The sequence below is a fragment of the Calonectris borealis genome, chromosome 4 (assembly GCF_964195595.1).
Source record: "Calonectris borealis chromosome 4, bCalBor7.hap1.2, whole genome shotgun sequence".
Taxonomy (NCBI): domain Eukaryota; kingdom Metazoa; phylum Chordata; class Aves; order Procellariiformes; family Procellariidae; genus Calonectris; species Calonectris borealis.
In genome coordinates, this window is record NC_134315.1 from 29146176 (window position 1) to 29207123 (window position 60948).

Below are 60948 nucleotides of genomic sequence, written 5' to 3' on the forward strand. Positions count from 1 at the left end.
AAATTGACCTCATTTACACACGCCATACACCTACTCTTCTGAAACTCTTTTCTTGACTAAGAGGAGGGACTGAGAGGAAGAACAGGGTAGAACAGTTTACAGGTCTTCTGTCTTACATCCCCTGTGGCTCTCCTCACACAGCCCAAGTAATGTTGATCTACCATAAGCAAAATTTACAGGCAAAGCAAGATTTGTCACTGTGAAGGGGAATGAGATTTCCCAGGTATTTTACAGATTTTTTTTTCCCCTTAAAGTGCCATGAGGCTTTTAAGGTTTTTTTAGAAACAATATACTGCTAGCAGGCAACAAGAGCCAGCTATGGAAAAAAGGACTAGATCCTTTAGCCTATTACAGTTTTAGCTAATCTATCTCTATGGGCTGTCTGAGATTTCCTCTAAAGCCTTTGTAATGCTCTGGCTTTCTCAGAGAGATTTAGTAGTAAATAACATCAAAAGTTTAGTATTCACTGCCTTTTCACTAGCATCATAACTGATCCAAAAGACAACTCATAACCCACAATACTGAGCCCTGTGACAAGATTTAGACACCTTGCCAAAGAGTGCAATCAAAACTCTCCCCCTACACCACACGGGGAATACTTCAGTGTTTCATAACAGAACACTCAACTCAATGAAACCGCTCCTGTGCAAAGATAAACATCAAGTGCAGGGATGCTTTTCCATCATTCTGGAAGTCACAGCTCACATCCATCTTCCAAAGGGAAGCATGTACCCTGTTTCAAATTATAGTCTAGCAGGCAGAAATCACCCTTCCTTTTAACCAGAAACTGTTACCAACTACCCTGGAGTACACCAGCTATCCTAGTTCACACCTGACGTAATCACAATCCACCCTTCCACTCCCTGAAGGAGAGAGGGCTTCAATGATTGAATGCAGTCTGGGTCACGTTTCCATTCCCAAATTTTGTAGCCCTCAAGGGGACTAACAGTGGCGTAGACACCTGGGTACTAGCTCTTTCCCAGTGTCTATTGTACTAATTAATACTCAATAATTTTAAAAACAGTTTTATCATTAATAATAAAAGGAGGAAAAAGATAACCCTTTTCTGATTTAACCTGATTTCTGATTTTCTGTCTGACGTTTCACCAGAATGATCACTCAAGATAACAGTCTATTGCTCATTCAGTCTGTAATTGATGTATAGGAAATGCACAGGTAGTTTGTTTTTTTTTTTTAACAAAAAAAAAGATTTAATTATGTTGCAGGGAAATCAAGAGCATTGTCACAGATACCAATGAGAAACCTATTAACTAAGTATAAGTCGGTCAGATCCACGACGCTGGATTCTGGAATCATTTCCCCCTGCAAGCTTTTCTCCCCCATCTTTCCCCTTCCTCCACACCAGTGCAGATTCTCAATGGAATGAAATATGCCCATCATAAGAAACCATCCCTCTGCCTCCAGCTGCAAGCTCCCATCACCTGTCTTGGACCAGAACAAATGGTCATAGTTTGGCATGATCAGTCAGATGATCCCACTCATCTGGTTGAAACATTAACTTACAAAAGAGTAAAATAAAGATACATTTTCAGGTTTTGATTCATCTGGCAACATGGCTTTACAACTGCTATTGCTGGCACAAGTGAAGCAGAAGCAAGAGACGACTGAAAAAGGAAGGACAGATCTATTCCTTTCATTGACTTAAACCACTTGGGTAGCAAGCCTGTGGCATGAACAAATGCAGAGGCCTTTCCTAAAGCTCAGAGAATATTCTACATCTCTCCATGAGTCAGTCTCCCCCACAGTACACTGATCGGGGCATGTGGACATTCACTGAGCTTTTTCAGAAACAGAAGCACAGCAATTCTTTCTAATTCCTGGACTTGTATTCCTTAGCTGAGGAATTCTATTAGTTAGTTTCTATTTTCTGTATCTGTTATAATGACTACAAAATACAATATTATTTCACAAACATGAAAGATCACTTTTAATGTATAACTGAGAGAAACTACAATGAATTAAAAAAATAATTATATTAACTACTATTTTAAAAAAATTAAATTAGATGTATTTGCACTAATTCTCAGGTATTTAGAAACAGTAATCTGAAATGATAACTAATGCAATTAAACAAAACATATCTTACTTTAGGTGGATAGATATTTAAATCTAGACTCCTGTTGCGGCATACATGCACAGCCTTTATCATAACAGGGCAGCCCTACCATCTCTCTCTCCATTCATTGCATCTCTCTCCCCTGTCTCTCTCCGTTGCCTCTCTGATATCTTCCTTCCGGCAACGATCACGTCTGCTCACAATTCCCTTCACCTGTTTCTGTTCTTGAATCAGCTGGTACTCATTAGGCCACCTCTTAATTCTTCTCCACATCTCCCCCTTTTTTGTTTATGGTTTTGTATTGCCAAAGTCCTATCCGAAACTCCCGATTCCAGAATTCTTCTCCACAGACTCCTCCTTGGGCTTTCAACTGAAAGGTCAAAGGTGTTCACAAATTACAAAGCACAGTTCATATCTCAATTTTAAACAAATATTTTACTACCATAGCAAATAAGCATCAGAAAATTATAAAAACCATGTTGGAGGTGATTCTCCTTCAAAGTCTTACGCAATCCTATGTCTCTGAATGTCAGAAAACTGGATAAGGTTAAAGCCTTTGAAGTACATCAACATGTGAATATAAAATACGTCACCTAGAGCTCATGCTTTGGTTGCACTGCCACTACATAAAACAGATTCATTCAGACAAGGAAGACATGCACTGAAGATCAGTGAGGTACAATCATAGACAAAACCTTACCAAAAAATAACACACTGAGCTGTACTCACTACTAAAACAGACAAGTGGTGAACACTAACACAGAAATATCAAGGAAAAGTCTCTTTTTTTGGAAAATACATTTCAGGACATGCCTAAGATAGGTGCAATATAAAGCAGTTTCCCCAGGCTTTCACCTCTCTGCCTTTATGGCAATTTCTCCTCTTATGTCGCTCTCTTTCAGTGAGAAAACTTCTTACTGAAGAGGCTCTGGCTCACATCCTTAATGTTCAATCATTTGTGCTACTGAACACTCATTATTGAAATTAGTGCATATTAAGCATGCGCTAATGGCATCAATTCAGGATAGGATCAGTATTTATGACAGTACATAAGCACATGCTTTTCTGAATTCTGGTCTAATTACACTACTGATCAGGAAAAGGTTTAAACATGTGCTTAAGCAGTAATGGTCAGAATAATGTGACTCCAAATACTGTGATCCCAGCTGTCAGTAAATGAACTTTTATCTAGGTAGGTTTGAAAAGTGATTGCAGCATCTAAGTCCAAGTAATTATAGTCTCTGTTTCTTGCCATTTTTTTGAGTATCACTTAGATTTGTTGGAATCAAGGGTTTACATGCAGATTAGAAAGAAAACGCATAGGACTAAAATAACACGTTTATTACATGCCATGTTACAGTTCACTGCATTCCCATTTCTATTTGAGCTCAAAGTACTATGGGAAACTAAAAATATTTCAGAAACAAATGAAGTACACAGAAAAGTTTGTCAATAGACAGAAGCAACTGTATCCATAAGCCAAACAGCCATAACATTCAGTAGCTTTAATACTCCATTACATTGTTTCATAGAAATTAGAGATGAAAGACTTCTTATCCATCCCTTGCCAATTCAGGATGTTTTCTGTTCTCCAATTCAGTCTGGAGGCTGATTGGGAATTGACAACCACGTGAATAGAAAAAGCTAACTAGATATGCCAGAGGAGAGCAGGCTGTGAAATTTGTATTTCCCCTTGTGAAGTGCCAAGTTCTTTCAAGTTCCTTTTGTTTAAAGGTAAATTAATGAAACGCAGGAACTCACAAAATCTGGGCCTTGTATTGTATAGTGAGTAGACTGCTTTTCAAGTACACATCCAACATACTGCTGCTGAAGCCATCTTCACCCCTCCTACAGAGAAATGTGTTTAGTGTGCTGTCAAAAAGCATCAAAATGCACCATGGAATTAAAACTGACACATTTCCATTGTACTGAACATTTTCTGAAAATGAGACTCTAAAGAAACAATGTTATAGTCGATCAGTGTGGTTAATGATGCCACACTTCTACTTCAGTCTAACAGTCAGAAGAAGTTGGTGCCCAGAAAGGTCGTGTAACAAATAATGTCAGCCAACCTCAACAGCAGGCTTTCAGATTCTCTCAACTTTTTTCATATTTCATCAGCTAAATACTGAAATAAAGTTTGCATTAAAATGGAGTCTTTGCCACACTTTCTTCCAGAATCACTGCACATAGTCTTGCATCCTCTATTAAACTTCGGGGCTGAACACTGCAGTAACATTTCATCTGCAATATGTATTGCATATCATATCTTATTATGTCTGGTACCAACTAGAATATAAAAATACATTAATCTTTTCTGAGAAATTCAGAGGAGGGAACACATTCAACAGAAATATTGGGGGTGGGGGGAAGGTCCTTCATGTATAATTTTCTATTATTAGCCATTAATCATGTCTTTATCTCCAGTGCTGAACATCCTTACCTACAGTCAAATGCTAATCCCATTAATCCTCTTTAAAGATCTGTAAGGTCTTCTGTGTAATTCTGACTTTTACTTAATGCATATCTTAATTTTACAGTGATTTTTGCAAGCTCACTTGAGACCAGTTTCTTTTTGAGAAAGGACGAAAGACTGCACTTTTCTACAATGAAGACAATGGATTTAAAAATAGAAATGAGATACTAAATGTTGCCAGCCAGCAATAGTCAACAAAGAGAAGTGACTCCAGAAAGGCTACTATTGAAGAATTGCTACCAAAGACCACAGAAAGGCTGGAGAACTGGACCTATGATTTTTGGGGGGATATATCCCATTTTGGAGAAGGATCTGCATAAGGATTATTTTTACTTTCTGCTCTCCCCCTCCAGTAACAGGGCTTTTCCATTAGAAACAAACAAATATCAAGGAGGTAATTACACAGCAATCCATAGCATAGGTTCAGTAAATTCATACCATTTGGCTTTGGCTCAGTGAGTAGCATATGCAGTAACAAGCAGAATCTACAAAATTATGCCGTATGCAAAACGGAGCAGGTCACACACTACACTCTTAGGGCTGGAGATTTAACACAGTGGCTTTGAATACAATGACTGTAGCACTGCTACAGGTTTTCCGAACTCCGATGATACAAATTCTACCGAATATAGAATTATGACTTTTTCTCTGGCCCTGAGTATGAATCAGACAAAGGAGAGGGGAATGGGAAAGATGTGAAGAGCATTACGCTTAATGACCAGAATCTCAGCCAACATCAGTCTGGTTTCCATGAAATGAGCAAGCAATGGCAGCTGGGTAGGAATTTTTGAAAGTTGCAGCCCTCTTGGAGAACTTCAAGGAACTCATAACAGTGAAGTAATGGCAGATGGAGCACAGACATACATGTAATCTAAGGTTGAAAGCCAAAAGCCTGTATCAATGGTCAGGATAAGACAAGCTCAGAATTACCCTTGGGGTTTTTGTGATATATCCATTTCTTGTTGCTCTAATCTCTGCATTCTGTATAAATCTGAGTGTGATTAATTATGAGTTCATCACTCTTTTTAACATACTGCAGAGAACAAATGGCTGGTTGAAAAATAGAAATGTTCCATTTCAACTTTTTAAAATCAGGGATTATTAAAAACATCACCTTATGGATGAAATGGATGAGAATAACTAATCCCATTTTATTAAGGCTTTCTTTGTAAAGGTGTAAGAGATGTTAGAAAATTCATCTGCATTATCATTTAGGATTTAAATTGAAAGCTTATGTAGAACTGTCCAGTTAAATAACACAGCCTCTTGACACTGCATTTTGTTAGAGCTGGACAAAAATGTGTGTGTGTTCAGGCAGGTTAAGTCTTAGGGATGTTTATTTTTAAATTTTCTCTTCAAAATCCCAATATCAGTTCTATAGTTGATCACAAGAGGGAGACTACATCACCATATTTCCTCTCATTGTTTCAAATTTTTAAAGCATCCAAACAATTTGAGTCATTCTGGACCAGCTCTAATCTTTGACTGCTCACTGAAAAGTGTTAACGACTGTTCAATTAGTATTTTTTCTGAGTTTGTCAAATCTCTGAAATTTATAAATAAAGATAGCCAATCCAGTAAACAAGATTGAACAATGCAAAGGCAGTTGGAAAGAATATTCGAGAATAGGAGTCAATTTTTGCAATACGGATGTGTATCCTTCCTTCTCTCCAAGATCCTGTGCGGCAGTCTTCAAAACAACAAAAGAAGCTAGCACAGTCTTTCCCTTCTAGGCACTCATATCCATAATCATCATCACGTTCAGGGAGATGATTAATGTTATTAATTGGAATTAGTGTTGATCCAGGTCGAACAGCAATTGCAGGTGGTTTCTTAGGAAAAACAAAAAAGAAAAATATAGTTTTGCAGGTTTTTTTTATCCTCATATTAAATAATTCCAGAGGCTTTCCACACCAAAAGCCAATATAAGCACATTCAGTACAATATATAGAAATTCTAATATTAAAGAAAACAGTTTGGGGAGCTTTGAGAATTATGAACTGCTGTATATAATTACTTCATGCAGGCAAAAGATCATGAATGATTTTCACCTGCCCAGTGAAAATTGGGTTCTGCTGGGATTTGGGAATAGTGGATAATTAGTTACACAGACAGCGTTAACTGATATCATCTACACAACACAAACGAGCATTTTGAAATCAGTCACAGCTTGACAACTGGGTCACAAGCAAGTCCACAAACAGGCGATAAGCATCACTACCAAGGGAATGATGGTTCTCCCATCACTTGGAGTCTTTAGAACGAGACTGGAAGCTACATTTTCACCAAAAAAAAAGTTAATGGGATTAGTACAGCATCACTGGTGAAGTTTAAGACACTGAGACACATAAGGCCGGGCTACGTCATCTAACCTTCTGATGTTAAATCCCTAAACAATATGCCCCACCTTTAGAAACCAAGACATAAAACTCCTCAGGACAATGCCATTCAAGTCAGTGAAACTGATTAATTCAGCTCTTAATTCTTACTTTTACTTTCCATGGGCTTAACTCAACCCTCTTGCATTCTGGTAAAAACTCAGTGTAATAGATGTTAAGGTTCATAAATAATTTTCATAGAAAAAATCTGGGTGCCTTATTGCCTAGTACATATACTGTGCTGTTCCCTTTCTTGAGACTTTTACCTTTTCACCTTCCTTTTACTTGCACTACCACAGACCATCTTTCCCCCGTTTATTATTTTGTTTCCACACAATTCTTCACTCTTCATCCTTGTTTTCCTAAATATTTCAAAAGACATTCTCTTTCTCTATCTGTCCTTTTTTCTCTTTCTAAATCTCATAGCCTTTTGAAACTACTCCATAATCCTCTTTCTTTCAACCCCCCCCCCCCACCACCACCACCTTTGGCATCTCTTCTAAAATCTTCAGACTGAAGATAGGGGTTACATCAACCCTACTCTTACATTGTCTTCTCTCTTTTCTACCATCTCCGTATTTTCTCATGTAAGAAACAAATACAGCAGGAAAGGATGCAGTCAGAAGAACTAACTGGATATTGAAGTGTAGAGAAGAATCTCTCTTCATAGGCAATGAAAAAAATATGAAAAAAAAATGAAAAGCAGGAAGCCACATCATTTGGATTCTTGTTATGTTTTAGAGTCCTGTTGTCCCACATCCAGGGAATTACTTTGGCTTGTACACAGATCTCTATACATTGTTAAGGAGGCACTCTCTTGCTGCAGAGATGTTTTACACAATGTCCCAAGGGGTGATGTTAAAGCAGTGCAGTATCCACCATGTTTTCAAATAGCTTTATTTAATAAGTGTCTTTACCAGAGGAAGTTTCACACAGACTGCTGTTCCAACACTTTTTAGACATGATGACCTAGGGAGCTAATTATCATCCTAAAGGACCTCATTATTCTTTTCAGTTATGATAAAATACTGACAACACTAACAAACAGCAATTATATGCTTCTACCCTAACTTGAGGCATTACAAACAGGGCTTATTTTTATAAAACATAAAAAGTAAGTTCAGAATTTTTTTTGAGCTTACAAAATCATTATTTTGTTGAAGATATATATGGAAGGATGCTTATTTCTCATTCACGTCTACTCTGGCTTTACAAGAATTTTCTGACTGTTGGTTCTGCCAACGTAGGATTCATGGCATGATTCGTTTCCACTTGTGGGGTAAAACAGGAATCCCCAACTCAGAAACACCATGGGAGAAGGAAAAAATAACAGTACTGCTTTTCAGCACTCATGTCACCAGCACAAACTGAAGCTGGCTACTGAATTACACGTTTGAAGAGGTTACCTGAGAAAGGCAGAAAGACAGTGCCACCTTATAGGCCTAACTACCTAAAAGTTACACATAAAATATGTGTTAGAAAAAGAAAACACGAGGGAAAAGGGGAAAAAAGACCAACACCTCACAAGAAAATGACTTTTTATCAATTGGCAGAGATTTTAAAAAAAAAAACAAACATGTAGGTACAGTAGTACATGCTGACTGTTCATGTGCATGCCTACTGATATTGTAGATAAAACTGCACGTATAGTGAGAAGCGTTTATAATACACTCTGATAGGACCAAAACCAAATTATTCTGGGTTAACAGTAATACATGTATAAAAGAAAGCCATTGTCTGTGGAGATCATAGCACAGGTGATGCATTCACTTCGGGTGAAATGGTGATCAGAACAAGATCCACAGCTAATTAAGTTTAATCTTTCTTGCCCAAACTCATTATCCTTGCTAATATGGATTTACATAAGCCAATTCATACTACCTTTCTTGTATAATGCCAGCACATATTTTGTAAGATAAAACTTCTGTAATCATTCGTAAAATCTCACCATTTTTTCACAAGATTATTTCTTGCATTTCTTGGCATCAGTTCCTGGAATAATAAGCTTTTATTGCATTTCGCAATAGAAATACAAGACCTATGCAAGGCAAGTTTTCCAAGGAAAAAACACCTGTAAATGAGAACTTTTCAGAAGGAATTAAACCGACTATTTTAATTAAATTGGGGTTTTTTTGAGTTACGTATCCATAACTACAAGAGGAAGAATGAATAGAAGTCTTTGGCAAAGATAAATGGAAAAAAAAAAAAAAAGAGAAAAAGAAAAATATGGATTTGTAATTGTACGACTTCCTATTAATTAATCAGATGGTTTCTTCAATTGTTCTATTCGGAAAAAAGACATTTTATAGCTTTTTATAAAATGTCACTAAAAAGACTCTGTTTATCAAATTATAATCCTTGCATCTAAGTATATTAAATTTAGTCCCCCCCTTTTGGTAGAATAATCTCTTATCTAGTATGGTCTTACAGCCATAACATGCTGAAACATGTTTAAAGAATTCTGTGTGAAAAGATGGTTGTTTTTTAACTACTTAGAAATAAAAAGCGTGCTTTAAGAACACAGTAAACACAACTGAACATTTGAGTATTATATTGCTAATTTTAATCTTAGTCCAAACTCCAGCTATTTATTCAATAAGTGTCATAGTTTCTATCTCACCATTATTCGACATTTTAAATTGTCATATGCACGGAAAATCTCAAAGCATTTGGCAGATTATTGCACAAATGGCTGATGTGTGAACAGATTCTGGAAAGTCTCGTTACTCCGTTCAATAGAGCATACCTGCAAGCCACTTCAATGGCTTTGGATCTGCCAGCAACTGATCTTTAAACCTCCCTGGTTTGAATAAGCAGTATTCCCCTCATTGCTCAGCTGTGGCCCTTGCCAAAGCCTGTTTTCCGTCATTTCCGTTGTGCCCACATTTGTTTCTACCACTAACAGGAAGGAGGTTTGAGGTTTCCATTTTCCAGTTCTCTCGGCTGTGCTGGATTCCCTGAGGATCACAGTGATGTCCGATCAAGGCAGCATAGGGCAGTATTAAACGTTTACCACTAGCCTTGTCCTAAATACACAGCTGATCCACTCGGACCAGCTCACCAGATGAAACGTAAGGGCTCTCATCTCCCTGGTATTAAGCCATAGCAGCCCCGCAGGGCCCCCGTAAGACAGTGTCCCATGGCAGCGCTGCTCAAAATGGGTGCGCCAGTGCTTTCCGACACTGGTCACAGAATGGATATGGTTCATAACAAGATTTCTACATTTCCCTATCTGGGCTTCTGTAATTTCATTTCAATTTCTCTTTGATCTTACACAGGTGGTATTACCCTTCACCCAGAAAAGACAACTGATGCTATGATTCAGCTATGCTCCAGCTTCCTTTGATGAAATCATCTGGAAGGGAGCTTTATAACATTGTCCTTCCTCTTATTCTCTCTAAAAGATGACTACAATCAAGCCTCAGATATTAAGACTAGCGTTTGAATGAATAAGCTATTTAACGCCTTTACCTGAATGTTTTATTAATTTAAAAATTAGCTTTAAATATTTGTACTGGCTTCCAACAATAGATTCTTTGAAAGTTCCAGTGTTCTTACTACACAAACAGAAAGCCTCTTAAAATTGAATAATATTTGTTCCTGAGATATGTGGGGATTCACACCATAAAAACATCAACCTGTAAAAGCAGAAGGTTCATTTTACCAGAAAGAAAGGTGGAAGTAAATGAAAAAAAAGAAGTGGAAGGGAATCAGAATACTGACCAATAATGAGCACTTTTTCCTTTGCAAAGCTAACGTGGTAAGACCCAAGTTAGATGATACAGACCCAAACAAATCCTCATACCTTCAGTCCATTTACGTTATCTCTACTGCTGCAGTCTTATCTATGGCTCTTTGCCAGGTGCTGTTTTCAGAAGCACTATGCCCAGACAGAACTGTCTCCATGGGCACAGACTCCACAGGCAGCTCTAGAACCACCAGGGGCTTGGTCACGGCATGGAAGCATGGAATATAATATTAGACCAACCTCTGGCTTAGGCTTATGTGTTCTCATTCACATATGAGTGGGATGATCTAAAACCTTTGTTCATTGGTAGTATTTACAGAATATGAGTACAAGCCCCCAACTGTAAAAAAATGATAAAATAAATATTAGTGTTAATTATCTTTGAACATTAGCCCTTCTACTTAAGAACCAGTCTCTCAAAATTAATGCTACAATAAAGAGCATTCTGTATTTTTTTTTCTTCTTGTTTGGCTAAACTTACTGATGGCTTAGATTTTGCCTTTTTTTCTTTTCCTTTGTCCCCTTTTCTGTTGCTGGTAAAGTAATGCAAGGTGCCATATTCCATCAAGGCAGCGAACACAAAAATGAAGCAAACTGAAACAAAAAGGTCCATTGCTGTCACGTAGGAAACCTTTGGGAGTGACTTCCTAGCAATTGTACTCAACGTTGTCATGGTCAGCACTGTTGTAATGCCTGTTTGAGAAAAAAAGAAAAAAAGACAGGAAGAGGGAAGTGTATAAGTAATCCAATCATATTGTCACAAAAAATGCTCAAATTAGCCCTTAATTCCTTCATGAGGCATACAAGAACTGAGCCACAGCAGGGTTCACCATTGTTCACCCCCACACACATCGGTGCTATTGCAAGAAGCCATCTCTATGGATCCAGTGGCCACTGTGGAATCATACAGAAGGCAGCACATTTCACCTTTGGTTTAACTCCCTCCCATTTTCAACACACACTGAATAAACAAAGACACAGAGAAAGTTTGTGTAATTTTATAAATCTGTTATAGAATGCACACATAAAACAAATACAGTAGACAAACAGGTACAAATAAGCACACGAATTTTATAAACACAGAAAAAGTCCTTTGGTTCTTGAAAGATTAAAATGTACAAAAGGACACATTCAGAAAAAAAAGTATGTTAGTTATCAATGATTTCAAACTTTCAGAAAACACGAGAACAAGGAATAATATTTTTCATTGTTTGCTTCTGACATGTAGCAGGTCAAACTAGATGACTTTCATGGCCTTTCTGGTCTCATTCTAAGATACTAGGTATTTTTTCAATACTGTGTCTTAAGTAATAGAAAATGTTTCCCTTGATTCACTTACATACAACTTAATTAAAAGAGCAAGCTAGCCTTAATAGCGATGTGTTCAGAATCTCAACTATACCACTCTTCACTGATTTAACATTTAGAAGGTGTTAACACTTTCTTCTTATATTTGATGCTTCAGGGAGATGCAAAGCCTTTTTCATAGTAGTCCAAAATTAAAAGGTGACCTTTCCTTTGGAGAGCAATACTTGAACACACAAATAATTTGTTATTTACATGCACAGGCTTATTGCAAAAAATGTGTTACACCACTCTAAGGCTGTCTGTGGCTTTTAAATCAAAGCAGGGGTCGCTATGGACTGATCCTGCAACAGGAAAGCAACGGTGATTTTGCAACAGATTTCCCAGTGAAATTACATGCCTAAAAGGGCAAACAGATAACCACAGAGTTTTTCAAAAGCGCTTCGCTCCCACTAGATACTTTTGAAAATCAATTAGGCATTTCTTTGCATAATTAAATATCTAAATAACTTTAATCATTGCAAACTTTTTGCTTTGGGAAACCACAATCTGCCAGGATCTTTCAATATATACAGAAGAAAAAGGCCCAAGCCTTTTCAGCGTACCAGACCCCAGCATAGCCTCTAGGTGGGAGTGACGCCCACCATTCCCCTTACTAACTTCTGTTCAGAAAGGACAAAGGGAGACACGGACTTTCCCAGCCCTCTCCACTATGTGAAAGGCATACAGGGGGCTGTCCCAGGGAACGAATCTTCCACAGCATCACGACTGCTTGCCACAGTGGACCTTGCTTAGTTTTGGCTTTCTTCTCTTAATTTCTCAGTCTTTTTCTATAAAATTTTGTCTATTTGACTGGTATTCTCTTTCTTCTTCACCAGAACATCCGCATGTGAGAAAAGTCATCCTACAATCTGTCAAATGATGGCTTCTGCGTGTTCACACAAAAGGAGCTCAGAGTTAACTGTGGGGAGCTGTAAATATGATACTGCAAACGTTTGTAGTACATCTCAAGTAGATGAAGGTTAGTACTGCTGAAGTGGGGGCATGAAAACTCTAGCTTAACCATGAGATCAAAGGCAAATTCGCTAGGTTCATGGCATAGAAAAAGTACTCTGTAAAAAGAACAAAATGGATACGGAACTAGCAGGATACCAGTACAACAGTTTTTCCTGTATAGCTAGTGTCTTTCCAGACAATACCCACAATGATTCCAATGATTAGTCAGTCAAAGAAATCTTATAATAAATTTCTAAATCAAGATTTGAAACTATCAAGACATAGTTTCACTTATTTATTCAAGATTTTAGGCTTTCTTCACTAAACTTTGCAGTACTTTTAAATAGCATAAAGTTAAGATCCAAGACTCGGATTTTCTTCCCTTACCTTTTCATTAGGCTACTGAGTCATGCTCATTTTTGCTTACTTTCTTTCTTGACTCATTAATCTTGCAGGCTTGACTGCACAGTGGTCCAGTTTCAGTGGGAAAGGCAGGGAGTTAAAGCCTGGACTCACCCTTCTGGTAGGAAACGCTCCTAGAACGTGGGAATGGTGTGTTCACAATCCTATAAGCTGATGAGGAAAATTAACTCACATCTCTCACTTCCTAAGATACACTCTCAGCTCTTGATCTTCCCCCCAAAATAGGTCATACTGCCATCACCACTTTTACTAAAAGCATCTGTCACTGCTAACCTCAAAGTTGCTAGTGTGCGTCCTGTGCACTCCATGCACCCCTGTCTATCCTGCTTTATGCGGGGACCACAACGCTTCTCCAAGGCAGCGCATGAATCCTAAACGGTCAAATGTAGGAGACTGACACCATGCTAAACAGGTCAGCCAAGATGACACTAACACAGAACTATCTCTGTAGCAGAACTTGCAACACACTTCAGTACTATCTATAGTAAAAGCAGGACAGTGAGTCAGTTTTTGTGAGTTATGCTTAACTGCTTGAAGTGCAACTTTGGTTGCAAATTTTCTGTCCTATCCTGGGCTTAAAAGAACAACTGAATCATTTCTATTATTAAAAAACCCACCAACACCAACAACACCTCCCCCCTCAAAAAAACCAAACCAAAACAAAACAAAACCCCAAAAACCAGATCTTCACAGTTTTTGCCTCTGTAGTAATGACATCCTTTGTTCCATGATGCTAAGTGAAGTTTAATCATACTTGTCAGACTAATGATTGCCATATTGCCATCCCTAGAGTTGACAAAACGAACACAAAGGAGAAAAAATGTATTTATGTGAGCAACAGCACATCCACAAGGCTTGGATCAGAATTTCCTGATTTCCATTCTCAACATTCCCTCCTTAAGCCCTGCTGTGCAACTGCAGGAGGATCCTCCTACTCTTAATCTTGCAATTCAAGAGAAAGTGTGACCAATGGTGACAATCTGGAGGGGAAAAAACTGTGGTTAATTTGCTCCCCACTGTAAATTTATATCCCTGGGGAGTACCAGACTCTTCAAGGTCTTCTTCAAGGTTGAAAAAAGACATTCTTACCCAAAGAAGTCCTTGCAGGAACTGCATCCTTATTGATCCAAAATGACACCCATGAAAGAACAACTGTGAGTATACAAGGAATGTATGTTTGAATAGTAAAATATCCCATACGTCTGCTGAGATCAAAGAAGATTGTCATAATAATATAATCACCTATAAATTAAAAAAAAAGAAAAAAATACTTACATGACATTGAAAATGGTTTTCAGTTGTATCTTCATCTGCTAGTCTTGTTCTACATAGATATTACATTAAATAAAACTTAACACTTTGCCTTACCAGATAAGGTATGAGAAATTTCTGTTGTATTTCGTAACCCTACAAATGCAAACTGATACAATCTCCAGTATTTTGGATCTGCCACTTCAACAGAGGTTTTCTTCCATTTGTATTCAATTTCATTTCTGGGGTATCCATCTAGAATAAAACAGAGCAAATCAAGCATTCAGCCACAGTATATACCAAAGCATGTTTTGTGATCTCTGAAGTTGTTTATAAACTAAACCAGGGCTATACATAAAGTGGATCAGAGAGAAAGCCAATCTATAGTCCACCTGATACACTTAAAATTTAACCACAAAATATCTAGCCTCAGTTTTAAGCTTAGATAAATGTATGATCAATCAAAAACTATGTAAATACAAATGTTTAGGAAATATCTACACAACATTCTGGAACTCAGATATGAAAAACTGGCTCAGAATCATCACTATGAATTAATACACAAATGTAATATACATTATCATTAAAAGATCACAAAGAGCTTAAAAGGACAGACACTTATTAGTACATAATTTGATAAAATTCCTATTGATGTTCACTGAAAATTTCTTTGTCTGTTATTCCCAGAATGGATTTTTGTGGCCTGATTCACTGTCCAGTACTTCAAATTTAAGGAAGTGCAACCCTCTTGATTTTCATGGGACTTACACGTTGCCCCACATTATCTTGCAGAAAGGCAGAAATTAAATTAAGCAAGACTCGCTTGTGTGGCACAACTGTTTAATCAATGGACCTACCAAAGCTCATTTAGCTGGAAGCACTCAAGAAGAAAGTACTAAATGAAAACATTAATTTAAAAAGAATCACTGAAGTTTGATTTCATTGCCTATTAGGTTTCACATTTAAGAATAAGTCTTTTAGCTCTGTTCAGGTGGTTTGGGTTTCTTTTGCCAGTAATAGCACAATTCCCTTAGGAACAATATTTTTTTTTTTTTTTTTTGTAATATAGTTTATATTAAAGAAATGAAGCCTGAAAGTTGTGTTTCTTGCTCACATAAACAAGTCCCACTGAAAGGAGAAGGACTTCTTATCATGATTAAGCATTTACAGGAACGAGTTGAAGAAGACAGATCTTATTTTTCCTTTTAAGTATACCACATGGAACTAATTCAAAGCTGGCAAGTCTGGCAGGCATAGAAAATAAAGTTCTTCCAGGGCAATAAATTTCCATTAACTGGAATGGGCATTGTATCAGACTCCTAAGCAATACGATAATTTTTAAAGTTGCAACTAAATGAAATACATGTAATTCAACTCATTCATTACTGTATTTAATAACGCATTAAAAATGCAATAAATCTAATCAAAACATAAACGGGTTAGTTCTTTCCTTCACTACAAGGCTTTAAAAAGTAAACACTTGCTCTCTTGCTGCCAGAATTTAAGGAAATTTAAAGCCTGAATGTAATGGGAAAAAAAAAAGTATTTTACCACCTACAGCTTGAAAACTCCAGTGGACAGGAGTGTTCATCCATAGGAAAGTTATGAAGCTGAAGATAACATTCAGCATTAATTGTCAGCCTAATTAGAAAAGAAAGGAAAAAAAAAAAAGAAAAAAAATTATATTCAAGCATCCAGACACTTCAGACTAGATAGTAAAGAACATGCACAGAAATCAATTTGGCCAATTAATGGATGTTACGCATAGGCAACTGTGTATGGGCAAAAAACATCCAGCATCACTGCTAAAGGACAAAACCCCTCATCATATGCAAGGAGGAGGACCTGCGTTTTTTCAGTTGGCATTTTGAGCCATTTCAAAAATTTCAATTGATTGGAGGGATCTCTCAGCTCTCTACCAGAAATAGGGGATAAAAGGGAGGGACTGAAGACAGGGCAAGGACAGGAGTTTATGATAGCAAATAAAGGAAGCTTCTGAAGAACACATTTGTCAAGTCAAACTGCATTTGGTGTCATTGTATCTGGTGGCTATATATATGAGAGACAAAGTGGGGACACTCTTGGGCTTGCTCTATACTCATGGAAGCAGCTTTGGTGAAGACAGAGGCATGTATAGGAAAGAGCAGACTTGATATTTCTACTCATTTAATGTCTAAGGCATTCAAGTAATTCAGGCAGCTAATATACATTTTAGAAGTAGTTTAGGACTCATAATGATATCAACTGCATCACTTTCTGCTTTTGAAAATATTATCACAGATTTCCAAAGACCTTCCAAGCAACCAATGCAAAACCCAGTTCTGCTAGCTTTCACTAGGAAGCTAGAGTAAGGGACTAGACTCCAAACTGCCTACTTTGCATTTAAAATAGCTCCTCCTTTGTTGGTAACCCAGTGAAGAAAGTCAGAATGTCTTCTAAAATCAACTTTGAAAATTAACATACTGGACTGTATGCAATACTTACATACTAGATAAAAAGGAACGGGGAAAGGAAGATTCTGCTACACGCTGCCAGAAAACCCTACAAGTCTGTGAACAAAGTAGCTCTACACAAAGCATCACTAGGACCTTTCTAGAAACCTGTCCTGACTAAGACAGAGGTTTATAAGGGAAAGTGTATTTCTTGCCGGGGGGGGGGAGGAAAAAAAACCCACCACATTTCCAAGTAAAACACTTGCATCCCTCTGAAGATGCTTTACAATTTGCCAACTGTGGTATACATATTTATTGCCTTTGTTTTCCATTTTCAACCTTTGGATAGTCAAACACATAAAGGAAAAGAAAATAAAATCAGATTTTTATTAAAAGCAGCACAACTAGATCTGGAATCACTGATGAGTACAATGGACAGACCAAGGACTACCCTCAGAGGAGTCTCAGTAAGCCTGACTAACAGAATCACCACGTCTGCTCCCTCAAGTACAACAGGGAAAGAGTGGTGGTACAGGGGAGACCGTGAACCTGGAGCCCTGTCAGATCCTATTATTGTTCCTTCAATAACCAACATACGAACTTCTCAACGTTACTCCACCCTAGGCCAAATTAAGGCCATATCCTCACCTATAAACATGTTTGCGTGTTGCAGTGCTGGGTGAATACCTGTTCTGCTGTTTTATTACTAGCTTATTGCACGTCATAGCTCATACTCTAGCACAATAATTCTAACCCATTGCTCTGGGAGAGCTCACATGTTTTTTTTTGGTTGTGATGTTTGTTTCTTTGTTTTACTTAGACCCTGTTTAAAAGAAATTGTACATTGAGACTGATTGGACAATGGAAGGGTAAAGTCCGAGTATGATCCTAGAATTGTTAGCTACAAAAAGAAAAAAAAAATAGCATGTTAACAGAAGAGGCTCTCTAGAGATTTTTGTAAACACCAGCATAATAAACTGTTTAAAAAGTGCTCTTCAGAGGTATTTGTATGCTCTCAAATGAAACATATTAAGAAAAAATTCGGTGAAGAGAATCCTTTTAAAACATTTTAATTCTTCTTACTTCTGACACAGAAAACTTTTATAAATTGTTCATACAACACAACTAGCCTGCATATGAAAAGAGCATAAATGACTGAAAAGAAAGTAATTAAGAGGTACTACTTTTTGTTTAAAATAAATAAATAAATAAACTCTTAAGAGCAGAATCAGATTTATGGCATTCTCTGCATGGACTGCTTCTCGATCAGCTCCTAATTTATTGCTAGGTTTTTTAGGTGTACTTAAAAAATAAAACTGAGAGATGACCCTAAAATGCTTTCTGTAGACTACAGTCTTTCAAGAACTGTTTGATAAGTGACTCAAAGATCAGTACCGATAGCCTAGATGGTAAGCTTAAAACCAGCCCAAGCATCCCCCATTTGCCAAGAAGAATCGTCACCAACTTTGCTTATGCCTAATTTGGATGAACAAATTTGTTGATTTTAGTAGCTTGCAAGGGTAAACATGTGAAGAAGTATGTGCAGGACTGGGGCCTTAGCTTTAATCAAACTTCTTATGATTTTATCATCTGAAGCATTTCATCTTTTTTTTAAAGAATATAATTTGGTGGAACTTAGAATCTGAACTATTTAGAACAGAAAGTCTGCAAAACAATTTATGACTAGATCTGCAATATGTTAGTGACAGACCACCACATCATGCTACATGCTACATAACATCTTTTTTTTAATCTTGCCTTAAATTAAAATTTGCTATCCCCTTCAATTGTCTTTACCCAGTTATCTAGGAAATATATTTCAATGCTATTAATTTCATGTTTTTAATGATCAAATAATCTTTTTTGGGTTTTTTGTCATTTAGTAAACTCCTTGCAAATTCCTGTGGTCCACAACAAAAGAGATGCCAAGGATTTGATTTACATTCATTATTTTCATATTCCTGGTCATAACAGTTTTTGGTTTTTTCTACCCAGTTAATAAAAACCCACCTCAGAGTATATAATACTCTTCCATCACTCCAGATTCGAAGCAAACGATTTGGAGTTGTAATCCAGTGAGCATCAGATTTCCTTGAGTTCCGGAAGAAAGTGTCTGGAATCCAAATTTTTCCAACCATGTTGCTATTAAGCATAAGCACTTTCATTGAGCTGTTAAATTTTAGGCGACTGTCATACCATGTCTGGGCAAAAATTATATCTATGGTGTATTCCTAAAAACAGAGAAACAACAATACCTATGTATACATTTACCAAAGTTTGCAAGCCAAGATTTTTAATTCACTTCTTCTATTCTCTTTTGTATTACCATTTGCATAGCACACAGAAGCCTGTTACCCCAAACTGAGAAATTACAGACTGATGAAAGACGTACACAGCCTTCTGTCCCTACCGCCTCTCCCCTGACACACATTGATTAGTTAAGGAAGAGGAAACGTGATGGGAGCTTGCGGGAACTTGGAAGTCCCCGCACAGTGCAACCACCTCTGGGGGCCCTAGACAGAAATTCAAGGGCACCCTTAATACTTCAGGGCTAAATTATGTTTGATAAGACAGAGATTCTACATCTCTTAAGAAGCAAACCAAATAAACTTTCTATATTATCCCCCCAAACTTTACAACATGCAATTTAAGATTCTTCAAGAAATTTCAGATTTTGAAAAATTCATGAATATGCGGGAAGTAAACATCACAGTTTGCAGAACTATCTGTTACCATCTGCCTCATAGATCTACCTACATACACACAAAAGTATACAGAATCATAATCAGGAAGGAAATTTCCCTAAAGCAATTCCACTTTACTTATTAAAGTCTCAAGAAAGCTCCTTTTGTGACAGAAAGTCAAATTCCTCTGAAAACTTATGGCCAGAAAAGAAAGATGAAAAATAAAATAAATAAATAAATAAATAAATAAATAAATAAATAAAAGGAAAACCCACAGCCTTTTAATGAGACAATTCTTGACACAGTAAAACTTGAGGGAGATAAACATTACAGATGCAATGAAATGTTGTTTTTCAAAGAATCCAGCCAGTTGTTCCTGTACTCCAGACAAAGGAGCAAAGCAGCAACCTCTTCTCTGTTGTATTTGTCACAGCTACAGACCACGACTCTGACCTTGAGGGCAACAGTCTCTCTGATGGCAGATGTGATCTTTCCTGCACGGCTGCACCATGAGGGCTCCAATGAGCAACTCAGCAGCTCCTCTGCAGGGAAAAAGCGCTGGAGACAAGACTTAGACACTTGGTGTTGGTTGTTCACCTCCCAGTTACGGGATGAGTGGGCAGGGGGAAGAGAGGAGGAGACACTGGTTCAAACTCTTGCTTGACCCAGAGGGGTCACTACTAGTTTACTTGGTCAATAAAAATGCACAGTGCAGACAGTCAATTCTGTTTTTAAATAAAATAAAAGTGGAAGGTTTTGCTGTTTGGAGTAGGGGTTTGTGTTCATTTTACTTTTAAATAATCACAGCAGCCAACCGTACTAGTCACAGACTCCTCACTCATTTCTGCAACTGATACCACCCATCTCCCAGGAAAGTTTGAGAAATTTGGCACTTCATCCTTGAGAAGTGCCAAGGCAGATATTCCAGGACTACCTAAATCTCTCAATTTTTCCACCTCTCCAAGTGGGACAAGAATACGTTCGGGAAATAGATATGCAAGAGGGAGATTTGCCCTTGCTCTGTGATGTATGGCAGCTGGACTGTGGTAACTCAGTGATTCTCAAAGGTTACGAATAACTAGTGTATGAGGCAAACAGTGGAGGGACAGAGGGAACAAAAGGACTAACCAAAAATGCATTTTAGAGATGACTTTACTGTAAAACTCTGCTTATTCCTTGCATTGCATTGCAAGGAATGCAGTGCAATTCCTGCATTGCCATCAGGGGAAGATTCTTCAGGTCAAAACAAGTCCTTGATTATTTTATTTCTGTAAGCAATGTTCAAGACACCTGTGAAAACCCAGGGCCTGTTTAACCTTAAAATTCAGCTTTCTGTGCTCATCTGTAGTGGTTACAACCAGAAAGGAGACTTGTCTTGTTGTAGTGTAAATGAGAGCCCGAGGCAGTGCACCAGAGAAGTGTTTTAATGGGCTTAAATGGAACAGAATGAACAAAGGTTTACGTGTCACGTTTACAGTACAAATAGGAGAAGAAAAGAAGTCATTGAGTGAAACCAACAGACGCGACCAAATGTGTGGAAAGAGCAGACTGACTGAGTTTGAAGGTGCTGCTCTAAGCAGCCACTTCACAGTAGCACTGCATTGTCTGAGAAAAAGAAATTTATCAAAGTGTCGTTACAGTCAAATCCATCTAGCGCAAGAAAACTCGGGTTGCCATAGAATACCAACCACCCTAACAAATTAAGATAAAAAAGGAAGAGGAGCTCACAGATTATTTTGAACATACAAAGCAAAGGAACAGCCTCAGAGGACCCAGATGCTTGTATTCTCTTACCTTTCAGTATTAAATGTGCAAGTTTTTATCATACCCGTGTGTTACAGGAGTTGTTTAAAGAACGTTTTGGAAAAAAAAAAAAATAAAGAAACTTTGTTAAAATCCTCCATGATACATTTATCACTGTTCAAAAAGAATCTAATACAAAACAGTTTAATGTCATAAAATTAGTAACTACTTGTTTCCAAGTATCTTTCTGAATGTGTAAGAGATCCAATTGCTAGCCACTTGTCACATACCTGCAGAGGGTGGTCCTCCATTTGTAAGCTGACACTTCAGCACCCAGACATCTCCCTTTCCCTCAGGAGTCAGCCAACCAAAGGCATAATCCTACTATTCATCCCGCCTGAAAGACATGGGCTTGCAGCCTCGCGGTGGGTGGCAGCAGCAGTTCACCCCCCTCTTCAGCAGGGACCCAGAGTCAGTGCTCTCTGATTTCTCCCAAGAACATTTATTCCACTTCTAACATCTGCCTTGGTGGACATTACTACCTTCTTCTTCAGCACATCTATTTGTTCTATGCCGCCCTGAGACCTCTGCCTTTGAGGGTCCATAATACATCCTGAGGCTGCATATATTCTTCATACAATGCATCTCACACGGGATCACATTTTCAACCCATTATATCTATACTATCTTTCACGAAAGAGAACTTTAGCATAATGTCCAAGCACATGCATGTACTCACATTGTAGAGGTGCAAGACATGTGAAAATGGGACTCAAATGTATATTAGCTTCCTTTCTGAACACAGGTTTCCCTGCAGAAGAGGCCAGATGGCATGGGTCCAAATAGAGCCCAAGCAGTCACCAAGCACAGGCAAACACACAGGATGATCAGACAACTAAGAGTCTGGCAGCATGCAGCTGTGACAGTATAGACACTTGAGAGCAATAGCCTGAAAGGGAAAATATGCTGGGGAATTATCAAAAAAGTTGGATTCTTTCTGAAAATCTAGTTTTGAAATGAGCCTGAAATTTTCAGATTTTATAAATTCATACACTGAATCCCTTTAAATTTGCAGTTCCTAAACAATATTTCATATTTCCCTATAAGAAGGGGAAATCTGGGTCCCTAAAATGTGTTGAAAATGAGGTAGAAAAATCACTATAGTCTCTTTTATGGAAGTGCTTTTTTTCCAAAACTAGATGAATAGAAGTCCTATCTTTGTTTAAACATCATATGGGCAAGCACACAACAACACATCAGATTTATTCAACATTCTTTCAGTGCAACAAATCTTTCTGAGCAACTATTTTGTTTTCCTTGTTTTCTTACAAAAAGTTAAATTTAACACTCTTATCACTACTTCTATTAGTCTTTCATAAAACTCACCGTTCAATGCCACTGTGTAACTGTAAAAATTGGCTTACTACTCTCTCTTTCAAATGAGATTAATGATAAAATAGCCATGCAGAATAAAATGGAATCAATCTGTGGTTGTGTTAGTCACAGCCATAGCAAAATGCATGCTTATTCATATTTAGCCTCACAGGGTTCAATAACCATGGCACACGTTAGCTCGTATTTGGCATTTGATTTGATCACTGAACTCTTTTTTGCACAGCTGGCATAAAGAGCCCACCTGCCTAATTATTTACAGATAAATGCAATCCTCCTCCATCTCTTTCCTCTCTAAAAGATCATAACAAACTCCAAAGGCTGGGAACACAGTGACTAATCAGAGATTACCATTAAAGGGCCAGGCAATGAACAAACTGTGAATATTGACAAGCAGGTGTATAGTCTCGGAGAAAATAATTTAATAAATAAAAGCAATTACTTCAAATAAAGTAGGAACAGCTACTGTATGGGAATAAGTGGAATCCTCAACATCAGTTTCATTGTCATGCACAGTTCAATTACAGTCAGACATGAAAATGGGCCAGTGGATTGGGTTTTTTATTGGAAAGCTGTGAAAGAAAGGAAGGCAGATACTATCCTACACGATTGTTTTTTAGCCAATATCTACACCAATTCCAACATAATATCAATAAGGATGGAAAAAAATCTCACAAAGCAGAAAAAAGATTTTTCTTGGATATTTTGTCTGGCAGTCTCACAACTGATTTGATATTCCACAGTAAAAAGTGTGGAGAAGTCAAGCAATGAGTAGCTAAATTGTTGGCTGGATCATGTTAACTGCAACACATTTTGTCTGAGAACAGGAAAAAAACGGCCCTCTTTTCTGGAGCCACAAAAGCAATGAAAAGTCCCAAACCCAAACTCAGAGCTGAAAAATTGTATTAGCCAACCACAAGCCTGCAATACAGTTCATTACCAGTGAATTTCAGAGAAAAATGAATAAAAACATACTCCTGTCATTTCATCTTTGCTCAGAAACCTACCCCAGCTTTTCTCCCAGATTCAAAATTTCACCTGAAGTGCACCTGGAGTTTTCTGGAACGCAACAGGCTAATTCAGAAATCTGTTTCATAGGGAGCCCTTGAACTCAGTTCGATTACCAAGTGTGACACTGCTTCATCTTATTCAGTTATCTGAGCTTCAAGATATTTTCCCCATGTTTCCTCATTCTATTCAGCTTTCTAATTCCTTAAACTGGAACTTTATGGGAGGTAGGCAGAGAATTCTTCAGGAAAAAAAATGAAGAAGGGGAAACTAAAGAAAACACTCTACCAACCTATATGTTTTGACATTAAGAGATGTGATTTAATATCAAAGACTGAGTCTAGTATGCTGATTAAGAGGTTTAAACAACAAAGAAAGTCATAGACAGAACTGGTAACGACATGCTTTCCTAAGAGGAAAGCATCAAATAAAGCATCAAGCATTAGCCAATTTATCTTCATCTTGACAGTGTGCTGCCAATAAACACTCGTAACCTTTACCTTTTCCCTCACCCAAATAAGGGTGACATCAATAAGGGGCTATTAAGTAATTTATTAAAATACTCAACCTATCTTTGATGTATAAGACTCTTAACAAAACATCTAAAATGTGGTTGCTCTCCCTGGTGGGTTACTTTAAAAGCCCTTTAAAAGATTTTTGAGCTGTTTCAGGGCTAGCAATTGTTTCAGGGCTTTATCCCCATGGCTGGGACTGAAGCAAAAGCAAAATTTCTTGTTTTGGTAAACCATTTCAGTTTGCTCACTAGAGCAATCTAAACCTAGTGACGTTAGGGTGAGATGTAAAAGATCCAACAAATCACAATTATTCTGACATGTACCTGTAATATTACATTAATGATACTGCAGCTGTGGAAGAAGTGGGGGCTGCAGGAAACACACTGAACAGAAGTGCACAGCATCTGTTCCCAGAGTCTTTTAACCAGTCAGATTGTTATAATTGTACAGATAATCACACTGGAGGATGCTATGGGAACATATGCACAGGCTAAGTGGAAATATGGCAAACCATATCTACAGAAGGTGAGGGAGTAGGAGAGACCTACATAGTCACAATACAGAAAAAATACATCACTCTTCACATCATAATTTGGCATCTGTGCTTATCTAGTCCTTTTTTTGAACATGCAAAGTGACAGATGCAAACAACAATACGAATAAAAGGCAAGATTTATTTCAATGCTTTGTAGATTAGAAACTATAATTAAAATCTTGCCAATAGTCAAAAGATTAGCTAGAAAAGTAACTAAAGCACTTCAGTAAAATCTCTGATTTTATTTGATCAGGTTAGATTTTGGGCATTTGAAGAGAGCATAAGGAGAAGAAGTAGATTATATATATAATCTAAAATCACACTGAAAATGATACAAAAACGTTTGGTTTGCTTTTCAATTGAAACTTGAACATTTCAGCCACTGCCACTCATAAACAAACATTAAACTACAGAAAGAACCAGAGAAGACATCTCAGAACAAAAAAATCAGACATAAATACATACATATATATTAAAAACCAGGAGTGAATACCAATACGGATTAAGGGTTCAGCTTTGAGGTTGTCAATAAATTTATCAACACCATTAACTGTACTTTCTAAATTCTGCATCTACCTTCCTGTAACTAGAGAGACTCAAGCAGTCAAAACTGGTCCCACAAAAAACTTTAGCAATAAAGCTGCACATTACTCAAGCATACATGTTTTTCTCCAGTTTCCTTTTATAAATAAGCTATGAAGTCTCAAACACAATGCTTCACCTTTCAGTATGGTGTAACTGCTTTTAAAGCAAGATTAATTGTACAGTTACTGTTTGCTCTTTTATTTCCATGGTTTTCCGGTCGTGCTCCGAAATCCCAGCATTGATGGCAAGAAGACTTATCTGGGTTTGGTTTCTACTGTGCAACTCCTGTAAGATACATGATCCTACATGAAATACAGCACTCCTATCAGTTTAGCTTTCTGGTTGATGAGGCAATCATGCTACTCCGAATATCAATCATCTGCTACACTGAAGATATAAGAGCATGGACAACTGTTAAGAACTGCCTAAAAGAGCCTCTATGTACTTACTGGTCCCAAGGGCATAACCCTCTGTGGGGATAACTCTCTGCAATAGAGACACTACTGTTATTCAAAAAAGTGAAATCACTCACTATATGCCAATGAATGATAAACTCCAAAATAGTCCAACAAAAAGTGTTTTAGTTGGGCATTCTCCATCGTTATTTTATCCAGAATGTATAAGACTCGATGAAATTTAAAATCATACAACAACAAAATAAAAATAATGAAGACCAAGATCAACAGGCAGGGAAGTTACATTCACTTACTAGCAAAAGCACATTGCATTTCCTAATAGCTATTTTGTCAGTGCTGTCACCCCCCTAACAAGGGAGTAGGGCAAACATTCTTTCCAAGAGTGGGTCAGCTTCCTCAGTAAACAACTTGGGGGTGCTGCTGCAGGAAAGGGCATTCAGACCATTTCCCCCCCTATGTAAAGTGAGCTTGCCATAGCATGCACCGTGAGGAGAAAAATCCTGTCCCTGTAGCGGCCCAGCTTTTAACAGAGGATGAGGTTTTATACTGTCAGCACAGATCCTGGCACCAGTAGGAGTAGAGCCAGTGAGCAACAGCAGCTTTCCTCTGGAGCATGGCAGCAAAGGAGGCAATGATAACCTGTACGGTAGGAGCCATTGCCAAGGACAGTTTCTATTGCAACAAGCTGTTACAAGCTATCATAACAATCAAGCACATCCCCTGCCTTTTTTCCCAAAACCCAATTCAAATCCAGGCCAGTAGAATTATTCCCACAACTGGAATGCAGCATCCCAAATTTCCAGATAGACAGACAGACTCAGAATTAATAAAAAAGAACAGGTGTGTAATGTTCTTCAAAATAATTGTCATGTTTTTGACACAAAGATAAGAGGTACAAGACAAAAAAATAAATGTAGCTTCTCAGCCACAGATACAAGGAAGACAACCACAGCAGAAGCAGACAGAAAGTATCTGGAGAGGCTATTAAGGCATCAGAACTAACAATAAACTGTACAACAGAGCAGCCAAGCAGTCCGTGCAATTTTGATGGGGAAAAGCAGGAATAAAGCACTGTTCCGTTAGCTTTAGCACTAGTCAATACCTTTACCTTCTCAGTGAAGTGCTATGTAGTACTTATATTAACATTATTCTTGGTTTAGATCATCTCAGATCACAACTGAATTGTGCAGTTATACTGCTTATATAGGATACACGTCCTCTACAAGGAGCTTACGGTTTGAATTTAGCATAAAAGACAAGATTTGGAAAGACAACAAGGGCATAAGTAACAGGAAACAGAGAACCCAATACCACTCAGAACTGCAGGCAGCAATTTTACCACATCAAAAGTTTAATAGTTTGTGATATATTGTAGCCTCCACAGACAGAAAAAAAAAAAAGGAAAAAAAGAAAAAAGAAAGAAAAAAAAAGAAAAAAAAAGAAAAAAAAAAGAAAAGTAAGTTTAAATAGGAACATGATGAGAAACAATGAAGGTGCTTTGCAGACATTTATATAAAGTTTCTTTCAAGCATAAATGGTAGCTTGGGAGAAAGTGGTATGAAAAGTTGAAAGGATGGGAGCAGAAGCTAGTGAGATCTGAGATAGGAAATGGCCTCTTGGGGAAAAAAAACAACTAAAAATGGCTGGGGATAGGCTTTGAAGTGTCTTGAAAGTGAAAGGAAACTGTTTATGTGTGAGGTTAGGTGAAAGAGGAGACAGAGGAAGAACCTGAACAAGAAATGACTCAGTAGAAACAGTGGAAAGTTCTCTCTGTAGGACATCTTTAGATGGTATGAATGGAGCAAGACTGCAACTGGAAAGGTTACAAAAACACGTTATCATAACAATAGAAGTCTGGACAAGAGATTCTATGTAATGGATTAAAAAATAAATAAAAATAAAACCCCTCAAAGTTGCTTTGCAATCGGAATTTGCAAGACTGAGACCCTATTCCTGGTTCTAAGATTCATCACATCACAGAAAATTTTTAGATTACAGGCCTCAATTACATACAAAGTAGTGATTATCCACAGAAATAGAGAGTGTGGAAGGGGCAAAAAGTGGGAAGATTTAAAGCTATGATTTGCCATATTGAGCTAACTAAACAATTGTGAACAGATATGAGGGACACAAGGCAGTATTTTGGATTGGACAAAAGGAGATACACAGAATAGCAGGCAATTGGCACAGAAAGGTTGCTGAATTTGTGCATGAAACTACCAAGAAATAGTTGAGAGCAGAAGAGAAGGTGACCATGGAAGACATCCTGCACAGAAGTACCAAAGGAAGAGCTTTAAGAAGTACATTCACATCAACACTTAAATAGATAAAGTACTGGGAACACAAGAAATGAAGGTGTTTGCTCACAACGCACTGACAGACTGACCACAGATAAAAAGGAAGAAGTTTTTCAGAATTGTTTTCTAGCCTCAACCATGTCCACAGCTCAGGACTTCTGTTATTTTTTTAACAAATTAACCTTATGCAATTACAGAATACTAATGTCTGAAATCTCAGATACTTCAAAGGCAGTTTGGTTATTGCTCTGGCTGTGGATGCTAAGAATCTGAGATGATAGAAACTGGATTTCAAACCAGTGTATGCTGGCACACTCTACTGATGTCAGGGGAGTTAAGTCGAAGTAAATTTTTTTTCGTTACTTATATTGAAACCATGCCAACTGTGGCTTAAGTGATGCAACGGTACTATACAAGAACAGTGTTTCCTAAAGCATGAACTAGTCTAACACAAAATTTAAGAGTGAACCACAGCACAAAAAGACTGCAGCTTTAGATTATAACACTCCTAAATGGCACACACAAATTAGGGCATATTTTACAGGCAAAGAACATAGATTTTTCTGGTATCTTGTGTAGAACCTTAACTACCTGTCCTGACTTCATATCTGTTAAGGGACAACCAGTAAACTGCAGCTGAGAATAGGACAAGTACTGACTGCTGATTAAAGTGGGGGCTGAAAAGATGGCTGTACTCTGGTTTGGTTTCAGAAAGCCATATGTCATACAATGGCTGCCTTTTCCCTCATTCCTCACCATTCCCTTCAAAATGATCACAGAAATTGGGAGCCACCCAGGAACTGCTGTGCTGAGCCAGTATGAGCAGAATATTGCCTGTACTTTGCCAATTCCCCTGAAACCAAATAGGGCAAGCTTAGAGCTACCTTGCAATAGCAGTAGGCAAACTAGCTGCCTGCAAAAGCCAGACTAATCAATTTAAGCTAATTTTTTCAGAATAAAACAGAAGACATTCATGGAATTGTATTTGTGAAGCATTACTCAAGTTCCTAGAGCTGGTAAAATAAGAAATACTAACAGACGTAGGGGTTTTGACACTTAAATGTATTTCATAACAAAGAAAAAACAATGCTCAACCCTATGGAAAGAATATTTACTCAGCTTCTGTAAATGAACACTGTGTCCATCAATCTCAAACACTCATCTGAGTAAAAGCCAATTAACTCTGATCACCTGCAGTGCTGACAGGTACCAAAATTATTGGAATCTACCTTTCCTAATCAAAATAAAAGAGTAAGTTGCGAAAAAAATTATTATTCTAGCTTAATCCAAAGAAGATGTTGTATGATAAGAAATAGGTAATATCTAAAGACTTATTGGTACTTCAGTCCTGATTCATGAACAAATATTCCTGTCATTTGAAAGATAATGGAACCAGTTTGCATAAAATGTACACACCTGACTCTCCAAAAATTTGCAGTGCTTGCACACTGAACTCACGCAACCTTAGGAAACCTCATAAATTCTCAAACATGGGCAGGAGTGTATCCCTCATGCTCTTCCTCTCAGTCTGTCATCATAAAGCTCATAGAGACAATGGTTCTCCTCAAAACGGTCTTCTTCAAAAATGAGAGCAATTCCAACCTCCAGGAAAAGCTTCAAATGCAGTTCACAAACCACAACAAGCGCTGTCAAGCAGTGTTCACCCAGTCCTGAAATATTACTATACACTGCAGCATTTGGATAGCACTGTGATTTATTATGTTTATGTTTCTTGCATGGAACTATGTTCACTTAGACACACAGCTCCCTGTAACAGACAGACAGGGAGGGAGAGAGAGTGTTCATATTTTTCTCTTTATACACTTCTTACTTTGGATTTTTTCCTGTTGTGTTTGTTAAATCCTTAAGTCAACGTGACATGGTTCAAACATGTAAACTGAAGTACATGCCTAGGTATCTGCAGGATCAGGGCCTTGTTAATTCCAGCACCTATTTCTGTCTCTTTCTAAGCCTCATCTTTCCTTTATGTTAGTTACTATTCATTCAGTAACAAAACATTTAATATCATTCAAAAACAGAGTTAAAAATACATTGAATTACAGAATATTACATATTACAGAATAATGCATACAAAGGGTGTACATCTTTGCATACTGGATTTCAGGGTAGCTTCACATAATGTATCTTTGCGTCATGATTACTTACATTCTAGTGTACTTAATGTAAATTACCTGGCACTGTAAATTAAGAGTACAAAACCTTCAAACCTTCAATACAAATCTAGTGACTAGAAGAGTAAGTGCAGTGACACACCTGATCACAAAGCATCCTCCACAAGTACAATAACATTGAGCAACCTGTATTAGGATACTGATCACATTGATACTTGAATATCTTAAAAAAAAATTTAAAAATCTGCTGCTAGTTACTGCAACTTGAGAATGAAATGGAACTTAGAAGTCAAAGGATGCTTAAAATTCACCATCAGCACATTCTACACAAAGTCATAAATGGTACAATATGACAGGAAAAATTGTATCCTAACAGTGTCCAGGCCATGAGCCTGTGTACCAAAGTAGCACATTGTGTATTCTGTGAATATCTGATTTGCTCAGTGGTATAGGTATCTTGTTAAAAATAAGAGTGCTAGGCTTCAAAGCATGACCTTCAGCTTGCAGTCACAGTAGCCTTCAATGGATAACTAGCAGAGATCACACGACAAAAGCTAAATCATCCGCAGAGGGAGCAGAATTGTTGGGAAATAACAAGGAAACCAAACTGCTTCAGTGAAGTGCAGTCCTAGAAATGTATCCTGGAATTTTCAGTCTGGACCTTCTAATATGAAGTTCCATTAATAAATAAAAAAGCTGAATAGAGAGCATCATCTGCATCCACAGCAAGGGGAGAAAAAAATATGTAGCCCTCAAACACACTAAAATGGCAATGATGACATAACATTTCAAAAAGTTAAATCATGACTTAGAAACACATGAAAAAGTAAAGGAATTTTAAAACATAATTTTGTTTCTGTAAACATATATTTAAATATGTATACACTTATACGCAGACAGATATAGACAGAGAGGTAGAGCATTTTCTTCTGGCTAGTTTTTAATCTATCAGTCATAATGTCTATACATCTCTATAGAAATGATCTGCCTCTTTCTAACCTTTTCCCCATTTTCGTTAGTTGAGTATTGATCCACTATTTACTCTATGAAACTCGATTAAATAGACATTTCTCTGTGCTCTTCATTTTTGAATAATGCAATACTGCTTCTTACTTAAGGAACTGATCCTGTATTCCTTCACCAAAAATTTCTCTCCTTTGGGGTAGCAGTCTTTTCTTGTCATGAGAGTTTTGATCAAACAGAGATTCAAGATCAGGCATTCTCTTAGTTGAAGGAAGGTAAAAATGTTTTGGAGGGCTGCCATGACTCTTCCAACCCACTGAATTGCACATTTGCATGGTCTTGTCAAACCACAAAAGCTGTGGCACTGGCATGGTTCTCCCCTGGACCCCTTTGGCACCAGTAGCACAAAACATTATGTATTTATAAACATATAGGATTTGGGGGATGAATACAGGGCAGAGAAAGCTAATGAGGCCCACAGGCAACATGGATCAACATGCATTTCTACACAGGGACCATATATCAGATTCTGCTACTTGTACCACCAGAGTGCCTTTTTTTCATCTTGGCCCTAGTTTGGAAGGAAAGAGAAAGATGTACTAAGAGCCTAGTACATGTACATTAAGTGCTCAACAGAATGAGCTTCCACATAGAGGAAAACCAGGCTCTAAATATTCATCGCATGTCTAAATTCTGTTAAGAAATCCCTAGACCGTTGCAGAGCTATTGAGAATCAAGACTTTGGCCATAAAAATGCACTTAGATGCATTTTACATGATTGTTGCACGATGCATAGCTCAGGTTAGCTCTAAAAGACAGATTCAAAAATCTTTAGACTTAATGAGTATTAGAAGCCTAAATACCCCGCTGATCCAGATGCTTGTTAAAAACATTCACTCAGGTTGTGGATGCCTAAAGAGATCACATGCTGTAGAAAAACATCTCTTAAGCATGGGGTGTCTATACCATCTAGAATTTTGTGCAGACCTTTGTTAAACAGTGAAAGCCAAAACACAACAGCCTTCAAAAACAAATTCTTATGAATGTCATACATACACTTAAAGCATCCTTTTTATGAAAGTCTGTCAGATAGCACGAGGAAAATAGACTGAATTATAAAAATAAATCAGTTTCCTCTCATAATGTGTGTCCTCTGAAGCTTTCAGACAAACATACTCCCTTGATATGCTGCTTCAGCATCATTGTTAGAAAAAACACTCTCTACACCATGCCATATTTTATCCAAACTAAATAGCTAAAGGGCATCATTTGCCAGAGTGAATTAACGTATCTGGCAAATGAGTAATCCGATGGGGAATCATAGATATGTGTTCTCACATTAAGTGATCAAATGAAGGGCTAAGGACAGCCCTTGAAATAGAAGCAATTTTTGGATTATTGGTTAACAATCTCAAACAATATTGACTCCAGGGGAAGTGCCTTCCTAATGAAATCAACAGCTCACATAATGTGAGTTTAAAGGGTCAAATCTGTAATTATATTTTTGCTGAGAATGTTGTTTCCCAGATTAAAAACATCTTTTTTGGAAACTTCAATCAAATTATTTGCATATATATGGTTTTATTTACTTTCACAAACATTTGATTTTTGTAGTGATGTTAGATGCTCATATGATCCAAGTTCCTGGAGTCCAAGCCCAGTGAAAGCAATTGCTCTTTTATGAAGGCCATAGTGCCCTTAGATTATAATTTAAATTGCTAAGTACTTCTCTGCCCATTTTTAAAAACCATAGAATAGTTTTTAAAGTTCTATGTCTTAATGACATTTGCCTTATTACCCTTTGGTGACATGCTTCATTGTTATCTTTTTTTTTTAACAGAAATCAGAAGGTTAGAGGCATAAACATTCAGTTGATATACATTATAACCATTAGGATCCTGCTCTCTAATGAAGTAATACGCCTTTACAATATGATGCTATCCTTACCTTGTTCTAAAAGCCAGCATGACTGGCTTTTATTAGCGCCATGGCAAGGGCATCACTACCACCACTCCAGGGCAGCTCTAGTAGATGTGGGGAGACCTCTAAATGAGTGACATGAAATAGTCCCATGGCTGATACTGTCATTACTGCAAGTGCAGTGCATGTTGCCTCCCAGGCTCTGGGCTGAGCAAGCAGAAGGCTGCTGAGGGCACAGGAGAGGCCATGGTACATAGCAGTGGGGAGATTGCCCAGGGGCTGCAGAGACAAGAAGAGGACACGGGAGATGGGGCAGGGCTACCCTGCAGAGCCAGCCACATGCTGGTTCTTTAAAACTGGAAAACTGAAGCTGTAAACATTTCTCATTTTCAGTTCCAGTGTATGCAATACTGAGTGACCAACAAGCTGAAGGGCTTATTTACATTGGTTACTGGACAAAGAAGCCTCTACCACTTGCTATACTCTCCCTACAGGTAGCTACCTGTCCACACATTTTGCTCCCACAATAAGTTTCTTCAGAAGAGGATAGGATGGAGAGAAGCAAAAGAGAAAGTCTTCAGTAGGAAGACAGACATAAACCAAAGACACCATTTATACCAGACATGGAAATTGAAAAGTTTCCCCCACCCCATCACTGTTCTGCTCTTTCATGCATTTCTTTACGTACAGCCCTGGCCTGAGACATGGATTTCCCTGCCACAGCCCCAGGTAATGACAACACTAAGCTTGTTAGACCATTATGCTGGAATGAATAACCTTTGCCACAGATCTGCATCACCTACTTTTGGCACCTTTATCCATAGTATCTAAGTACCACTGTTTTTTCCTGCTTGGCTTCCCATCACTGAAAGTTGGTATTCCCTACCCAAGCATGATGACATATGTGTAAACCACAAGATCCTTAATAATAATTTAGAATTACTGTGCTTTCACCAACTGCTCATAAGCCCCCTGCACTGGCATACTCCAGCCTCAGATTGAACAAAACGCTTCTCTGCCATCAAATTCAACACTGTCAGCAATTCTGTAGGGAGGAGGAAAAAGGCAGGAGGGGGACTGAGTTCAAACTCCTCCAAGGGCCAGTCCCAGTCTTAATCCTGGGCAGCGGTCCCCAGGAGAAGCGTTGCAACAAGATCTTTCCAAAGCCTCCAACACCACCATTTCACACATTGCATGTCTTGACAGAAAATCGAAGTGATTTAAGAAAAGGTCACAGACACAACTTCCTCCTAAGTGCTGTTACTTCAGTGTTGGTACCAAATAGATAGGTCAGATCTCAACAGATCTATGGGAAACTAGACGAGATGCATTGCTTAACTTCTGAAGAAACCAGCTATGTGTACACACACACACACACACACTGAAGAGGACCTATAAGACTAAACAAGACATGGAAAAAGGAGGACAAAAGAGTTAATTTCAAAGTTTTCTTTTTATGAATTTGAAAAATAATAATAAATCACTGCACCAAAAATAGTTTTAGTCACAAATGCTGGGTCAATTGTTATTTTTCTTAACCTCTGAAGCATAGCTCCAGGAAATTATACTGGGCCAGAGATAAACAAGATATGAGCAAACATAGTGAAAATGTTCAACACAAACCAAAATAAGGACCTGATATTATGTCCTCTGTGTGATCTCATTTTTTTAAAGCAGAAATATATTTTTAATATTACAACAATTTCAAATAGAGAGAGTCTAAATGTGTTTCTTTAATAATCTCAGCATAAAAATACACAGTAAGAAATAAAGAAATTTATTTGAATGAGATTAGAATTATTTCGTTATATTAAGCCATAGCATCATTCAGATAATGTTTTCTGTCAATAATCAGAACTTACCATATTGATTGGGTCAACTGGGCCAATGCTGTTAACATAGACATCTGTTTCAATTACCGTAGTTCTCACTAAACAAAACAGTAACCATAATAATTACATATTTAATTAACTCTGTACATTGTTAGCGTAGTTTAACCTATTTACTAAAACAACAGCAAATCTGATATTCTTTTATTAGATTCAGAATAATTAAATCTCTGGCTTGTTCATTCTGCGAAGGATCGTATATGACTTGGCTCCCTTATTCCATACAAATTGTGAGAATTATCAACGTGAATTTTTTACTTCGTAATGCAATCCCCACCTGCACTTTGTGAATAGATAAAAGATAGATATAAAAGGTATAAAAGGTAAAGGAAGGGAAAAAAAATCAAAAACAAAAGCTGTCTTCCAACATAAAAATTTAATCATAAACAGAAAAAAAAAAGTTTGGAAAAAATCGGTCGTACAACAAACCATGAGGTATGGGAGCAGATGTGTTTATCAGCTGTAAGGAATCAATATGCAGTGCTTTCTGTCAATTCCTACTGAAAATGTGTAACAAAAATAAAATAACTTTTCACCACATATTTCTTCAATTCATGCAACTACAGCACACCTAAGGATTACTAATGTCCTTTCATCAGCTTGATTAATACACTGCCTTAAATACCAAATTGAAAGCTCCTCAAGTGAAAGTAATTTACAAGTCAAACATTTCCAAACTTACTTTTCTTTAAAAACACAGGGAAATCACTCTCACTGGGCAGACAAAAATTAACCGTTCTAAAAATATATTGTCTTACAGAATATACTCTCTTACTTTGTACACTTACAGAAGGGCACAAAGTCTAAGTGACTTCCCATTAAAGTCACATGTGAAGTACAGGTGGCACTAATAATTCAGTTTTTTCCTCCTAACTGGTTTATAGGGGGAAAAGGTACGAACAGAAGAGGTCAGGATGCATTTTAACTTCATCAATTTACCAAGCATTTTCTTCTAGCTTGTACTGGAGAGCCAGAATGTGGATACAAGAGGACATGTGTCCCCAGTGGAATGAAGAGGGTTAATAACAAAGCTCTGCTGGTCTTTCTCTCATGATCTGGCATGTTAAAATGAAGCATCTCTGTCCATCTGCAGATGGAAAACGGGGAAGGTACAAACAAAAAGGCACTTTGTTTTCATAGGAGAGGGACCCTAGGTCATCAGACTTGATTTCTTTACAGTGCAAACCACCAGAGATCATCCAAGTGCTCTATAACAAACCTAAAATCTTAAGTAAGAGGATTTTTCAAATCGCAAAAATCTAAAACTTCAACAGACACACAGAAAGAAACAGGGTATCATTAACATCCTTGCCAGCTACAATGACAGGCAAGATACATTTCCTAAATATCCTAAGATACCTTTTCCCTGCCAATCTCACTTGGGAGGAAATTCTCCCAGATTCCAAATCCAATTACTGGTGTGACCCTGAGCCTGACAGCAAGACACACCAGTAAGGCTGCACAAAGGATTTTTTGTACGAGCACAGAGCACAGAGTCACTTGATCACCATCCTGTTCCCAGCATGCTTCACAGAAAGTTTAAACAGCCCCTGGAAAACAATTTATTTCCTGGAGGAAAAAAAAAAAGTTCTTCTTGAGCTGCAAATGTTTTCAGTATCTGCAGCGCTCATAAAGGAAGAGGGGCAACACAAGAACTCATATCCACAGACTGAAAAATCAGAGTAAAAAAAGTATATAATGCATGTGTGTATATACACATATGTATAATATAACATAATTTACATACACCATATCTCGCAAAGAGATATCCTCTTCCTTTAATTTTGCAACCCTATTTATCTAAACAACAGCAAGCCCACTGCTAGACTAGAACACAAGGAGGTGGATCAAAGTGTATCTTGCCTCATTGCTTAAGCAATGCTGAATCCACTATTTTTTCCCCATATTAGTAGGAAATGTTTAATTCTCCTTAGTGTTAGGAAATCTTGTTTTGTTCTGAGGTTCAAGTCTTTGGCTCCAACTTTCAGCACTGCCTAGCTGTATATCAAACCTCTTCTTCAGGCGCAAGTACCACAGTGATTAAGGTGACCTCTGAAACTTTCCTTCAGTATGCTGAACAGCTCACACCACATACTGCAAATGCAACCTACAGATAATCTGTTTAGCTTTAACTTCTACTCTTGCTCCATTGTTTCCAGATCCATTTTGAAATGTGGATACCAGGGCTGGAAATTTTTGTCACGGTGTTATCAGTGCTGCTTGAACATTTCCAGATTTCTGCTTCTTGTGTTCCTTTTCAAAGGGGGACTTATCTCAGGACAATGCTCAGGGGATGCATAGCTAAGATCTTATACTATATAAAATATCTAAGTCTTCCCCTAAATCACTGCTTTACTATGCAGAATCTCTCACCTTGAAATATGACCCACAGGCTTCCACCCCCCCACCTCCTTTTTTTTTTTTCCCTTTCAATTTTTGTGTCTCCAATTTTACTGAAGGAGCAAGTTATTACTCTGCAGATACAGTCTCTCCCTTTCCAACAGTCTTTCTGTCATCTGCCAATTTTACTACAAAAATTCATTGCTGAAATAATTCAAAATATCATTATTCTTGATCAAGACTTTCCTATGAGGCCCTACTATATACAGCCCAACCACTGATATTTCCTTATTAGCAACTAAATTTTGAGATCTGTCAGTGAGCCAGTTTTTAATTGGGACTGTGTCAATTTTATGAAATTCCAGCTTGCAGTGAGCAGTACTTGATCTGCCACAAGGGCTCTCCTGTAATGTGCCACGGAGTTCAATTTGCCTTTTCCATACTGCTCTGAGTAAGATTATTAGAGCTATTAAAAGCCAGTGAAGAGTCTGAAAATCTGCTTCTGTTGAAATTATTTTAATTGACCCAAATGATCCAGAGAAAGAGATCCAATTCAAGAAGACTGGAAGAGGCTGTTTTGTTACCTTAGTTCTTCTGTATGATACAGAGCAAAGTAATTCTGTGAATTAGAAGAAATAATTCATTCTTCTCGTGTTCTTGAACGAGAAGTGATATGAACCCACAAAAATGACAAATGCTGGAGGAAAATACATTCTTTACTCATTTGACTTCTGTATAATTACTATTGTTCATTTACTCTCCACAAAGAGGTAACAGAGAAAGATGGTTTGAGAAGATGTTTCTACAGTGAATACTTCTTATTTTACTATAAAAATTTGGTATCAGCCTTGAAAACACTAGGAGTAGGAAGAAGGCTATTTAACACATCCTGCGTGAAGTGCAAAACAGTACTGTAAACTTACTAAGGAAGGGGAGAAAGAGATAGCACACTTTAAATATTTACCCTGAAAGACAATATGAGCCAGGCTAGAGTAAAGTAAGAAGGTGGGAGGACAGCAGATTGCATACTCGAGAAAGAGAAGAGCACCAAGGGGCAGCTGCCCCCGAGGGATAGTTCATCAGCTCCTAACGCAGCTGAAGCACACAGGGAACCTGATCTTGGAGAGATCTAGTCACACTTTCTGATTTCCTGCTTTGACACCTTTTCTTTACTAGACTAAACTTCTCTTCTTCTGGTTTAAAAGGTTTGACTGGTATTGAGCATCATCTAACACAAGCACATAGTTAAGGACAGGCTTGTCTCAAGAAATAAATATGGCAAATAAATAACTCTCATGCCTGGAATTCAAGAGCAAGAATGAACGCCCCGACAAGCAATAAGATCTGGAAAAAAGTCTCTCTCAGCAGGCATGGACCACTACCCTTCTAGTAAGGGATGATGCTGCATAACCCCCAGGCATGTTCTGAATCCCAGTTTGAGTTCAAAATCTGTATTTTGAAAAATGTTTACTCTCGATTAGAAAAATCATAGTGATAAAAATCAACCTCAGTCTTTGATAAATTAATTTAGTAATTGCTCTTGCTATCAAAAGTGCCTCTTTTTTAGCCTGTATTTACCCAGGCCCAATCTGCGGCTTTTGATGTTTGAAATATCTCTGCCTGCTACATTGAAGAGCTCTCCTTATCAGTTATTCTCAGTTTATAAACCCCATCTCCTGACAGAAATGGTTATCATTATTGTAACAGTGCAGAACATTGCACTTTTTATTGCTTAATATTACTCCATTTTCATCACTCTAATCCTCAACATTACCCAATAGTGTGTTAGTCCATCTAAACTCACTAACCAGTTCCTGTAGTTTACCACAATTCCCCATTTTGGAATGAAGTTCCAAGATATATCACCTCTTTTTTATTATTACTTATCACGCTATTTAATTTAAACTAAGACCACTTTTGATAATTTCATCCAGGCTTATTTTCTTTGAGCATGTTTTCTATAACTCCTCATTAATTGCCTAAAGAAGAATCTCTTCTTGGTGATAAAGCAGTTATTCAGCAAATAAATTAGGTGACTACCACATTCAGGAATAACAGAGGCTTTCAATTTGTAATAGTTTTTAATGGAATAATACAATTCTCACAACCAGTTATCTAAGAGTATTACTTATATGGTTATCTATATTGAAAATTCAGTCTCAAGTGTCTACAGCAGGCTTTCAGCTCCATCTCTGAAGAATTTTTTCAAAGTGATTTTGATGAAAGCAGAGCCCTGTTCTCCACACTTCTTCTTTTACCTTTTTATTTAAAAGAAACCCATCTTTAGCAAATACTCCTACCCCACAACTTTTAATATTTCCATCATTTTCTATGCAGTGCACATGTCCATACCAGCATACGCTCTTCTACATCTTGCTCTTGTATTTCAATTTCCTTCAATTCTTGCAAAATATTCTTCATCTCAGAATACATACTTCTCTACCCTTACCTGATATTTTCCTGCTTATTCCGGCTCATTCCTTTCCTGCCTATATCATCGTTTCATCAATGCTACACTAAGAATACCTGTTCAACAGAATATCCCCTTAATATCCTTATCTTTTCAGAATTAGTGCTTCTATTAGTCTCTTGAAAGTCCACTTTTTGTTCATGTATCCTTTATATCCCTGAGTAATGACTTTTCACATTAGTGCACTGAGATGCAATTACTTATCCATGCCCTCCTTATAGAGCAATTACAACTATCCAAATTTCTCTATGTCCATGAGCATTCATCCTCACCGTTCTTAAAAATCCTAACAGTGATGACTTTCCTCAAACTGTTGATTGAAAACACTCTATTAGAGTTGTAGATATGTGATGATTATTCCCTATTTTTAATTAAACTTTCAGATTGATCAGTTGTGTTTCACCCATATAATACAGAACATTGGACATGAATCATAGCTGTAAAAAATGTGCTGTACATCGATAGGCTAATATTAACATATCAGTGTCCCTAAGGTGTGACAGATGGAACAGTGTGCAGCCAGAATTCTTTCCTTTAAAAAGGAAAGTTGAAAAATAACAGCTAGTTTGATGCAGGACTGAAGCTAAAACAGTGTGGTTATAAAATCAGGTAGCCAAAAGGTAACCTTACAGTGAGAATAATATATAACAACATTCCAATGTTGTATTGGTAATTAAAGGGATTTATACTACAGATAAGAGACTTCATCTGGTAACTACATTACTTCATACTGAGCAGAAGGTACTTTAAAACTAGTTCCTTTATGCTCCAAACACCTCAAAGTATATTACATAAATTGAGTTAAAGACTCATAAGATTAATAAACATAGCAAAGGGTAGCAGTTAAGAAATCACTACAACTCATGGATATTTAAATGAGAAACTGAAAATGACAGAGTGTGGTTTTCTCCTATTAAAATTCGGTATTGCCTCTGATGGTTCAATTTTCATTTGGCTCTCCTTTATCATCTCCCTCAACTAACTGCATGTTTAACAATGAAAACCCTCATCTCACTCTGAGATGTTGAAATTCTGTGTCAACATCAGGAAGAAAACAAAATTCTGGGTATTCAAACCCAAAAAGTCCAGGTTGAAAAGAAAAAATGTTGCTATTGTAACTGAGCTTTGTAATTCAATAGTAAAAATGTTCTGTGGGATATGATTGCTTTGAAAGATAATTAGAATTCCAGTTCAACAATCTTGTTGTACAAGTACTGATATATAGTCTGAAGATGTGGAATCTGACACCAGATTTTATCCACATAATTGAAGCAGAGTAAGATGAATGCACTATAGCCTGATTTTGTTTTACTATCTGTTAAATATCTGCTGCAGTTCCCAAGCAGCTGGACAGAATATGATGCCTTCACTCGAAGTTAGAAATTTCATCTTATGTTGTTCAAAATCTCTGCTGTGTGGCAGAAGTCTGCGACTTCCATCCAGAAGAGAGTCAGTCTTAACATTTGTTCTCCTGGCAGCAAAGTGAATATTCTCAAATGTCTCCTGTTCTCATCTGGCTGATATTCATGGACCTTATGTTTTAATATATTGGATGGAGGCAGGTCCCAAATAGCAGAGATCAGATTGGTACAAAAGTATTGCACCAAGAGAGCAAAGAAGAAAAAGAAAGGGAGCATTTATGTGAGAGAAACTAGAACCAAGTGTCTTCTTTCAGGAACTGATATTTGGAATCCAAAAAGTTGTATATTGAGTTACTCACAAAAAGGCAGAGTTCTTGCCCTATCAAGACTCTGTACATAACCAGAAAAGTGAAGGTAAGGATTACACCAAAATTCTTCCATGCTGGTCTAAATCCATTTGACATGTAAGAATAGACTCCTCTTCCTCTATTTTCCCTCTCTTTATTTCTAAGTTTTATGGGGAGAGAAGAGAAACAGAATTCTCTTTTCTTTCATCCCCACCTACCAGTTAATTATTAGAAGGAATCCTAGTCGAGACAGTTTATTCCCTCATAATCCCTTTGCTGTCTGTTGCATCAAGCAGTTGAGGGAACAAAAAAAAAGTAATGCTATACATCTGTCACAAACTGAGAATTTAAGGAAAAATATGCTGGAAGACCTTTATTGTTGTCTAAATGTTTACAGTAATTCAATTAAATTAACATGAAGGCAAAAACTTACAACAAACTTCATGAGATTTACATGTGATTATATTATGACAGGGAGAGAAAAATTCAACATCTTCAGGGTAACAGTCAACAACAAAACAGAACTAAGGAATTTGGGGGAAAAACAATTTGTCAGAAGCTTTCAAAAGAAAATACTTAGTTTCAGATTGCATCTCTCTGTTCTCCTACATAAATGAAACAAGTCTAGATTGTTGTATTGTTTATCGTATAAGCAGCTTACAGACTTACATGGCATTCCCTTGATAGGGAATGCAAAGTATTTAACAAATAATTACGTCCTCCACCTCTCCCTTCACAGTTCAGGAAACAAACTCAGAGAAAATAAATTATTTTTCTTAGTTTTATCCAGCATGCATGTGGTAGACAAAAGCTGGCAAGGTTTCATGTATTCCATGTTTTCAACACAAGATTCTTCCAAATATTTACACTTAATAGTTATATGCAAATTGATGCTTTGGCTATTGAAAGACAAAATTGCCTTCTTACTAGCTGCAAAGTTTGATCTACAGTAATGCAGTCTTCCTTCCTATATTCCTCTCAAAAATATATAGACCCAAGTTATATTTTTAGATTCTTATGAAGTTTTTCAAAATCTGAGCTGAGGGAAGAATAGAGCTGGGTGGAGTTAAATTTGTTCAAAATTCACACTTACAATGCATTTTCTACAGTAAGAGTAAAAATATCTAGGAATAATTCTTTAATAAACTCCTACAGACTCAAGATAAAATTTTTAAATAACCATGGCTGTTTTATATCTACAAGTCTTTCTGTCAGAAGACCTTAAACAAAGCAAAATATAATTGCTTTTTAATGGTTTATTATAGATTGCCCACTGTCCCAAAAAAAGCAATACTTTACATAGGAAAAAGAGATTGTAAATAGAACATAAAAATTCTACTCTTCCATAGAACATTATTTTTAACAGTTCCAGAAAACCATTGCATTTTATTGCTGTTATATTTAGCTTGTTATACTGATTTTTAAAAGTTGTATTAAGTGGATTTTTGCGATCTTTTATGAAATGCAGGCCATCTCTGATTCACATCTTCTATTTACTGAACTATTTTAAGGGCTTACCCCCAATATCTGGCCGAAGTTTATTGTCATATCCTTGAAGTAAGGAGTCCAGAATGTGAGTTACATCCCCACCGTGAATCTTTGGTGCAAGGACCCATGTTTTATTCACAGTTAGATCTTCATCATCCTCATCATCTGCTTTATCAGCTCTATGGTGAGTGAATAAAAAAACAAGGTTAGGAAAAAAAAAAAAAACCAAACAGTGACACTAAATACACAAGAGGTGAAGAAGAAACTGATAAAATATTGAACACTATTTAGAGTATTTTATAAAAATCCAGATGCATTCCAGTGCCAAAAGAAAGAGGCAGGCCCTTATTTAAAACACCAACATTTTGGTTTATGGCAGTAGAGAATTTAAGCTAATAAACATGACAAGAGAAGAATTAACACATCACCCATACAGAAAAACTCAAGCCATGAATGAAACTCATAAAAGCAGCAGCAGGCATCCTCTTACTGACAGACTTTTCCTGTTTTAAAAGACAAAATATAATTCCCAAGCTTTTCCCTACATGTATTCCATTTTCAAATCATGGTACTGTATTGAGTTTGTGTGGCAAGGTTTTGACAGCAGAGGGCCTACAGGGGTGGCTTCTATGAGAAGCTGCCAAAAGCTTCCCCCATGTCCAATAGAGCCAATGCCAGCCGACTCCAAGACAGACCCCCCACTGGCCAAGGCTGAGTCCATCAGTGACGGTGGTAGCACCTCTGGGATAACATAGTAAAGAAGGAGGAAAAAACTGCTCAACGGCAGCCAGAGAGAGGAGTGAGAATATGTGAGAGAAACAACTCTGCAGACACCAAGGTCAGTGAAGAAGGAGGGGGAGGACGTGCTCCAGGCACCAGAGCAGAGATTCCCCTGCAGCCCCTGGGGAAGACCATGGTGAGGCAGGCTGTCCCCCTGCATCCCATGGAGGTCCATGGTGAAGCAGATATCCACCTGCAGCCCCTGGAGGACACCACACCAGAGCAGGTGGATGTGCCCAAAGGAGGCTGTGACCCCGTGGGAAACCTGTGCTGGAGCAGGTTCCTGGCAGGACCTGTGGACCTGTGGAGACAGGAGCCCACGCTGGAGCAGGTTTGGTGGCAGGACTTGTGACCCTGTGGGGGACCCACCCTGGGGCAGTCTGTTCCTGAAGGACTGCACCCCATGGAAGGGACCCACGCTGGAGCAGTTCATGAAGAACTGCAGCCCATGGGAAGGACTCACGTTGGAGAAGTTTGTAGAGAACTGTCTTCCGTGAGAAGGACCCCACGCTGGAGCAGTGGAAGAGTGTGAGGAGTCCTCTCCCTGAGGAGGAAGGAGCAGCAGAGACAACATGTGATGAACTGACCACAACCCCCATTCCCCCTGCGCCGCTCAGGGGGAGGAAGTAGGGAATTCGGAAGTGAAATTGAGCCCGGGAAGAAGAGTGAGGTGGGGGGAAGGTGTTTTAAGATTTAGTTTTTATTTCTCATAACCTTGCTCTGATTTGATTGGTAATAAATTAAACTAATTTCCCCAAGTCGAGTTTGTTTTGCCGATGACGGTAATTGATGAATGATCTCTCCCTGTCCTTATCTCGACTCACAAGCCTTTCGTTATATTTTCTCTCCCCTTTCCAGCTGAGGAGGGGAGTGATAGAGGGGCTTTGGTGGGTACCTGGCATCCAGCCAGGGTCAACCCACCACAGGTACTAATATTTCTAAGAGATGTTTAATCATTGTAATAGATACATCTTGGTGTCAAGAACATTACAGAATCTCCTTCCTAGTAGCCTCACTTCTAGCTATGATATACAAAAATAAGACTTATTCAACTCCATTCATATTTTAAGAAAGCAAACATTACATCCATGTGCTATGACTAAACATTCACAGAAGCTGCAGTCGTGTCAGTTTTGTATCTGCATGTATACGTGGTATAGTTAAAATGTTGTAACATTCCTTTCAGTTAAGATCATTTGTTAACTACGTATTTTATCAAGATGAAACAAATGCACAAGGAAAACACTTACACATTCATTTATTGTCTATCTTTTAATTAGATAAGCAGCAATATATAGTTTATCACTAAGTCATTAGAAAAAAATTACAATACCGTGGTTGCATCTGCAGATTCACTCAGATATCACGGAAAGGTCAAAGAATGCCTGGAAGTAGTTTTCTTTCCATTTGAATCAAATGAGTGTGGACTTAAGTATTCCTCCAGTGCTAAAGTTTGCAATCTATATTACTCATCCAGCTTATTTCAGGGAACTGCTATGGGCGTCAAGTCAAGCAAAGTGCATCAGACTGATAGCAGTAACTCTGACAGTCACACAAGGTATCTTCACAAATGGACACTGGCTAGCAATTATAACAGAGTGTATGCAATCCATATAAATCCATCACAATGGTAGCATAAGCACAGATATTCCAGTAAAAGAAAGGAATTAAATTACTGTCCTTGTACCAATTTGTATTGTACACTAAAACTAAAAATGTTACTGCTATATTATTAGAAAGGGATTTAAGGGCTTCTAATAGACAGACATACACTGCCGTCAAAACTAAGGGTGGAATTTTTCAGTAAATTTCCTACAACAATGAAGACCAACCAGCGTGTTCCACATGGAGACAACACTATGCCTTCAGGGGGAAAGGACAGAAAAAGTCAGGAAAGGACAGAGATGGAATAGGCACGCCTGGCTTTTATTGCACTCCTTTGTGGGAATGCACCAAAACAGTCTGTATTCGTAAGACCTTGCAACACCTCTCAGATAACACTAGCAAGTGTCACTGAAAATCAAGACTGTTACAGCTGTGGAAACTGCTCGGTGGTTTTGGCATGCCTGCTTAATTTGGGAAGTGCAACAGGGAGCTTGCCACAGCTCAGTAGGTTCCCAGAGGATGCACAAAAGGCACTGCTCAGATATTGGGACTTTCATACCTAGATGGCTGCAAACAAGTCACAAGAGTCTATTATAGATGAAAGTAATATGCAATCTAAATACAAGGTTCACTGACAGCTTCCCCTGTAACAGTCTGAACAGTGCTTTCATTCTTTTAAATTGAAATGCAACGTAAAATACTTAATCTTTACTGCACTACATAGACATTATAGAAATGTCAGATATTAAATATTTAACATTTCCCATTAGCAGGATCCCACTAATGGGAGCACTAAAAGAAGTAGGAAGTTAAGTTTTGTAAATGTACACTCTTTTTCCCTCAAAGCTACCTATTGCCATCTCTTTCATGTTTCATTGCCACACTGCATTTTTTTTTAATATATTTTTGGTCTGCTTGTACTTTATGTCATCTAATTACTATATAAATTATCTTACAGTTGGTAAGAGTGCAGAGACAATCCCAGCCTTTCCCCAGGGGCATTAAGGTGATGAGGAGTAAAACTTATTTATAAGCAGCTCTCTAAGGAAAGAGACATGCCCACTACAAACCTGACCTTTTCTGCTTCCTCCTTTTGTCCTCCATCCCACGAACAGCAGAAAGTACAGCAAAACCACCAGAGCACTGTACAGACCCAGGGCACCTCACTCTTAGGATCAGCCCAATTATTTGCGGAGAATTTGAAGAATTTTAACTCTTTAAAATGTGCCCAAGACCATCAAGCATGCAATAAAGACTATAACGTCTCTGCAGTGCTGATGGCACCCAGTTCTACGCTTTTGATTGCTAAGCCGTAGCCACTGATGTACAGCCACAGGATTGAGATAAGACAGGAATGATGCTGGCTGGAAAAAGGAAGTGACCAGAATATATAGAAAGTCTTCTGTATGCCCTCCAGTGAAGAAGAGCACACAACACCTGCCAACTTGAATTCTCATTCCAGAGGTTTTGGGAGGAGTTGCATAAAGCAGCTAGCTCCCCCAAAAGAGCACCTAAACACACAGAGGAAACAGGACAGACACTGTGTACATATTCATGTCTAGGCATCCGAATTACTGATCTTTGTCATACTAAATAGATTTGACCCACTCTGTTTCAAAGGTAGAAATCCCTTCAGAATTACACAGTCGGCAGGACCAGTTGAGATCGTGTTACCAGGATCTAACTGAGGTTGCTAGACCATGTTCTTTAAAGAAACATTAACTTTGGAAAATAAGATGGTTCAAAACTGTCGACCTTTTACCCGAGTTTCTGTGTGTCTCTCATTGCAAAGTCCAGCTTTTTTCCCAGGGTTTGGAATGGGGTAGAAGCAAAGACAGAAGACAGCAAACTTCATTCCAAACCAAAAAATAAAATGTTAAATTCAGGTATGCTGTTCAAATATTTAGCAAGTTAACTTGGGCTGAGCACTTTTTTACTTCTTTGCAGTTAAAATAAATCTAACAAACCCATGAAGATTAATGTCAATTAACTCCACCCTCACTTTAACAGTAGCACTTTCCCCTCTTTCTCACAACCCAAGGAACAAAGGCAAACTTAATTAAAGGGTAATTCTTTTCCTTTCCAAGATCATCTAAAGGTTATTTCACTATACACAGAACAAAATATTTGATCCTCTCTCCATTTACTGTAAAAATTTTTTTTTTAACAAAGTTCATTCAGTAGGTCTTTTTCAGAATAGCTGTAGAGACAATGATTTAGAACAAAAATATGTCATCAGACATTAAAACATTTCTGTTCCATGGCATGACGCTATTTTACATCTATTACTGTGGGTGTTAATGCTAATTTTAATGATTTTATAAATAAGAAAGAGACCTAACTTCTTAACATGATTGTTTTTATAACACTTCAGCTAGCCTCATAAACTCAACAGTAAATTGCATGTATACAGTTAATAGTAATTAGGCAAAAAGTGCCCTAATTATGGTCTCTGTCCTTCAACTAATTGGAGACATTACCATGACTAATAAATCCCTGAGCACAAGTGACTAATGACTAAATAAGTCTTTTCAACATCAGGCAACATACTTATCTTCAGACATTAATATCATAGGTCTTTGTTCTCCTTTAAACATAAGAAAAACCAGTCAGATGAACTTTAAGTTGCAATTAACATCTGTCAGGTTATGTAATGAACTGGAAAAAAATGGATATAGTGAGAGTGCTCCTACTGCTATTTGCATCATGCGTATCAAAGTATTACATGTAGAGCTACACATAGCATAGGTGTGAGTATTTAAACACAGTTAGGGATTAATTCAGTTGTCCATTCCCAGGCTCCTATTCTCACCCAACACACCCGAGGGTACCCAGTCCTCCAAGCAGGGTTGATTTCTAGGGAACCTGTAGACCTCTGGAGAAGCAGTAGAGACTAGGCTGGGAACCTTAGTTATCTTTATCGACATTTCACGCCTGTGCACAAGCAACTCAATCAAGACCTCCATGGCCGTGAGGTTTAAACAACACTGCACAGTAGCTCTGTCTATTCGGAGATACAGTGTTCCTTCCATACAATGAATGCTCTGATGATCATTCAATTAATAAATAAATAAATAAGAAGGAAAGTCAATGTTTCAGATAATTTCTATACTGAAAGAGTTGAAAGGAACATAACATTTTCCTTTTTGCCTTACATATTCCAATGAAAACCGTGAGACTACTTGTGTTAGTTCATTTAGCTGAGGATCTTCTCCAGCAGCAGCCAAAAGCAGTTGCTTCGGGAGTTTTACCAATACAGGGGTAGGGCACAGTGACACTTCTCTAAATCATGAAATATGCCTTAAGACAGCTGTTATTGACTGGTCATGCTTCCCAGCATATTACATTTATGTCCTTTGTCTAGGTATAATACAATTTAACTTTTGTTTTCCAGTACTTTAAAAAAGAAAATTACTATTTTTCTCAACTTTCTGACAAAACGGTAATGTTTCCCAAATTGTAAACATGGGAGAACACTTTGTTAGCAACAATACAACTTCAGAGGTTTGTCAAAATTTGTCTGCATTTAACCAGACAATGCTTCATAAGAAGTCAGTCAAGACAGACGAGGTTTCCAGGGAAGCTGTCCAACCTGTCAGACATCTAACCAGACCCTACCTTACTCCAGAACACTGAACATGATATGCTTGTATGTGATAAAGAAGTATATTTGATGACCCCATCAACGAGAGTTCAAAGGTCATCTCACTTAGCCAAATCCCACACATGACAAAAGACCTAGAGCATTGCTGAAAAACAAAACATGGGCAGTGACAACCCCACATCCAGAGTCAGACATTTTTACAGATGCTGGTGATGATTCTAATTCAGAAGCTAAAAAGGCAAGTACTTAGGCATGCGTCACGTGCATGATCAAGGTATAGGACCAGGTATAAATGAAAATCTGAACTCTAGAAGGATGACAAGTTTAAGCAGTGCCTGAGACAGAAGAAACTTCCTTACAGAGAGTGAAAAATGCAACTTCAATGTGGTGGGAATCAGCAATTATTCTTATCTCAGCAATTTAAAATACATATTTACATATTTCCTTGGACCTCCCTAAGATAAAACAAGGGCCTCAGACAGACTTGTAGTATCCCTCAGAAACTGGAAAGGGAATGGGATGCCTGCACATACACAAATATTACTTCTTTTCAGTAGCAGCAATAGCAGCAGGACAACATAGTCATGACTGCTAGAATAGGACACAATTACATTTTTTTTCAAAAGATTTTCTTGAAAGCTTTCTTCCACTGCTAGCTGTCAGTACTGGATGGTTTAAATATCTCTCAAGATTTATCTTCCAAACTTGATGGCTGACTTCATACTCATCAGTTCTATTACATTTCTGCAGAAATGAACTTCCATGCATTTTATCATCAGCTTCTTCACTGATATGCTTTATTCATCGCAGTAAATTTCTGTGATTTTTCTTCTGGGAAAATAAGCATAACTGCAAGCAAAGAAATGCAGCTACTGAAAATACATCTCCAGAAATCTTTACTTGCTCTTCTTAACATTGTGGGATATAGAGTCGCTGATGTTGTATTCCTTCATCTTCATCCTTCCTAAACTGGTTTAGACATTCTCTTGACAAAAATCTCTTTTCTCTTCTCCCCCCCCATTCCATCTCAGATGCTTTTATCAATCTATTTCCCCCTCCTTCTGCCTTGCCAGACTCTGGCATATTCTTTTGTGTGTCAAAATATATTTCTTTCTCCCACTAAAGTATGTTTTACTTATTCCCTACATCTTTTTTCCAGTATACTTACCACATACTCTTAGGTAGATTCTTCTTCTGGATGCACATACCATCTTGTGCTCTTCGCCATTTCTAATCTCATATTTTATCTGGCTATTTATAATGTCCTGCCCTGTTTCCTCTTTCCCCTCTCCTTCCTGAGTTTTTACTGAAGGGATGAATCTGGACCTTAAGTCCGTAGATTAAGTCAGGGAAATTCTTATACAGAAAGAAACATTAGATTTTTAGGATAAGCTACATAAAGAAGTTCACTCAATACTAAATAAGTAAAGCTTTGTTTTAAAAAAAAAGAACACTAACACAACAAAATCAGGTACCTCTGTTGTTCATTCCCTGTCATGAAAAGGGTTGGCTACATATTTGAGTATTTAGACTATCAGACTTGTGATATCTTAATATATATCACAAGCATCAGGTGATCAAGCTCCTTTGAGTCATTACAGCTTTGAAGTACATCTCTGAATGATATGAAACATTTTCTCCCACACGCAATAACTTCAGTACAATTAATTTTAGTCCCAGCAAGACCCTTACTTAAAAGCATTATCGCATTTCTTATGAAATGATCTTCAACATCTCTGTGATATTAATATAACAAAAACTAATCTGAACAGAAATTACTGAACAATACAACCAGACCTAACTCTGAACACTTAATAAAGGCACAACCTGACTGCAAAGAACATTTATAGAAATGTGAATTTTTAACATTAAGAACAACAGGTACTATTAAAGATGTATTCCAGAAGAACAATTTTGTTCTGGGATCCACACAAATTGCTCTCCTCCAAGTCAACTTTCAGATAATGCTACATATTATTTCAAATGACACTTGTCAAATTTGTTATTAATTCAAATGGCTTTTAAAGATCTCACAAAAATTATCATCTGGACTCAAAGCATCATAGATATTCTTTATCCTCTCATATAATACAGAGTTAATCTTCTCTCCTTGAAAGTTCATCCAAATATTGATATGGTCAGACCAATATAACTGCCGCCTCTACTCCTATCAAGTTGCAGTCCAGAAATCAATTGAAAATTTTCCTCACATCTATCTATCCAAGTACAGGTTATTCTCTGTGCCAGTTCGGAGCTGCTGGATTCTCAAACATATTCAGCTTGATTAGTATAGTGATCGCATTTTGACCATCTTAGTAAAAATAGCTCTTTACCTCCATATGTGGTCACAAAAATATGCTTCCCAGTTTTGTAAACCTGATGGAAACAACTACCTGTTTCTGCACCTCTCTCTTTTATGCTATACAATAGAGAGCAAGAACCTTGCACAAGTAAGATAGCAAACCATACTAAAAAAAAACCAAAACCAAACAAAACCCAACTGAAAAAACCCACAAGATTATTCCTGCCATTTTCTACATAATCATGCAATTTAGAAGGGATCTTGGGACATCAACTTCTACTTAAAGGAGGGCCAATACTGAATTCAGACCAGGATTCTCAAAGTTTAGTCCAGCTGGGTCTTTGAAAACTCCATCGACAGAGATCCCACAACCTCACTGGACAACTTGTTCCACTGTTCAATTACCCTCACAGTGAATTTTTTTCCTTAATACCTAGTTGGGACTTCCCTTGTTGCAATTCATCGCCATTGTTGCCCATACTCTTACCATGCACCACTGGGAAGAGCCTACCTCTGTCTTCTGATCACCTTCCCGTAAGTGTTAGGGGCTGCTGTTGGGTCCCCCCAAAGCCATCTCTTCTCCAGGCTGAACAGCCCTCTCGTCACAGGACAAGTGCTCCTGCCTGAGCATCTTGGTGATCCTCTGCTGAGCTCCCACCAGTTTAAACCCAAAACTGGATACAGTATCTAGATGCAATTTCACAAGTGCTGAGCAGAGGGAGATGATCACTTCCCTCAACCTCCTGAGTGTGCGCGCCTGGTCACGCAGCCCAGGAGGCTGCTGGCACCCACCCAGGTGCAGGACTTAGCACTCATCCTTGATCAATTTTATAATGTTCCTGTCAACCCATTCCTCCAGCCTCTCCAGCTCCCTCTGAACAGCAGCCCAGCCCACAAACATCTGAACTTGGTAAAAACAATCTTTCAACATGGAAAAAAATAAACTGACTTCAGGAAAGGCTATGCTAATATTGTTATTCCTGATGCTCTGAGCAGTTCTTGTTCCACCCCAGACAAGGAAGGAAATAGGACACACTTCTCACTTCTCTTTCCTCACATCAATTATTCCACGTTCTGATTACAAACCTGCAGAATGTGTTGTGTGTTTTGTTTTAGCTTACAAAAACTGGGTAACTTATTGATCGTAACACCCAGATTTGCAGTGTAAGTACACCTCTTCCTCTGTTCTGAGAAAATCATTACTACAATATCTTAAAGCAGTTCTTTGCCTAGGAAAGTACTTGAAAGTACCCCTTATCTTCAGTAAGTAGGTCCTTCCTTTCTTCTAGTACAAACATTTCTAATGCTAGCTGAAAAATTAGTAGGGGCCCTTATGCCAACTATATTTTAATCTTAGAAATCAAGAGCATTTTGTTGTAAAATTTTCAAAAAAATATATATTCATCTTCCTCTACAAAATGTCTTCTAAAGAAAGCCTTCCAGCCATTGAATGCAACAAAAAATGAAATTTGTCAGGACGATAAAGTACGTCTTAGGATAATCTGTACTGCCTTGACTGAAACTGAAGCGTAAACCTACTAAAATTCTTAGGGAGATTTATTTCAGATGGATTTGAATGAAACCTAGAAATGTAAATTGGTAAGTCTTATCTTCTCAGTTGGTAAGTTTTACCTTCTTTATGGGTTTTGGCCAGACCACGCAATCAAATAATTAAAATGTAAACAGCCATATTCCACTGTTCATCCAGACAAAACTGTGGGGAATAAATGAAGATTCAGAGAACAGAAGATAAAAGAATAATGATAGCAAATTATAGAGCCTAAGTAGATATAACTGAAAAGGGACAAATGGTATTAAACAAAGGACAAAATATCCCCAAACTGGTGAGGAAGGACGTAATGATGAAAAGGCATCACCTCTCTGGGTATCTGAAACATTTACTAACAACAGTAGTATCAGATCTCCCGAGAGTTTCAGACTAGGATCATCACACAAAGACAGACACACATAAATCCATGTGCCACATGTCAGCAACCCGTTCAAGAGACTGCAGATCTCTATCTACACTTGACTGATGAAAGGTTAATTGTCAGCAAGTTCAGAATGAACTGATATATTGTTGATGGGTTAAGTGCCTTGATCCAAGAAACACTTTCCATAGCAGAACTAGACTTAAAACAAACCTAACATAAATTAATGCTGAGAACCATAACCTCAATAAAAAGCAGTTACCCTAATTAAATGCCATCCCACAGTCACTATAACATTCATCAGATTGCAACATCAACTTTGTTAGATATCTACTTTAAAATGTCACCAGCATCTCAAGAAATATATAAAATGAGCTCTCCTTTATGAGAGATTTTCAGTTATCTAAGCTGCTGGTATTTCAACATATTCATGTGAACATTTGTTCTAACACAATTCATTGCATATTTCCTGCAAAATCTTCAGGTAACTAGGAATCTCCTACAGCCCATCATAAAAACAAGCTTATTTGAAATACTTCAAAATTCTGGTAGACATGTGAGCAGTCTCCTCCCACAGGAGGCAAAGAAATATGCGTAGACTGAAGTAGCAGCAGAACCAGAGACTTGCACTGAACTGCGCACCGTAATTGTGGCGTATAGATGAATCTGGCTTAAAATCATAGAAAAAGCTGTTCAACTACAATAACTAGGCAATGACAACATGTCCCTAAGAGTAATACAGTGAATGGGTTCTACTGAAATTTGCGTGTAACAGTCATTATGCAATTATGGACGCATCCAAAGCTCAATGATATTAATGAATAATTGTACAAAGAGGTGAATATACTCCGTAAGGGCTAATGTAAATACCTAAACCATGTAATAAAAAGCTTGCTGTCTCTCTCTCTCTGCAAGCAAAATTATCTCTTCTCCACTGTAATTTATTGTGTATTAAATATAACACATATCTTTTACAACAGGAGTATTCCACCTCTTGTCAGATGGTGACTAAAATTTATGACTGTCGGAGTTGTCCCCTGCTGAATGCAACCTGCAGGCCATCAGTTGGATGGCCCTCATCAACAAAGCAAGAACCTAAGGTACAGGTCCATAGCTCACCTGTAGCAGGTCTGATACAATCCAGTACATATTTGCTGGCTGTATGCTGGTGAGATCAAGTACCTTTCTCCCTAGGGAAAACACTGAGGGAACTTTATTTTTAAACACACCTACATAATTTATTCTGCCATGTAAATACAGCATCGGACAATGAAGAAAAAAATTTGTCATGACTTATAGTGACAGAGTTAGCCACCTAAATTAATACTTAATACCACAACTTTTGCCTAATAAAAATTCCATCCAGTTAAACTTTATTCTGAAAGATAAATTGGACCATAATATTACATTAATAATAATAAGACTTAATAAGACTTAAACCCTTGTGGTACACTGCCTTAAATAAGAAGAAAACCATATTAAATGAAAGGACTAACAATCTATTTAAGACCTCAAATAATTTAATCTGAAGGAGACATATCTCATGTTACCTCAGATCTTTCTTATTCACTATGTCTGTCTTCCTGAAAATAAGAAAAATAACTGCATATAAATTTAGAAACACAGAATTACCCATTCACACCTTATCAGAGATGAATGCAGTGACATGGAAAAGTATTTGAGGATCAAGGCAGAAAGCAAAAAGAATATGAGGTACACCAGAGCAATACTGGAGCTAATCCTGGGATAGAGTATCTCAGCAGTATGAAGCAGGAGTAGGGAAGTAATATTCTGTGTGTATCTGCCATTAATGAGGCTAATATTTATAAAACCTACCCATTTTTGAGGTCTGTTCTTCAAAGAAAAAATGGAAAGTGTTTAAAAAATGGTTAAACAAACAATTCAGTACTTTCTGAAGAAATTTAAGTATCTCAGTTTACTTACCTGAGAAAAAAATGTAAGTTGCTATCAAATTGCCTCTTAAACTACAGATACCAGGGAAATACTTCTAACAGTAGTTAGTATAACTGTAGCATGGGTACATCCATTTCAACGGAAATTTCCACTCTGTGCAGAGTATCTCTGTGACACATTTGTATAAAACTTTCATTTTGGAGTAGATCATTCATCCTGCAACAACTGCTAGGCATCTGACTGCACTGCAGCTTCTCATCTCTAAGAGGTGAGGAGGTTTCTCCGAGCAAATAATCTACAGCATATCATGAAAGACTAGGTTCGAGGCAAAACTTGGCAGAGGCACACAGGGCAAGGAAGAGTTTGGTGACCGGTTTCCTTGTTGAAGAGCAGCCAGCTGCAGACCATACTCCGTTCCTGAAGAACCGCTGCAACCATGGATCTGCACCCTGAGGTTGCCCTGCAGAACCAGAGGTGTGAACCAAGACCTGGATTTCCCCGCAGAGAAATGGATGTGGGATCCAGTGGCTGAGCCAGCTGTAGCAGGTGTTACTGGGAAAAAATCAGGCTTTTTTTCAGGTAGCAGAAGAAGGCAGAAGATCCACTGGCTGGAAGCCAGAGAAACCTCAGACTAGAAATACGGTAAAATATTTCATTGGATTCCTCCTCTTCCAAGCTTCTATGCAGGGACTTAGAAAAGTCATACTGAAGCAACAAACCTGATGCAGAAGCCAGGGTAAATTCTTCAGTTTTCTTTGTTCTGATATCAGGCTGGATTATCACAGTGGATCCTACTGACTTGAACATCCAGCAATGAAAGCATGTTTTAGAAACTATTTGTTCCCATGTTTGCCATATCACTGAGATTTCCCTCTTCTTTGAAGCAAGTTCAGTTCTGGTCAACTCCTGTTGAGTTGACTAAATCTTCCTAGTCTCTCCAGTCGCCTCTGTTAGTTTAGTGTTGTTGCATGATTTACGATTTTAAGTTTAGATATCTAGAACCAAGTTTTTACATAGGCCAGTAGGCCACTGAACTCATCACGCTATTTTCAGCCTTATTAAAAATATTTGCATGCATAAAACTGCAAAATCAGGACTTCTGTGTCATCTCCAGGTTCATTCAATTGCATCTGAATTACTCCTTACAAATTATTACCATTCAGAGAAATTGTTAAGAAATAAAAGTTAGCGTCACTGTCATCCACCACCCTTTGAAAGGTTCCTGTCAGTATGCTATATGCTGTCATTTATAATTATCACTTCTGTCTGTTGCTCTTTACCAAATAAGTTGTAATACTGTTATTTTACCTAAGTACACACTCAATTTAGGATGCAGTGCAGAAAGGGCTATGCAGGTAATTAAAAAAGCCCTAGTACTCTTCTCTCATAAATGTTACTGCAAAAATAGCTCTTTGCCCATTTGGGAAGATACTCACCTTTGTTTTTCTATGACTTCAACATACATGACTTTTTAAGTATATATATGATAGCACAAACCAAGGCAACTCACTTTCAAACAGCGCATATGCCAAGTCCATTTAAGTAGTCCTTGGCCATAGAAATTATGTGTTGTATTTGACCCAGATTATTACAATTCCTCTACAGCTTCAAAGAAAAACCACAGATCTCCCAACCCCCTTGTAATTTACTCTGTGGCCAGACTTACGTATCCACAAAAAAGTTGACCAAAGTCAATGAGTGCTCACCTGTAACCTTTTCTATCCAGCTCAGAAAGGCTTGAACTGGTAGCAAGGGTGCTCCTATTTAACATCAGGCATATTTAACAAACAGAAAGTTAAAAGTAATTGAAAATGTAGTTCAATTTGCTATGAGAGCCTTTTTTTTTAATGGATTGCCATAGTTTCAATGTTTCCTTTAAATCCATTGTAAGAAAATTGTGTGCAAAGAATATAAGTATTTCTCAATATTTATGTCTCATTAAACTTTATACTAACAGAAAAAAATATTAATAAACTTTTAATAAAATAAACCATATTTTAAACCACCGGGGCTGCTAAATAACAAGTTCTTCACTGTCACATCATGAAAAAGCACATAAGAGTGAGGATAATAATGAATAAACATCACAGATGTTCAAATAAAACAGTAAATTGCTATTATCAAGCATTAAGAAACCCATGTCGTTATGACAGGCTTAACTCTGATCCAGGAATTTATATGCAAAGAAAACATAGGTCGTATTATATATGTATTTTCCTAAGAGATACTTTGAAACGGAAAAGAAAATATTAGTTGACATTTGCACCTGCTGACAGTTACATTGCAATGGAGGATTTATAATTGCTTTTTAGAACGTCAGGTTACAAAACTAAAAGGAAGATATGGCCAAATTTAAGTTATGCTTACAATACACTGTTAGGGATGCTGATCAGCACATACCATTTCAAGCCGTATAAATTAGAAGAAATGTTACAGTTATGCCTCACCTGTATGGTTAGAACTAAAGAAATAATATTAATTATATTGTCAGCTCTTACGCTCTCCCTATTAGGACTGCAGTGACTGCTAGGTAACTACTCTCTTCCTGCACATACCTTATAGAAAGCTCACAGCCCAATTTTTGCTACAGAAGAGATGTCAGCTATTGACAAAAATAGTACTTCAAAATACTAACTCATGAAGTTGCATCAAGTGCATTGGCCGTTCTGGTCTGTTTGTGATGCATGTGGAGAACTGGGGGAAAACAACTGTTTTATGGGACAGAGTTCAACGGCAATGAATTCCTTTGGTGAAAGAAGTTCGGTCTAATGTCACGCTACAGCTTTTGGGGCAGTACATTAAAAGGATAAACTCTTGGTTGGACTCAACTTCCAATGTCCTTGCTTAGGCTTTACCTCCATTTGTTACACCTGAAGTAACCTTACTCAGCACAAAGTACTTTGTGTATAAATGCATACTAGAAGTGATGCAATTTGCAACCTTTTAAAAGTATGTGTTGAAAAGGTGGGTTGGCTGCTGCAAGATGTTTTTAGAAAAACAGCCAGAATTGGTGCAGCGCAGTCTATTCTTGAGAAAAACACTTCTGTGTTTTAGTTCAAACTTCAAGGAAAAGCTTGGGCTGAAACTAGAGAAAGGCATCCAAAGAAGCAGAAAAATAGTATTTGCATCCTGCTTTGTGGCAGGCTGCTAAAAGGCGATAGAGCTCCTGAGCTCTCTGCAAACACCCCTGAGTTGTAATGTATTACATACCAGAGAATCAGGATCGGAAAAACATGTCCATTTGCGGTCACTTAAAAAAAAAAAAAGGAAAAAAAGAAAAATCTCTCAACGACCATTTTCCCATGTAGCCTCTGAATGAAAGGCAAGCCTGAAAATAGTTGATTCAGATACATGGATATTTATACCAAAGGTTCCATTTTATCTGAGATGTTCTGGAACACAAAATAAAATAATGCATGTAAGTTACCTCTTTTTCTCACTGAAGACTTCTTATCAACTTATTATAAATGCTACTGTTAATGACATGTATACATAATAATCTACACCCAGTCCTGTAATCACAACCACACTTTGACAAACAAAAAAAAATTGTAACTTTTTTTTAGCTAGTCCTCCTCCTTTGTAACTAAGTCTTTGAACTGATAAATTAGCATGCATATTCTTTTCTCTCAAACCACTTGATAATTTCTTTCATACCTGAGGTACAATATGTTCATTAAGAAGCATTCTGAAGACGCACAGCTGCACTGGTATAATTTCCATCAATGCTTTTGAAAAATATTTCCATAATATGCCAAGGTTTTAAAAGACACAGAGTAAGAAAAGTATAATCAGTGGTTTTCTGACTAGGATAACACAGAAGCCTTCTGAAGATGAGAGATGAGCTGAGAACAACACACTTCACATAGATTGATAAATCATCATTCAGTATGGGGAAGGGGTCTAGAGTCTGACGAACTTAAAAAAATATTTAATAGATTTTTTTTTCCCCAGCCTTTATACTGCACATTTGTATATCCTCTTAGAATGATAATTTGGTCTATCATTAAAAAGAAAGACACACTGGGCAACAGTCAAATACCCTTTTAGTACTGCCTTGTGATTTTTATGAGAGTATAACCTGTGGAATGATTCACATTAGCTCTGAAGTATTAATGGCGCTGAATGATCAGATTGCTTTTCTTTAAGTTGTTACGGGTGCTAATAACACATGTACGCAGCAGTACCGAACTGATGTTTCTTCAGAGCCCTTCAGATCAATTTTGTAACTCTCGCTTAAAATGCACGTTTCCAACTTCTGGGACTTGAGCAGCTGCCCGGCACCACCCCACGCGTGGGCACGATCCCACTCCCGAGGGCTGCAGAGGCACAAGCCGGTGCCGTGCAGGATGCCCCGCTGCGGGGACAGCGCAGTGAAAAAGTGCCAGCACCACGGGCAATGCCCCCACGTTACCTCCGGCTGCTGGACCAGGCTCTTCCAAAGAAGCCATCAGCGCCGCAGCCGCTCGCCAGTGAAACTCCAGCCTCCTCTCCCAGCAGCAACCGGCGGGCGAGCGGGGACGGGCAGGCACGGCGGCGGGGAGGTGCCGGCGCTGCGGGGAGCTTGTTGCCGGGCGGCAGCCCGCACCGCCGCCCCTCCTTGGGCCCAGGGCTCCCCCACCAGCCCGCTGCCCCGGCCCGCCGGCCCCTGCGGGGGGACGCGCTTTTCCCAGCACCGAGCTGAGCCCGCACTCACCAACCGGCTCAGCGAACAAGTGGAATGCGGCAGAAGTTTTACTTTGCCGGTGCCGGCTTCCCCCGCAGCCGCCCGCGGGACCCGCCGCCGGAGCACCGGGACCTTTTTTTTTATTTAAGTTTCGCGGCGCGTAGCACGCCCCCTTCCCCCGTCCCCCTCCCCAAGCCCGCCCGGCGCCCCCCGAGCTCAGCCCGGGGCGCGATGCGCAGGTAGCCGAGAGCCGGCGGGAGGGTGCGGGCTGCCGGGGCTGGTGCGGGGATCCCCGCCGTACTCACCCGCTCCCCAGCCGCACGGTCAGCAGCAGCAGCAGCAGCCGGGCCCCGCGGCGACGGCTCCAGCGGGGCGTGGGGGCCCCCCACGCGTCCATGGGCGTGAAGGCGCTCTCCCTTCCCCGAGTTTTCTCCGGAGAGGCTGGGGAATAGCGACCCTGCCAATCCCACCGTCCCCCCCCGGCACACGGCAGGCAAAGGGAGGGGAGGGGAAGGGAAGGGGGGAAAAAATAAAATAAAACACCCAAACAGGTAGGAACCCACTCTAGAAGGACCGAGCAACTCGCCCAATAGGCTCATCAGGTTGCTCCATAAATTATCCTAAAAACTGCTGGGCGAATCAATCCCTAGCAGAGGTGGAGCTTCCTTTACTAGAAGGGAAACATGCTTGGGAGACAGGGTGGCATTGATTTGCTATTTTCTCCAAAGACGGAAATAAAATAGATCTTTTTTATATATATAAAAATATAAATAATATATAAAATGTTAAATATATATTTAAAGCTACATATCTATATTTAAATCCTTTTATTTATTTTTTAAGCTACTCAGAGGGCTGCTTGCAATCTGAGAAGCAGCCCCTTGGCCCTGCCGAGCGGAGACCCGCAGTCGGGAGGAGAAGCGCCGGGGGATGTGCGCGGACACCCGCGGGGACTGCGCGGCTCCGCGTCCGGCA

General features: G+C 38.2%; 1 protein-coding gene across 1 annotated transcript; it reads right to left on the bottom strand.

The window, feature by feature from the left end:
- Positions 1 to 3404: 3404 nt before the first annotated feature.
- On the bottom strand, positions 3405 to 60542 carry GABRG1 (gamma-aminobutyric acid type A receptor subunit gamma1). The gene is made up of 9 exons (XM_075149007.1): positions 60279 to 60542; positions 43202 to 43350; positions 35139 to 35206; positions 19097 to 19317; positions 16213 to 16295; positions 14772 to 14909; positions 14493 to 14645; positions 11161 to 11372; positions 3405 to 6385 (listed from the first exon to the last, which is right to left on the bottom strand). Exons 1-9 carry the CDS (start codon positions 60368 to 60370, stop codon positions 6107 to 6109), a joined length of 1395 nt encoding a protein of 464 aa, XP_075005108.1. The 5' UTR covers positions 60371 to 60542; the 3' UTR covers positions 3405 to 6106.
- Between the last annotated feature and the right edge of the window lie 406 nt (positions 60543 to 60948).

What these genes read in the sequence shown, in the direction of transcription:
- GABRG1 (XM_075149007.1), bottom strand. Translation starts at nt 60,370, where the DNA reads ATGGACGCGTGGGGGGCCCCCACGCCCCGCTGGAGCCGTCGCCGCGGG. An exon ending in ACTTCGGCCAGATATTGGGG is followed by an intron (nt 35,207 to 43,201) that starts GTAAGCCCTTAA and finishes TGTTTTGTTTAG; the next exon opens with TGAGAACTACGGTAATTGAA. An exon ending in CAGTTGACCCAATCAATATG is followed by an intron (nt 19,318 to 35,138) that starts GTAAGTTCTGAT and finishes CTCTGTTTTTAG; the next exon opens with GAATACACCATAGATATAAT.